Source organism: Taudactylus pleione, unplaced genomic scaffold, assembly GCF_031769625.1.
Source record: "Taudactylus pleione unplaced genomic scaffold, aTauple2 ptg000540l, whole genome shotgun sequence".
Taxonomy (NCBI): domain Eukaryota; kingdom Metazoa; phylum Chordata; class Amphibia; order Anura; family Myobatrachidae; genus Taudactylus; species Taudactylus pleione.
Window position 1 is genome coordinate 96,186 of NW_028284942.1, and position 72,089 is coordinate 168,274.

The 72,089-nt window shown below is 46.9% G+C and overlaps 2 protein-coding genes across 2 annotated transcripts; one reads left to right on the forward strand and one right to left on the reverse strand.

The window, feature by feature from the left end:
- Positions 1 to 3,656: 3,656 nt before the first annotated feature.
- LOC148500906 (uncharacterized) lies at positions 3,657 to 8,943 on the reverse strand. The gene is given in 6 exon segments (XM_088451197.1): positions 3,657 to 4,492; positions 4,495 to 4,860; positions 4,863 to 5,318; positions 6,887 to 7,622; positions 8,152 to 8,301; positions 8,848 to 8,943. Coding segments are annotated over 6 exon segments (2,622 nt in total). The 5' UTR covers positions 8,926 to 8,943.
- Positions 8,944 to 27,512: 18,569 nt separating this feature from the next.
- Positions 27,513 to 50,133, forward strand: LOC148500907 (uncharacterized). The gene is made up of 5 exons (XM_088451186.1): positions 27,513 to 27,593; positions 33,388 to 33,454; positions 33,572 to 33,669; positions 33,798 to 34,002; positions 45,967 to 50,133. Exons 1-5 carry the CDS (start codon positions 27,522 to 27,524, stop codon positions 47,127 to 47,129), a joined length of 1,605 nt encoding a protein of 534 aa, XP_088307312.1. The 5' UTR covers positions 27,513 to 27,521; the 3' UTR covers positions 47,130 to 50,133.
- The last annotated feature ends 21,956 nt before the right edge of the window (positions 50,134 to 72,089 follow it).

The window sequence follows — 72,089 nt, forward strand, 5'->3', positions numbered from 1 at the left end:
AAAGTACCTTGGTGATCCAGGTGGGCTATCATAAAAGCCATAAATCTGGTAAACCCCGGTGGGGCTGTGGACAGGCCAAAGGGCAGAGCCCGAAAATTGGAAGTGTTGCTGTGGCACAGCAAACCTGAGCTAATGCTGAGGAGAGGGCTCTATATGTACCTGTAGGTACGCATCCTGAATATCCAGCGATACCATAAAGTCCCCAGGTTCCATAGCTCGGATGATGGAGCATAGAGGTTCCCTCCTGAACTTAGGCACCTTTAGGAATTGGTTCAGGGATTTGAGATGGATAGGCCAATGAGGACCATTCGGCCTCTGCACCAAAAAGTAGAATAACCAGTCCCTCGCTGAGATAGTGGGGCTGGCATAATTACCCCTGCTTACCGCAAGGACTGTACAGCTTTCTGGATTTGTAAGGCCTTGTTTGGGTCTGAGGAAGGGCTTATGTAACAAATGTGGGGAGGCCGTATGAGCAATGAGAGGGCGTACCTGTGAGAGACTTCAACTCTTACCCAAGCATCCGTGGAGACTTGACACCAGCACTGGGCGAAGTGAAAAATTCGGTATCTCACTCTGGGATCCCCCAGATGAAGACCTGTTCTGTCAGGCTGAAGGTTAATCCTTAGGTTTAGAAGCAGGGCGTCTGGATGTCCAGGTCTTCTCGGCACCGGGTATGGCAACCTTCGTGGAGGATAACAACCTAGGAAAGGACTGGCCTTTAGGCTGTCTCTGAGGAACAAAAGACTTAACAGATTTAGACTGAGGCCTTGTAGTGGGAGTAGCTGAAGGCAGAAATTTGCCGTTGGTGTACTGCCAACGTTGCTACAATCTTGTCAAGGTCAGGACCAAACAAGATCTCCCCAATATAGGGTATCCATTTTAAGGGAGTCCTCCTCTGCCTTCCATGAGCACAGCCATAGGGTATGGCAGTGGATACAGTCGCAGCCGAAACCCTGAAGGTTAGGAGACTGGCATCCAATGTTGTTACTCCAACATATGAAACTGCATTTTGAATGTGAGCAACAAAAGGCATCTGATCCCCAGAATATTTTGAGGGAAAAAGCTCCACAAATGCATTAGCCCAGCACTCATTAACATTAGCCACCCATGCGATAGCCATGGTTGGACGTGCAACAGCCCCTGAAAGCGAGTATATTGATTTCAGGCAGCTACCACCTACACGTCCGTAGAATCCGTCAGAGCAGGGACAGGAGGCGTAGTAGTGCTCTCAATCAGATGAGTAACATGATAATCCACCCCAGGAGATGATTCCTATTACTTGCAATGACCCTCAAGGAATGGGAAACATGAGGCCAAATGCTTTTGTGATACCTCTTATCTGGCGATTGCCAGACCTCCACCATGTGATCCACCCCCTGGTCAGAGGGGGAAAAACAGCCAAAGGCACTCTAATGTTTAAATTGAGGGTGAATTGATTTAGGTGCAGGTTCGACATCCTCTATAACTAGGATGGACTTGACCGCCAGTACCCAAGCAGGGATAATACTTGATTTAGGCTCCTAATGTGAAAGGGATAGGAGTCCAATACATCATCCATTGGCTGATGATCTGTGTTAGACAGCAGTGCAGACTAGGAAGTAACCACATGGCATTTATTACACCATCTTGTGTTTCTTAGAATCATTGTGGAAATATCAAGCAGCGCTATACTGGTTCTGACTGGTGCTAAGATTAGCTGCAGGGACCTATTAATCAGCGTATGCAACACACAGTTCCATCTAAAATATTATCGAGCAGCACGCACCAGTATGTGACCAACCCTAGGCACACCTGTATTAGGGCAGATTGTAAAGAAATGGGATAAATATACACAGACAGGTGAGAGAAAAAGCACAGTCTGCACTAGCATAAGTCACATACAATGAAATATATATAAACATTACATATAATATACTGCAAATGGCACTATATTCAACTGCCCAGATTCAGTGTCTGGGAAGGCTACAGCGCTGTGTACACTGACCTAAATGGTAAAGTATGCAGGAGGACTGGACCAACTGCCGTCCTAGGAGATCTGCTGCACCATAGTAAAATGGCCGCCGGAGACGTCAGAGGAAGTGTGGCCCACGGAGGAAGCAGCTTGGGGATGCCAGATCTTGTGCTGGAAAGGTGCGCTGAGCTGAAGAGCCACTGAAAAGGGAAGGCTGCCTCCCCTGGCCGGCTATTAACCCCCGGGACGCCAGTTCCCGCTGCAGATCGTAAAGTCCCTGCAGGTCTAGTGGACACGTGGGGTTTGGGGGGGCCCACCGCCACTGCCAGTACCTCTGGTCTGTCCCCAAAGACAATAGACTGCAGAAATGCACAGATCACCGCAAGCGGTGACCCGCGGCCTTACCTGCTCCCTGTTGATCCGGCCGCAGTCCAGGGCACCCGCAGAGTCCGGCTAGCACAGGCTCTGTGGTCCTGTCGAGATCCCCAGATCTGTACTGGCATCGCGGCGCCGGCGGGGTGATGGAGCTGCAGCTTGGACAGTCCGATGCTGCCACTCAGAAGAGTCCAAAAATAAATAAAAAAAATTAAACTTATAAAATTAAAAGTAGCTTAGGGGCTGCTAATCAGTCCCCCCTGCGATAATGGTGACCCAACTCCGGCCGGGCACCTACTCAAACTGAGGTGCCTCTGGCTTGGGGGCAGGGTAATAGGGAGAGTGGACCCAGTGCATCCTGGGAACTGAAAGCTTTAACTGCATGGTGCCCGGATTTAGTTCCCAACCTATACCCCAAGGTCAACCCCGTGGACCCCCTTTGGACCCTGAAGAAGAAAATGTGGTAAAACCTGTCCTATAATAGCGGAGTTTGGGAAACTCTGATCTGATAGAATAAGGAAACTGAAGCCAAATTACAGGAGGAACCTGTTGGAGCCCTATGTTGGTGACATCAGTGTGGATATATTATATTGCATTATATTAGTATATAAAAGCTGATTCAGCAGTGGACGCATTGCTGAAATCTACACAGATCAATTGTTTGTGCAGTGATCACATTGCGATTACGGATGCACAGAGGAATACATCATATAGTGAGTGGCAGGGTGACAGCGTTTGGGGGGAAGTAACAGGGGGGTGGACAGAAAACTGCAGGCGTGTGTCCATGTGATCGCCATGTCCTGCAGGCGTGTCTGTCCGTGTGATCGCCATGTCATGGGCGTGTCTGTCCGTGTGATCGCCATGTCATGGGCGTGTCTGTCCGTGTGATCGCCATGTCATGGGTGTGTATAAATTAGCCATAGTGATGGCAGCTGCAGCATGAGACCTCTGCGTGTCAGGAGAGCTGCAGTGTTTGTGGCTGGTCAGACCTGATGTAAATGCTGTGTGACTGCTTGATGTGCGGCGATGGTACTGATGATTACACAGGAGGGCTACATTGTAGGATAATGAGATGGCAGCAGTGGGCGTGGTTATGGTGGCTGTGCCTCGGCATTATCATATATTAGCACCTGTGATCTGTAAGAGACTGCAGTTACATTTGCTTCCGCTGCTGAATCAGGCCCATAGTGTGATAATGGAAATGTCATTTACCCTTCATCAAGCAGGGACAGCAATCTAGGCTAACATTGTATTTATGCTTGTTCTGATAATTCCCAATGATATTACAGTACTGCAAATACGGCTGCAATTTCTATATATTTCTAGCCGCTCATACACTTTGTTTTTCTCCTGTGTGACGTTTCTCATGACTAAAAAGAGCAGATTTCTGTGTAAAACATTTCCCACACTCAGGACATGGAAATGGTTTCTCACCTGTGTGACTTCTCTGGTGTATAATAAGAGCTGATTTGTGTGTAAAATATTTCCCACACTCAGAGCATGGAAGTAGTTTCGCACCTGTGTGAATTCTCAGATGTTTAACAAGATTTGATTTATTTGTAAAACATTTCCCACAGTCAGAGCATGGAAATGGTTTCTCACCTGTGTGACGTCTCTGATGTATAACAAGATCTGATTTCTGTGTGAAACGTTTCCCACACTCAGAGCATGGAAAGGGTTTCTCATCCATGTGAGTTCTCTTATGAGAAGCAAGTATTGAATGAAGTGTAAAACATTTCCCACACTCAGAGCATGAAAATGGTTTCTCACCTGTGTGACATCTCTGATGTGTACCAAGTTGTGATTTCTTTGTAAAATATTTCCCACATTCATAACATGGAAATGGTTTCTCACCTGTGTGAGTTCTCTGATGTGTAACAAGAGCTGATTTGTATGTAAAACATTTCCCACATTCAGAACATGAAAATGGTTTCTCACCTGTGTGAATTCTCCGATGTGTATCTAGATCTGATTTCCGTGTTAAACATTTTCCACAATCGGAACATGAAAATGGCCTCTCACCTGTGTGATGTCTCTGATGTGTAATAAGATTTGTTTTACGTGTAAAACATTTCCCACACTCAGAGCATGGAAATGATTTCTCACCTGTGTGACGTCTCTGATGTGTAACAAGAGCAAATTTCTCTGTAAAACATTTTCCACAGAGCATGAAAATGGCTTCTGATCTGTGTGAGTTCTCTTATGAGAAGCAAGTTTTGAACGACATGTAAAACATTTCCCACACTCAGGACATGGAAATGGCCTCTCACCTGTGTGAGTTCTCTGATGTGTAACTAGATCTGATTTCTGTGTAAAACATTTCCCACATTCATAACATGAAAATGGTTTCTCACCTGTGTGAATTCTCTGATGTGTAACAAGAGCTGATTTGTGTGTAAAATATTTCCCACATTCATAACATGAAAATGGTTTCTCACCTGTGTGACATCTCTGATGTATAACAAGAAATGATTTCCGTGTAAAACATTTCCCACACTCAGAGCATGGAAATGGTTTCTCACCTGTGTGAGTTCATGTTGAACAAGAGCTGATTTCTGTGTAAAACATTTGCCACAATCAGAACATGAATATGGCCTCTCACCTGTGTGAATCTTTGTGTGTCTAGTAAGATCACTTTTCAGAGTAAAACATTTGCCACATTCAGAACACAGAAAAGGTCTCTCAGCTGCGTGAACTCTCTTCTGATGTATAGAAAGACTGATCTGCTTGGTAAAACTTTTCCCACACTCAGAACATGACAATGGTTTATCACCTGTGTGATCTGAGCTGTGTGTAACACTACTGGGATTTTCAGGGGAACATTCCTCATGCATAGAGGGATCAGATGATATATCTGCACTGTGAGATGCTGGATGTAAACTGGGGATAATGGGAGTTTCTCCTGGAGAGTCCTGTGAGAAGTTATCATCTAGGTCACAATCTGCAGATAATATGAGACACCTCCCCGAGTTATTCCTGCTGCTGTGTCCATCTGCTGGGAACAGAATAATTATATGGAAATTAGCGCCCCAGCAGAACTATACCATACTGTGTAACTATAATAAGACGTCCCCGGCTGTACCCAAACATCTCCATACTGTGTAACTATAATAAGACGTGCCTGACTGTATCCCATCTCCAAACAGTCAGTGACCATGAAAGCTCCCGGAGCAATTCAAATCAGCGCAGTGTTAAGTCAGAGAATGCCAGTTCTCAAGACTTAACCTGGGAATTTAGTCGTGAGAGCTGGCATTCTCCAACTAAAGTGCTGGCTGCGAGGCTGTTAGCACCACTCTAAGCTGGCAAACAGCCTTGCGCCCGGAACTTTCACCAGATTTCTCCTTGCATCCTCAGAAATATTGCGCTATATTGAATGGCGGCCAATGACTTCATCATGTATTTAGCGTTCCCGCTAGGCTGTTTTAGTGGGGTGCGGCGCCCTGCCCTCCTCCTGGAGGGCAAAAAGTGCCCTGCCCTCCAGGAGGAGGGCAAAAAGCGCCCTGCCCTCCAGGAGGAGGGCAAAAAGTGCCCTGCCCTCACAGCCTGCGGGTGCCGTTCTCAACCGCAGGACGCAGTGTCCCGTGGGTGGAGAAACATGCGGTGTCCCGGTCACCGCCGGAGAATAGACGCGGGCGCATGCGCCCGGCATCTATTCTCCCTTTCTGCAGCGCTTGGGGGCTGCCCGGCGTGTCCGTAAGCGCCGGGCACGCCCCCAAGTATGACGAAAAGGGGAGGCGTCTTATAGATACACCCCCTTTTCATGACCACACCCCCTTTTCGGGCGCGCGCATAAGGTTGCCCTCTCTAGCTCCGGCGCCCTGCCTGCCACCGGAGCTAGAGTGAACACTATGTATTTGGTGAGTTTTTACTAGAGGGGGTATAGGTTGTAGCAGAAACACTGGCCGGAGAGTAATCACTAAAAAATACAAAGGGGGAGATGTACCAAACCTTAAAGGTTTGTGGAGAAGTTGCCCTTAGCAACAAATCAGCTTCTGTCATTTTACTGACTGTACTTGATAATTACAGCTATAAGTTGATTGGCTGCAGTGGGCAATTTCTCCACTGTATCTCTCTCTAGAGCTTGATATATTTCCCCCAGATTCTCTCATGACCTGCTATGTACGATGGATGCAACATTTGGGCTTAAACCTGGGATTTCCTGCACTGAAATACCTATATACCACTGTAATGGTTGTTACACAGAGCTAAAACAGTCACTACTAACAGAGTGCAGAGTGCTTTATACATTATCTCACACCCAGGTCATACTAGCTGCATCCTGCTGTGTCCTCTCACTCTCCGGATCTCTATCTCAGTATGGCTAACATAGTGCAGGCATGGTCTATACATTACATAACACACAGGTCATACTAGCTGCATCCTGCTGTGATCTCCATCTCAGTATGTGAGATACACCAGAAAGTGTGGGGAGGAGACTGGTCAGATACATTTCCCTCATTGGTTTGTACTGACAGTGAAGGGTGTAGGATAAGAGATTGTTGTAGTGACTGAGAAAAAAAAGAATATGTGACTCTTTTCTGTAATGTGTTTATTACTCACCTGTGCTGATATCTGTAGGGATTTCCTCCCCCTTACACTGCTGATCACTCCTCACATAAGTCTCTTCTTCTCCCTCTGTATCTTCTGCCTTCATATCAGTCACATACGTCTCTCCTTCTCCCTCTGTATCTTCTGCCTTCATATCAGTCACATACGTCTCTTCTTCTCCCTCTATATCATCTGCCTTATTATCAGTCACATACGTCTCTTCTTCTCCCTCTGTACCTTCTGCCTTATTATCAGTCACATACATCTCTTCTTCTCCCTCTATTTCTTCTGCCTTCATATCAGTCACATATGTCTCTTCTTCTCCCTCTGTATCTTCTGCCTTCATATCAGTCACATACGTCTCTTCTTCTCCCTCTATATCTTCTGCCTTAATATCAGTCACATACGTCTCTTCTTCTCCCTCTATATCCTCTGCCTTATTATCAGTCACATACGACTCTTCTTCTCCCTCTATATCTTCTGCCTTAATATCAGTCACATACGTCTCTTCTTCTCCCTCTATATCTTCTGCCTTCATATCAGTCACATATGTCTCTTCTTCTCCCTCTATATCTTCTGCCTTATTATCAGTCACATACGTCTCTTCTTCTCCCTCTATATCTTCTGCCTTATTATCAGTCACATATGTCTCTTCTTCTCCCTCTATATCTTCTGCCTTCATATCAGTCACATACGTCTCTTCTCCTTCCTCTATATCTTTTTTTTTAATAATGTTTGGTTTGAATAACTGAGAATAAACAGTACAATATCAGTGTAAAAGACACACACAGCATCTCTACACATCATATAGTGACAGCCACTTTGGTATATTGATAAGACCCTAAATCCCACCTACGTGATGCTTCTGTGGGATCCTGTGATTCTCCTCTGTACAATCCTGTGAATAAAGAGGATGTGGACATCTCACTGGGGTATTTCTGTTACTGGGTCCATCTGTAGGAGACACACAGTGACTAAGTACATTGTATACATGTGATTATCAAGGGATATGTACATATAGGAGGCCCCACATACCTGCTCTCCCTTGTACAATACATGACAGTCTCCTCTTACCCAGTGATATGAGCGGCTGGTGATTCTCCATCATCACATCTTTGTACAGACCCCTGTGTTCATCTATATACTCCCACTCCTGCATGGAGACATAGACAGTGACATCCTGACACCTTATAGGAACCCAACACACACAATGATACAGTCATGACCCAGACACATCCCCTGGTGTTACTGTATAATGTCCCATTCCCAGCAGTCACCTCTCCAGTCAGCAGCTGAATGATCTTGTTGGTGAGTTCCAGGATCTTCTGGTCAATGGGGCCCTGGGTCCTGCTCAGTCCTCCTGACACAGGGGGATGGCTGCTGGGTGTCTCACAGTCACTGGATGTCTTCTTCACTACTGTATAAGACTATGTATTGGAAAAACATCAATGGAAAGGTCACTTAAACTTCACCTAAATTAGGCTGTTTATTCAGGTGTTCATTTTACATAATATAAAAGAAAACTCTATTTTACAAACACTTGTCTTGAAACAATCTTCTTTATACAGAATATAGTATCTCCTGCAGCTCCGACATCTGCATTTAAGTGACAACAACATATTGTGAACACTGAACTAAATACCAACTCTAGTGAGGACTATGGGACTTATAATACAATCCGAGACTGGCTCCCTCCTGCTTGGTTACTACTATAGATATAATTTACGTCACTTTGACAGTCACAGATCCCCTTACCTCCTCAGTTATGTCCCTGTATTAATACTATAGATTTAAGTGATGTCACTGTGACACTCCCAGATCCCCTCACCCACCCAGTCATGTCCCTGTATTATTACTATAGATATAAGTGACGTCACTGTAACACTCCCAGATCCGTCACCTCCCCAGTCATGTCCCTGTATTATTACTATAGATAGAAGTGATGTCACTGTGAAACCCTCAGGCCCTCTCACCTCTCCAGTCAGCAAGTAGATGATCTCCAGGTTGAGATATAAGATCCTCTCAGTCCTGTGACTCCTGTCCTTGTTCATCCTCAGTGAATCAGTGAGAATACAGAATGTTGTATGTGTAATAAAGACTTTGGTTCCTCACAGCAGGACTGTCTAGGAATAAATATAATACACATCACAGAGAACACATGTAACACAGTCAGATATGTAACACTGAGTGACCAGTAAGTCTCCCCTTTCCCCCCAGCCATAGAGCCCTGGTCAGTGTCTGTCAGAGGTTCCTGTGACCCAGCCCCACAAGGCTCCTCAGAGGCCGTCACACAACGCTGTACTGTATAAGGTTACACCAATGCTCCTCTCCTGGCCGGGGGTCTTATTCCTTCCAGACACATATTTGGTGCAATTTGCTCCACGTGAATCTTTTACAAACACATGAATTAGGGATGTTGTTTTTTTTTATTTTTGTTTTACATTTATTCCAGAAACTGAGAGAATCTGTGACTATACTGAGGTCATACAGATAACAGGGGTGAGAGGGGAGAGTACACAGGAGAGCAGAAGGGGTGCAGATATGGGGAGAGGGGAAGTAACATAGGAATACAGAGCACACAACAGGGGGTGTAACAGCTGTACAGAGGTGTCAGTAACACAGGGGAGGGGGAAGGGAACAGAAGAGGTTAATAACAGGGATAGGACAGCAGACAGCCCAGAAGACACACAAAGGGTTACACAATACAGAATCCCATCAGTCACTCTGCACAAATAATGAAATGACAAATGACCGCACCTCAGATGTATGTTACATGTGTGACCAGCCTGCCGGCCGTGTGTGTGCAGCGTAGGGTGGGGTGAGTCATGTCCTGGGGGATAATCAGTGACACTCTGAGGATCTGGGGACTGTAACAAGACAAGTCAGAGGAAAGATATTGCTATATGGGGCACTCATGGACTAAAACCATATTATATGACAATAATTTGTCAATCAGTAGAAGGTATTGCCAATCCACAAAACAGAATTAATTTAAAAAATAAACTTTATTGTATTATCCTAAAATAGATAGCAGCGAAATATAAATAATAATAAATAAAATGTGCATTAATGTGAAAATTTAAAATAAATATTAATAAAAAAGAAAAGAAAATCAGTTGTGATGACTACTCAAATGGACCGTGTCTCATTTATTGTCTCTCTAAATAACAGATCCCAGTCACTATGTATCAATTTCCATAGGTGCTTGACTAATAATCTCCTCATGCAATGAGATAAATATCTCTGTGAATTACATTCATCCGGAGATATAGTAAGGTTCTTGAAGTCACATATTACTAATGAAACTCAATTGGGCCCAAAGTAGGCGATTTATTATCTTATTATCAGACAAGACGTGGTCTGCTGGGACTAATGGTATTTCAGAAAAATTCAACCCACCTATACATTTGTTTTTTACCATTAAATAGACCTCTAGGTAGTGTGGGATATTTATTAGCCTATAAAGTATGTCACTGTTACCACAATTAAAGAAGTTTATTATCATACAATTGATTTATTATCTATCACAGTCAAATTATATATATATATATATATATATATATATATATATATATATACTATATTATATATACATACACACACATATACACATATACATATATATATATATATGTATATATTACAGATATTTGTACACACCAACGGGTACTAGTGTCACCTATCTAGTTGTTACCAATATATCTTGTTAGCAAATTAATATATAATAGTTGCAACTGGGTTTTATTCAGATAATAACCATTAACCATACATTGTAGCACCTTCACTCTTATTCAGCAGCCGCATAGATTGCCAAAAAGAGATCAGTCCCAGTGATTGACAGGTCTGATGTCACAGTGTATCGTGTACAATGCCACCCATTCAGCTCCTATGGTGCCCCGTGATTTAGTGTTTATAGTAATACCGCTGCAGTCTCATTTACATAGTAGGATGATTCGGGACATCCATCTGAGTACATAGTTTAATTCAGACCATAGCGTATGACACCTCTATGCGGGAAAAGAGATAGTCTATTATCACAACATATCAAGATTAAAATAGCAAGGACACGCTAACAGCGTGTGCCGCGTGTCTCCCGTATATCTCCGAATGAATGTAATTCACAGAGATATTTATCTCATTGCATGAGGAGATTATTAGTCAAGCACCTGTGGAAATTGATACATAGTGAACGTGATCTGTTATTTAAATACATATATATATATTTTTTTGAGAGACAATAAATGAGACACGGTCCATTTGAGTAGTCATCACAACTGATTTTATTTTTTATGTTATATTTATTTAAAATTTTCACATTAATGCACATTTTGTTTATTATTATTTATATTTCGCTGCTATTTTAAGATAATACAATAAAGGTTATGTTTTAAATTAATTCTGTTTTTCTGGATTGGCAATACCTTCTACTGATTGACAAATTATTGTCATATAATATGGTTTTAGGGCTCGATACAATGAGGTGCGAATTGCAAGTAGCGAGTTTATTTCTTTAAACTTGCACACATCACCGCGAAGCGCGCTCCAGAGAATTAGCCAACCTAATTAAAAATGCCTATTCGCACTAGTCGCAGCTGAGGGGTGCGAATTGACTGCCAAATGGACCCTATGGAACTTGAACAAAAAGAGTTAACAGAGGTATGTTATATCATAACTCTTATTTTTTTCTTGAGGTCCATAGGGTCCACAAGTACTACCTTGGAGACATCCTAAAGCAGTTCCCTTAAGGGTGGCGATGCTCCTGCGCAGAAAAGAGAAACCGCCATCCAAAGGAAGCTTCCTGGGAGGCAAAAGTATCAAATGCATAGAATTTGATAAAAGTATTGATAGAAGATCAAGTGGCTGCCTTGCACAGCTGTTCAGCCAAGGTGCCATGTCTAACCACCCACGATGGTCCCACAGACGGAGTAGAATGTGCTGTCACATTGTTCGGGATAGGGAGATCAGGCTGTGTATAGACCTGAGAAATAGCCATACACAGTCAGCAAGCCAAAGTCTGTTTGCTGGCCAGCCTCTTTTGTGAAATCCATATAACACAAAGAGCGAATCTGACTTCCTGATGGCGCTGGTACGATCCACGTAAATATGAAGGGCACAAACCACATCCAGGGAAGCTTCACCTATAGACAGGTCTGAAGACTAAAAGCTCGGGACTACAATTTTCTCATTTATAAGAAAACGGGAAACCATCTCCGGAATGTAACCCCTGCCTTAGTACGGAGGACAGCTCTATTTTGATGAAAAAAAATCAAATCTGGAGAGCAACATGACAGATATGCCAAGTCAGAAACTCTGTGAGCTGACGAAATAGCGAGAAAAAGTGTCTTCGCTGTCAGCCATCGCAAGTCCATGTTATCCAAGGATTCAAAGGGAGAAGATTGCAGTGCCCTGAGAACCAAAGATAAATCCCACGGTGCCACCGGAGGGAGAAACGGAGGTTGCAACCGAAGAACCCCCTGCAAGAATGTTCTGACATCCGGCATAGGGGCAATTCTGAGCTGGAACCAAACTGTCAAAGGAGAAACTTGGACTCTCAAGGTAGCCAAGCGAAGACCTAAGTCTAATCCAGCCTGAAGAAAAACAAGTAGTCTTGATACCTTGAAAACCTTAGGGTCATATTTTCTGTACGAACACCAAAGAAAAAATGAATGCCAACTTCTGTGATAGATGCGGGCGGAAGCAGGCTTCCTTGCCCTCAGCATCATCTGAATCACAGTAGAAAAACCCATGGCCTTTAAGACGGAAGACTCAAGAGCCATGCTGTCAAAGCCAGCCAAGGTAAATCCTGATATAGGCAGGGATTCTGCATTAGCAGATCCAGCCGTAGAGGCAGTGGAAGTGGACTGTCTATGGACAGACATGTCAGATCGGAGAACCAATGTCTCCTGGGCCAGGCAAGGGCTATTAGTATTATCCTGCCACCTTCCTGCTTGAATTTTCAGACGACTCTTGGGAGAAGGGAGAATGGAGGAAACAGGTATGCAAACCTGAAGTGCTACCTCACCGCCACAGCGTCCATGAAGGCGACTAAGGGGTCCCTTGTTCTGGACCTATAAATGGGGACCTTGTGGTTGTGACATGACGCCATGAGATCTATGTCCTGTAATCCCCACCAGGAGTTGAAAGACGTCCGGATAAAGAGCCCATTCTCCGGCGTGTAAGTCCTGGCGACTTAGGAAGTCCGCTTCCCAGTTGAGTATAAATATTGCCCAGATTGCTGGAAGATGGCATTCTGTAGCTCATTCAGACCCACTCCCTAGTTGTGTTAGCTCGCACCTAGCGTATGCATATCCAGCGCATGCCCAGCAACACAGGCGATCACACGGCGAGGCATTAGCATGCCCACTATGTCTTGACGCGCGATCACTTTGTGTGTGCAGATGCCCACCAGCCATTCATAAGACACCCACTTGCGCACGTCATCTCCTGGAAGTGCATGAAAACAATGGTACATCAAGCACCATTGGAAGCGATCGCAGCGCTTGAGGTTGACTATACCCTGCCACAAGCACTGCGATCACTTCAGTGTGAAATTCAACCAGGTGACGTGAACAATGACGCTGCCTATTAATTATGCACGGCTCTGGAGCGGCGTTGAGATGCTCAGGCATGCCTGCGTTCGCACCTCCACTCCCCCGTTTCTAGTGGCCTGCCCATGTTACCATCCATAAACGGAATTCTCCTGTCACTCACTCTGCTGTCTATGCGCATCGCGTGAACGCTTCCCGATCTTTCGCACTACGATGCATACACATGCGCAGAAAGCGACAATCGGCCAGCTATGAATGAACGCATCCTAGCGAGTGGGTCTGAACCAGCTCCTCTGCCCACAATAGAATTTACGCCACTTCCTTCATGGCTGTCGGACTTCGTGTGCCTACCTGATGGTTGATGTAGGCCACTGTTGTCGCATTGTCGGACTGAATCTGGACATGCCTGCCTTGGAGGTCCGGCGCAAGCATGAGCGCTCTTGTGCACTGCACGAAGCTCCAAGATATTTATCGGCAGGTGACTTTCCTGGACCCTCCACCTTCCCTGAAAGGTGTGATGACTTGTCACCGCTCCCCATCCTCACAGACTTGCATGGTGACGAGTACCCAATCCGGGATCCATAACGGATGACCCTTATTTAAATGACTCGTCTCCTTCCACCAAGCGAGGGAGAGCCAAACCTCAGGTGAGATGCAAATCATTTGAGACTTGATCCGATGATACTGACCATACCAATGTGCCAGAATCCAATGCTGTAGGGACCTGGGCCCTGCATTGCCAAGTGAATTGACACTGTTTGCTTGCAGAGTAGACTGCGCACATGAGATTGTAGAGCCACAATTTTGTCTTCTGGTAGAAAAATTCTCTGTCCTGGGGAGTCCAGCAGCGCCCCCAAGTGCACCATCTGCTGGGTTGGAGAAAGAGAACACTTTTTCCTTTTGATTACCCAGCCGTGCTCTTCTAAGCAGACAATGGTCATCCGCAGATGACATTGTAACATCTCCTGAGATTGTGCTAAAATCAAGAGGTCATCCAGATATGGCAGTATCCAAACTCCTTGTCGTCTGAGATGAGCATTCATGACTGCCATTATCTTAGTAAATACCTGAGGGGCTGTGGCTAGACCAAAGGGTAGAGCCTGAAATTGGTAATTTTGCTGATATACTGCCAATCTGAGAAAAGCTTGGTGGGATCGTACAATCGGAACATGCAGATATGCATCCTGGATGTCCAGGGAGACCATGAAATCTCCCGACTCCATCACCAACATAATTGACCGTAAGGTTTCCATACGAAATTTGGGCACCTTGATGAATCTGTTGAGAGACTTCAGATTAAGGATAAGGCGATGAGACCCATTGGGTTTTTTAATCAAAAGTTAATTTGAATAATAACCCCTTCTATGTGGTGTCATAGGAACAAGGACTATGACTCCTAACTTCAGGAGGGGCCCAATAGACTCCCGGTAGGCCAAAGCACTGACCGGGTCTGAAGGAAGGGTTGTACCAACAAACCTCTGAGGAGGATGCCTCAGGAACGTGATGGCATAGCCATGAGAGACCAGCTCTCGCACCCAGGCATCCGTAGTTGTCAGATGCCAGGCTTGGGCGAACTGTAGAAGTCAACCTCCAACCCTGAGACTTCCCCCAGGAGGAGGCCCGCCCCATCAAACCGAGGGCTTACCGTCTGGCTTGGAAGCAGGATGTTTGGTTGACCAAGATTTCATGGCTTGCGTTTATCTGTGGGAATGCCTCTGTCTAGACTGTTTCTTTGCCCTACACTGTGGGCGAAAGGACCGAGATGATGACTGCCTAAATTTAGGGGTAGTCGTAGAAGGCAATTCAGCAGACTTCGGTGTTGCCAGAGAAGTAATTCGGTCACCCAGCTCTGATCCAAACAGTAGTTTCCCTGCAAAAGGCAAAGACTCCAGAGCCTTCTTGGACCCTGCTTCCGCCTCCAGGTTTTTAGCCAAAGGGATCTTCAGGCTGCAACCGAGTTTGCCGAAACCCTAGAGGCCAGGATACCTGTGTCAATGACCGCTTCCCCCATATACACAGCTGCTTCTCGCATCTGACTGAGAAGAGACTGCTACTCTCTGGTTGCATCACAGTGTTTGCAAATACGCGCTATAGCACGTATATTACCCAATATTGGGCACTGGGGACTCACTTTTTTAAAGTTGCTGGGTCCCCGGGGACGCGCTGTGCTGTGGCCAATCCCTGACAGCTGGCTGGGCCCTTCCACCAGTGTCGGCGGTAAAGTAGCGGCGGGAGAAGCTTGGTTCCCGGCGCAAGCTAAATGGAGCTCGCTGCCCGAAAGCCATGAAGCGGCAGCGGTTGTTTGGCACTGGCCGTGAGCCAAACACGGCTCGCGGTCCAGCAGCCAATAGGAGGCAGACGCGACAAGCCAATCACGGCTCGCCGCGTCATAGTCCCACCCACTCGCGGCATCTTGAATTGGATGCCGCTGAGCACGAAACTTCAGTCTGTTGGTGGAGTGGAGGAGTGAAGACCTCCCGAAGACAAGAGAAGAGCGGCGCGGTAACAGTTCCAGCGGCCGCGCAAGAAGCCAGAAGGTGGCGTAATCAAGGAGGAAGGAAGAGGCTGCACCGCTGGCCAGGACGGGCCAGTGGCAGAAGAATGAAGCTGAGGACTGCGGGGGTGGAAAAAAGAGCTAACAAAGCTCCCCCCCGCAGCCTCTTCCACCATATGGGTAGGCGGCCTTGGGCCACCATTATTTAACCCCTCCCTAGACCACCAGGGTTGTCAGGCACTAGGCCTGTGGGATAAATTCAGGCAATAGGCCTGTGGGTATATAGGTGGACACAAGGCCCGGGCTACATAGGGGACATTAGGCCCAATTGAAGGTGTGAGTGACCTGGGCATTAGGCCCAGGTCACTAAAGGGCAAATAGGTGGTCCAATACTGGGGTCAATGCATAGGGGGTAAGCTACTGGGGGCAATGCATAGGGGGTAAACTACTGGGGGCACTGCATAGAGAGTAAACTACTGGGGGCAATGCATAGGGGGATTACTACTGGGGCAATGCATAGGGGGACTACTAGGGGTAATGTATAGGGGGGATTACTGGGGGCAATGCGTAGGGGGATTACTACTAGGGGTAATGTGTAGGGGGACTACTAGGGATAAAGCATAGGGGGATTACTACTAAGGATAAAGCATAGGGGGACTACTACTAAGGATAAAGCATAGGGGGACTACTACTAAGGATAAAGCATAGGGGTCAACTACTGGGGGCAATGCATAGGGGGACTACTAGGGATAAAGCATAGGGGTCAACTACTGGAGGCAATGTATGGGGGGGACTACTACTGGGGGCAATGCATAGGGGAACTACTACTGGGGGCAATGCATAGGGGGACTACTACTGGGGGCAATGCATAGAGGGACTAAAGGGCATTAATGTGCGGCATAATGTGTACAGGGCTGTAATGTGCAGCATAACGTGTAAAGGCCAGGCATGGCTGTGTGGCATCATTTGTAAGGGCTATTACTGCATGGCATAATGTGTAAGGACGAGGCATTAATGTGCGGCATAATGTGTAAAGACCAGGCACTGCTGTGTGGCATAATGTGTAAGGGGCATTAATGTGCAGCATAACGTGTAAAGGCCGGGCATTAATGTGCGGCATAATGTGTAAAGACCAGGCACTGCTGTGTGGCATAATGTGTAAGGGGCATTAATGTGCAGCATAACGTGTAAAGGCCGGGCATTAATGTGCGGCATAATGTGTGGCATAACGTGTAAAGGCCGGGCATGGCTGTGTGGCATCATTAGTAAGGGGTTAGGGGAGGTCTGAGAGGCATATGGGGAGCTCTAAAGCATACATTAAGATGGGACCCAGAAATGGTCAGGTAGGACTCCATTTATGTAAAGTGGAGGGTCCCTGGGACCCACATATTTTGTCACTCACTGCGATCACTGCATCAGACATAGGGCCTCATTCAGAGGCGATCGGAGGATGCAAGCGGTCGCTCAGAAACTGGGCGGCCACTTGCATCCTGACCGGCCGCCTCTGTTGCGGTCGTTAGGATGTGGGTTAACACCCACAGCTCTAACGACTGCTCGGGTGATGGTTGCGATGGTCAGAGACCATCGTGACCATTGGGGCTTACGACGAGACCCTAGGGTAGGGTCTCACTTGTCGTAAGCCCCGGAGAGCTTCTGGCTCTGTCAGAGCCGGAAGCTCTCCACTGACATCACTAGTGATGTCAGTGGGGCCTCCCCCAAACGGTAGGCGTTCCCATGGGAACGCCTGTTTGGGCTGCCACCCCCCCGGCCCGCCTTCCAAACGGGGCGAGCTGTCAATCAACATCGACAGCTCGCCCCCTTTGGATCGAGACCCGCTACGACCGGCGCTGTTGGTCATAGCGGGTCTCACGCATGCGCACGAGGGAGCCGGCTCCCTTCGTGCGCATGCGCACTGGCAAAACATCGAGGCAGCCGTGCGGTCGTAGACCGTACGGCCGCCTCTGAATAAGGTCCATAGTATCTTCCAGGTTATATTCCTTGTAGCATGGAAATACTTACTAGGAGTACTCCATGCTTCAGACATGAGATTCGTGAGCTGCCCAGACTGAGGGAAATAGTCACCTTCTGACATCTAAAGATCAGAGTCTTAGATGTCAGTGAAGCCTCCTCTTCCTCTATACTGAGGACAGATCTAACCGCTCTCACCAGAGAGGGGACATCCACAAGGGACTGATGGTCTTCTTCCACCGAGACAGACCCAGAACTATGAGTATCAGAGTCTGATGAGGAGGCCGAGTGATGAGAACCTCTCTTATGCCCCTGCTTTTCCGCCATTGGTCTATGTGCCTGCTGAGGGCTTATAGATGGCGGCATACTCTGACTAGAGTGAGCAGCAGAATTAACCCAACAGGAATTCGTGGGGGGCATATACATAGGAGGATGCACATGCTGTGAACACCCCATATTGTGAGGCACTGCAGCAGATGCCTGTGCTATTGCGGCTTTGTCCACCAAGTGCGACAAAACCTGAGACCAAGCGGCCACCCAGGGCGGCTCTAGTGCTGGTACAGGTGTACCAGATATAATAGGTGGCTGTTTACTACAGATACTACACAATCCATCCTGCATAACATCCTGCTCAGACAGGCCTGCCAAACAGGACTTACAGGATCTCAGCACTGGCAGCTTATCCTTCTTACCCTTACCTTTAGACATGACCAATGTGTAATAGGTATAAGGTGCACAGTATAAATGCAATGTGACCTTTATCAATGAAAAACCCTGCACACCCCTACGAAGGGATGAGGAGAAACACAGTGATAGATATAACTGACAGTTTGGAAAATAAGAGGCAGTATAAATACAGCAGCTAGCATTAGTCACATACAATGCATACATACACAGTGTACACACAGCAGCTAGCATTACAGTCACATACACTGCATACATACACAGTGTACACACAGCAGCTAGCATTACAGTCACATACAATGCATACATACACAGTGTACACACAGCAGCTAGCATTACAGTCATATACACTGCATACATACACAGTGTACATACAGCAGCTAGCATTACAGTCACATACAATGCATACATACACAGTGTACACACAGCAGCTAGCATTACAGTCACATACAATGCATACATACACAGTGTACACACAGCAGCTAGCATTACAGTCACATACACTGCATACATACACAGTGTACACACAGCAGCTAGCATTACAGTCACATACAATGCATACATACAGCAGCTAGCATTACAGTCACATACAATGCATACATACAGCAGCTAGCATTACAGTCACATACAATGCATACATACACAGTGTACATACAGCAGCTAGCATTACAGTCACATACAATGCATACATACACAGTGTACATACAGCAGCTAGCATTACAGTCACATACAATGCATACATACACAGTATAAATACAGCAGCTAGCATTACAGTCACATACAATGCATACATACACAGTGTACACACAGCAGCTAGTATTACAGTCACATACAATGCACACATACACAGTGTACACAGCAGCTAGCATTACAGTCACATACACTGCATACATACACAGTGTACATACAGCAGCTAGCATTACAGTCACATACAATGCATACATACACAGTGTACATACAGCAGCTAGCATTACAGTCACATACAATGCATACATACACAGTGTACATACAGCAGCTAGCATTACAGTCACATACACTGCATACATACACAGTGTACATACAGCAGCTAGCATTACAGTCACATACAATGCATACATACACAGTGTACATACAGCAGCTAGCATTACAGTCACATACAATGCATACATACACAGTGTACATACAGCAGCTAGCATACAGTCACATACACTACATACATACACAGTGTACATACAGCAGCTAGCATTACAGTCACATACAGTGCATACATACACAGTGTACACACAGCAGCTAGCATACAGTCACATACACTACATACATACACAGTGTACACACAGCAGCTAGCATTACAGTCACATACAATGCATACATACACAGTGTACACACAGCAGCTAGCATTACAGTCACATACACTGCATACATACACAGTGTACATACAGCAGCTAGCATTACAGTCACATACACTGCATACATACACAGTGTACATACAGTAGCTAGCATTACAGTCACATACAGTGCATACATACACAGTGTACACACAGCAGCTAGCATTACAGTCACACACAATGCATACATACACAGTGTACATACAGCAGCTAGCATTACAGTCATATACACTGCATACATACACAGTGTACACACAGCAGCTAGCATTACAGTCACATACAATGCACACATACACAGTGTACACAGCAGCTAGCATTAGAGTCACACACAATGCATACATACACAGTGTACACACAGCAGCTAGCATTACAGTCACACACAATGCACACATACACAGTGTACACAGCAGCTAGCATTACAGTCACATACAATGCATACATACACAGTGTACACACAGCAGCTAGCATTACAGTCACATACACTGCATACATACACAGTGTACACACAGCAGCTAGCATTACAGTCACATACAATGCATACATACACAGTGTACATACAGCAGCTAGCATTACAGTCACATACAATGCATACATACACAGTGTACACACAGCAGCTAGCATTACAGTCACACACAATGCATACATACACAGTGTACACACAGCAGCTAGCATTACAGTCACACACAATGCATACATACACAGTGTACACACAGCAGCTAGCATTACAGTCACACACAATGCATACATACACAGTGTACATACAGCAGCTAGCATTACAGTCACATACAATGCATACATACACAGTGTACATACAGCAGCTAGCATTACAGTCACACACAATGCATACATACACAGTGTACACACAGCAGCTAGCATTAGAGTCACATACAATGCATACAATACACAGTGTACACACAGCAGCTAGCATTACAGTCACACACAATGCATACATACACAGTGTACACACAGCAGCTAGCATTACAGTCACACACAATGCATACATACACAGTGTACACAGCAGCTAGCATTACAGTCACACACAATGCATACATACACAGCAGCTAGCATTACAGTCACATACAGTGCATACATACACAGTGTACACACAGCAGCTAGCATTACAGTCACATACAATGCATACATACACAGTGTACACACAGCAGCTAGCATTACAGTCACAGTATACATACAGCAGCTAGCATTACAGTCACATACAATGCATACATACACAGTGTACACACAGCAGCTAGCATACAGTCACATACAATGCATACATACACAGTATACACACAGCAGCTAGCATTACAGTCACATACAATGCATACATACACAGTGTACACAGCAGCTAGCATTACAGTCACATACAATGCATACATACACAGTATACATACAACAGCTAGCATTACAGTCACATACAATGCATACATACACAGTGTACACACAGCAGCTAGCATACAGTCACATACAATGCATACATACACGCAATTGTTAAAACAATATGGACTGAATCAACTGACCAGCCCGCCAGGGTAATGGTAGGATATAGAGTGCGCTGTATACTAAACCCAAGGGAGAAGTATATAGAGAGACAGACCAACCTCTGAGACCATCAGCAGTACATGGACAAATGCTAACTGCGAGCGTCTCACACATGAGGTGGTTAGATATACCAGACGTGGGAATCCGTAACCGGAAGTTTGCGTCTGGGGGGAGGAAAGGCCGAGGCTACGATTTTGACAGCCGAGTACGCTGACCTCACAGTAGCAAGACGTTGACTAATGCACTTCTAGTGCGTCTTACCACCAGTCCCCGGTGACAGACGATATGGTCCTGGCCGCCTTAGTGAGGAAACGTTACACGAGGCCTTAACCCGCAGCCGCCTCCGATGCGTCTCTACACCGGAGGCCAGGACTGCCACGCACGATTCCCCGTGAGGAATCGCTCATCTGTCATCTCCGTGACCTGGCTGCAGTGCGGACCTCAGCAAAAGTCGCTAGCTAAGCCACGCTGAGGCCCGCCGAGAACCTCAGTCATATAGCGGTACTGGTGTTTGCCGTCGGCGGAGGTAGGAGTCGCAGTACATACGTCATTATTGGCGCCTTGTACAGCTAAACTCAGAAGCTCAAAAACTAAGGTAAGTCATAAAAGTAAAAAGTTTGGGACTGCCTAGGCATTGCCGCTGTATAACAGGTGCGACTGGTCTTGCCGCTCACCAAACAAAAAAACTGAATGCTTGTGGCTGAAGGCGGGGTATATAGGGAGGAGGACCAGTGCATGCTGGGAGCATTAAAGCTGTTTGGTGCAGTGGATCGCTCCAACTACATACCCCAAGGTAGTTCCTGTGGACCCTATGGAACCTGAAGAAGAAATGTGGGTACTTCTTTCAGAATCCTTTGCACACCCCCCTAATGATAAATTACCCCCCCAAAAAATGTGTAAGTTGCGTACTTTGGTGAAAAACAACCGCGCAAATCTTGGGTGAAAACAAAAATCATTGAAAATGGTTTTACCGTATTGGGTCTGGTTTTTGGGGGGGCGGTATTAATGCTTCCAGTGTTTTAAACATCACATGCGCTTGCAGCAGGCGGTTTTTTAAAGGTTTTTAAAATTGCAATTTTAAGAAAATATACTTGCACCCATTTTAAAGTTCCCCCAATTTACATGGGACAGTAATTTCCTGGAAAAAAAAAATAGCTCTATCATTTTCAACAGTTTTTTTTTTTTCACCCAAAATTTAGCAAGGTCGTTTTGTCACCAACTTACAAACATTTTGGGGGTAATTTATCATTGAGGGGGGTGTCCAAAGGGTTCTGAAACAAATCCCAACAATTTTAGCAAAAAATAGGGATTTTGCTTTTTTTTTCTCCTGATCTGGGACGAGAAAACTTTTCTCCAGTTTTTTCTCCACTTTCGCCTGTTTGCCGTTTCCGCCTGTTATTTGGGGGAAATCGACCACTTTCTCCGTTTCTTTTGCAGAAAATCGGACGATTTTGCTGATGTCAGTTTTCGCCACTAATTGAATACGGCCCTTAATTGGTGCTGAACTATATTTCCTTGTAGCATAAATATTGAAATGATAAACCTGAGAGATTGAAATGATACCTTTAAGTACATTGGTTTGTTTTATGTTTTATTGTCTATAATAAATGTAATGTGATATCATTATATACTCTTACCTCACTCCTATTATATAATAACACCTGACAGCACAACCACAATTTCCCCTGACGGTTGCTTATAATTAGGACATCACGGTCGCCCTTAGGAGGCTGCTGACCTGTCTTATTGCTAATGTGGGTGTAATACTGACCTCTGGATGGATACTGGCGCTAATTATACCTTACTAGTTACAGCTCAGGGAGTGCAGCCTTATATCCTTCCCCAGCTCCTGTTATGTATCATATGGTATATACAGTACATACATGATATACCTATTATGTGTTATTCCCTGACCACTTATTACTGTTATTATTACTCTGCAGCTATAACAGGACACCACAGGTCACTCCACCTGTATAGGAGGACACCACAGGCTGCTCCCCGTATATATAATAATAACAGGACACCACAGGTCAATGAGCCTATATAATAACAGGACACCACAGGTCACTCCCCCTGTATAATAGTACTAACAGGACACCACAGGTCACTCCCCCTGTATAATAATAACAGGACACCACAGGTCACTCCCCCTGTATAATAATAACAGGACACCACAGGTCATTCCCCCTATATAATAATAATAATAGTTACAGCTCAGGGAGTGCAGCCTTATATCCTTCCCCAGCTCCTGTTATGTATCATCTGGTATATACAGTACATACATGTTATATCTATTATATGTTATTCCCTGACCTCTCATTACTGTTATTATTACTCTGCAGCTGCTGCTATAACAGGACACCACAGGCTGCTCCCACTGCATAATAATAACAGGACACCACAGGTCACTCCCCCTGTATTATAATAACAGGACACCACAGGTCACTCCCCCTGTATTATAATAATAACAGGACACCACAGGTCACCCCCTGTATAATAATAATAATAATAATAATAACAGGACACCACAGGCTGCTCCCCCTGTATAATAATAATAACAGGACACCACAGGCTGCTCCCCTTGTACAATAGTAACAGGACACCACAGGCTGCTCCCCTGTATAATACTAAAAACAGGACACCACAGGCTGCTCCCCCTGTATAATAATAACAGGACACCACAGGCTGCTCCCCCTTTATAATAATAACAGGACACCACAGGCTGCTCCCCCTGTATAATAACAGGACACCACAGGTCGCTCCCACTGTATAATAATAACAGGACACCACAGGCTGCTCCCGCTGTATAATAACAGGACACCACATGCTTCTCCCCCTATATAATAATAACAGGACACCACATGCTTCTCCCCCTGTATAATAATAACAGGTCACCACAGACTGCTCCCCTGTATAATAATAACAGGACACCACAGGTCGCTCCCCCTGTATAATAATAACAGGACACCACAGGTCGCTCCCCCTGTGTAATAATAATAATAACAGGACACCGCAGGCTGCTCCACCTGTATAATAATAGTAATAACAGGACACCGCATGCTGCTCACCCTGCATAATAATAGTAATAACAGGACACCACAGGCCACTCCCCCTGCATAATAATAGTAATAACAGGACACCGCAAGCTGCTCCCCCTGCATAATAATAGTAATAACAGGACACCACAGGCTGCTCCCCCTGTATAATAATAACAGGACACGACAAGCTGCTCTACCTGTATAATACTAAAAGGACACCACAGGCTGCTCCCCCTGTATAATAATTGTAACAGGACACCACAGGTCACTCCCCTTGTACAATAATAACAGGACACGACAGGCTGCTCTACCTGTATAATAATAACATGACACCACAGGTCACTCCCCCTGTATTATAATAATAATAATAATAATAATAACAACAGGGCACCACAGGCTGCTCCCCCTGTATAATAATAACAGGACATCACAGGCTGCTCCCCCTGTATAATAATAATAATAGGATACCACAGGCTGCTCCCCCTGTATAATAATAATAATAATAATAACAGGACACCACAGGCTGCTCCCCCTGTATAATAATAGTAATAACAGGACACCACAGGCTGCTCCCCCTGCATAATAATAGTAATAACAGGACACCACAGGCTGTTCCCCTGTATAATAATCATAACAGGACACCACAGGCTGCTCCCCCTGTATAATAATAATAACAGGACACCACAGGCTGCACCCCCTGTATAATAATAACAGGACACCACAGGCTGCTCCCCTTGTATAATAATAATAACAGGACACCACAGGTCGCTCCGCCTGTATAATAATAATAACAGGACACCACAGGCTGCTCCCCCTGTATAATAATAATAGCAGAACACCGCAGGCTGCTCCCCCTGCATAATAATAGTAATAACAGGACACCACAGGCCACTCCCCCTGCATAATAATAGTAATAACAGGACACCACAGGCTGCTCCCCCTGTATAATAATAGTAATAACAGGACATCACAGGCTGCTCCCCCTGTATAATAATAATAACAGGAAACCACAGGCTGCTCCCCCTGTATAATAATAACAGGGCACCACAGGCTGCTCCTCCTGTATAATAACAGGATACCACAGGCTGCTCCCCCTGCATAATAATAGTAATAACAGGACACCACAGGCTGCTCCCCCTGTATAATAATAATAGCAGGACACCACAGGCTGCTCCCCCTGTATAATAATAATAATAGGATACCACAGGCTGCTCCCCCTGCATAATAATAGTAATAACAGGACACCACAGGCTGCTCCCGCTGCATAATAATAGTAATAACAGGACACCACAGGCTGCTCCCCCTGTATAATAATAACAGGACACCACAAGTCACTCCCCCTGTATAATAATAATAACAGGACACCACAGGCTGCTCCCCCTGTATAATAATAGTAATAACAGGACACCACAGGCTGCTCCCCCTGTATACTAATAATAACAGGACACCACAGGCTGCTCCCCTGTATAATAATAGTAAAAACAGGACACCACAGCCTGCTCCCCCTGTATAATAATAACAGGACACCACAAGTCGCTCCCCCTGTATAATAGTAACAAGGACGCCACAGGCTGCTCCCCCTGTATAATAATAACAAGACACCACAGGCTGCTCCCCCTGTATAATATTAACAGGATACCACAGGCTGCTCCCCCTGTATAATAATAACAAGACACCACAGGCTTCTCCCCCTGTATAATAATAATAACAGGTCACCACAGGCTGCTCCCCCTGCATAATAATACCAGGATACCACAGGCTGCTCCCCCTGTATAATAATAAGAGGATACCACAGGCTGCTCCCCCTGTATAATAATAACAGGACACCACAGGTCGCTCCCCTGTATAATAATAATAGGACAACACAGGCTGCTCCCCCTGTATAATAATAACAGGACACCACAGGCTGCTCCCCCTGTATAATAATAACAGGACATCACAGGCTGCTCCCACTGTATAATAATAACAGGACACCACAGGCTGCTCCCCCTGTATATTAATAACAGGACACCACAGGCTGCTCCCCCTGTATAATAATAACAGGACACCACAGGCTGCTCCCCCTGTATAATAATAACAGGACACCACAGGCTGCTCCCCCTGTATATTAATAACAGGACACCACAGGCTGCTCCCCCTGTATAATAATAACAACAGGACACCACAGGCTGCTCCCCCTGTATAATAATAATAATAACAGAACACCACAGGTCGCTCCTCTGTATAATAATAACAGGACACCACGGCTGCTCCCCCTGTATAATAATAACAGGACACCACAGGATGCTCCCCATGTATAATAATAACAGGACACCACAGGCTGCTCCCCCTGTATAATAACAACAGGACACCACAGGCTGCTCCCCCTGTATAATAATAACAGGACACCACAGGCTGCTCCCCGTGTATAATAACAGGACACCACAGGCTGCTCCCCTTGTATAATAATAATAATAGGACACCACAGGCTGCTCCCCCTGTATGATAATAATAACAAGACACCACAGGCTGCTACCCCTGTATAATAATAATATAAGGACACCACAGGCTGCTCTCCCAGTATTATAATAACAGGACACCACAAGCTGCTCCCCCTGTATAATAATTATAACAACAGGACACCACAGGCTGCTCCCCTGTATAATAATAATAAACACAGGAAACCACATGCTGCTCCCCCTGTACAGTAGGACACCACATGCTGCTCCCCTTGTACAGTAGGACACCGTTACCTGCTGCTGCCGGACACTCTGAGTCTGACACCCGGAAGCTGCTGCAATGGGTGAGATCACATTTCCTGTGTGTGGAACGCACATCCCGGAAGTAAGGTGGAACGCACATCCCGGAAGTAAGTGGACCGCACAACCCGGAAGTAGGGTGAAACGCACTGCTCGGAAGTAAGGTGGAATGCACTGCCCGGAAGTTAGGTGGAACGCACAGCGGAGAAGTTGGGTGTGATTGGCAGGGTATTGGTTCGTTTCTTCTGACGTCATCAGGTAGCGTTGGATCATGGGATCAGACTATGTGACCACTCACACACAGAGTCCCCGGGTCCTGCAGGCTGCATTGGAAGAGACTAAGGTCAGAGAAGGCTCTGGGGGCAGTGTGAGGGGAAAAGTTGGGGCATGTGGGGTAGAGGGCAGTGTGGGGGGGGGAAGCTGTGGCATGTGGGGTAGAGGGCAGTGTGGGGGGGAAGCTGTGGCATGTGGGGCAGATGGCAGTGTGAGGGGGTAGCTGGTGGGTATGTCGGGCAAATAGCAGTGTTGGGGGAAGCTGGGGGCATGTGGGGCAGATGGCAGTGTGGGGGGAAGCTGGGGGCATGTGGGGCAGATGGCATTGTGAGGGGGAAGCTGGTGGGTATGTGGGGCAGATAGCAGTGTTGGGGGGGAAGCTGGGGGCATGTGGGGCAGATGGCAGTGTGAGGGGGAAGCTGGGGGCATGTGGGGCAGATAGCAGTGTGAGGGGGAAGCTGGGGGCATGTGGGGTAAATGGCAGTGTCGGGGGCAAGCTGGGGGCATGTGGGGCAGATGGCAGTGTGGGGGGCGCTGGGGGTATGTGGGGCAGATGGCAATGTGGGGGGGAAGCTGGGGTCATGTGGGGCAGATGGCAGTGTGGGGGGAAGCTGGGGACATGAGGGGCAGATGGCAGTGTGGGGGGGAAGCTGGAGGCATGTGGCGCAGATGGCAGTGTTGGGGGAAGCTGGGGGCATGTGGGGCAGATGGCATTGTGAGGGGGAAGCTGGTGGGCAGGGGTACCATGCAATGGAAGGGATGGGAATGTAAGAAAGCATAATGGAATTGATAGGCTAGGCAGGGCTGTGTCTATAAAGTTTCTTGCACGCCCCCTCTGCCCACCCCCCACTGTCTCATGTGCCCTCTGCCTACCCCCCACTGTCTCACATGTGCTCTACCAGCCATTGCACCCACCATGTATACTGGCACAGTTTCCTCACCGCCAGCCTGGTGCTTATGCAGGTGTGGGGTTACCCTGGGGTGTTACATCACTGAGAGTCACTGACACCATGGTAAGAGCTGGGGTCACAGGGAGCAGTTCTGTGACAAGATGGCCGCACAGGTCATAGTCAGACAGGATCCCTACATGATCCCTACACCATCTATCACATGAGTTCTGTCTGCAGCTCCGTCCTGTGCCCTGGCCCCCGCATCCTGCCCATCAGCTTTACTGACCCTGAGCAGATCAGGGACTGGGCACTGGTCAGCGTACAGAAGGAGGGGAAGTGATGGCAGGAACGGGCAGCTGTACCCTCTGTGTAGCACTGAGATGCCCATTCCAGCACCTGCCCTAGGTACTATTCCCTCTCCCCTGGCAGCGCCAGCTACAACCAGATGTTTTTGAATAGAGATTCGCTAAAAATTGTTACATTGTGCATATGCGCGGCGGCCATTTAGTGCCGGGAGGGGGCTGGGGGCTGTCAGCAGCTGCCGGAGTGCAGGGATCCCCCCCCAGTGTGATGGAAAATGGGGTAATGACACATGGTCTCACCCCTAAAATGTAGCATCAGTGGGTGTGGCCTAGTAAAGCCCCTCCCCAGCATTACAGAATGTGGGGGCTCTGGGGCACCTGCTGTCACACCATCATGTTGGAGAAGTGCTGGGGTTACGCGGATCACCATGGGCAGGACGGGGAGTCACCGTGTAACCCTCATAGAGGGCGTTATACTACTATCATGGGGCGACTTAAATAACGATGGACCCCTCTTTCTGAGGAATTAGTGATTAGTGCCCCCACCCCAGCTTATCTAATAGATAGTGTGAGTATTATGTTTAGGTTATGTGCGCTGGCTGTATCTGTGTGGTCATACTGTTCCTGGTTATGTGCGCTGTACGACCCTGGCTGTATCTGTGTGGTCTTACTGTACCTGGTTATGTGCGCTGTACGGCGCTGGCTGTATCTGTGTGGTCATACTGTACCTGGTTATGTGAGCTGTACGGCCCTGGCTGTATCTGTGTGGTCATACTGTACCTGGTTATGTGCGCTGTACGGCGCTGGCTGTATCTGTGTGGTCATACTGTTCCTGGTTATGTGCGCTGAATGGCTCTGGCTGTATCTGTGTGGTCATACTGTACCTGGTTATGTGCGCTGTACGGCCCTGGCTGTATCTGTGTGGTCATACTGTACCTGGTTATGTGTGCTGAACGGCGCTGGCTGTATCTGTGTGGTCATACTGTACCTGGTTATGTGCGCTGAACGGCGCTGGCTGTATCTGTGTGGTCATACTGTACCTGGCTATGTGCGCTGTACGGCCCTGGCTGTATCTGTGTGGCCATACTGTACCTGGTTATGTGCGCTGTACGGCCCTGGCTGTATCTGTGTGGCCATACTGTACCTGGTTATGTGCGCTGAACGGTGCTGGCTGTATCTGTGTGGTCATACTGTACCTGGTTATGTGCGCTGTACGGTGCTGGCTGTATCTGTGTGGTCATACTGTACCTGGTTATGTGCGCTGTACGGCGCTGGCTGTATCTGTGTGGTCATACTGTACCTGGCTATGTGCGCTGTACGGCCCTGGCTGTATCTGTGTGGCCATACTGTACCTGGTTATGTGCGCTGTACGGCCCTGGCTGTATCTGTGTGGTCATACTGTACCTGGTTATGTGCGCTGTACGGCCCTGGCTGTATCTGTGTGGTCATACTGTACCTGGTTATGTGCGCTGTACGGCGCTGGCTGTATCTGTGTGGTCATACTGTACCTGGTTATGTGCGCTGTACGGCCCTGGCTGTATCTGTGTGGTCATACTGTACCTGGTTATGTGCGCTGAACGGCGCTGGCTGTATCTGTGTGGTCATACTGTACCTGGTTATGTGCGCTGTACGGCGCTGGCTGTATCTGTGTGGTCATACTGTACCTGGTTATGTGCGCTGTACGGCGCTGGCTGTATCTGTGTGGTCATACTGTACCTGGTTATGTGCGCTGTACGGCCCTGGCTGTATCTGTGTGGTCATACTGTACCTGGTTATGTGCGCTGTATGGCCCTGGCTGTATCTGTGTGGTCATACTGTACCTGGTTATGTGCGCTGTACAGCGCTGAGGACCCCTTGTGGCACCATATAAATAAGGGAGAATAATAATAGATACATGGGTGGGTCTGGGGCATATAGTGGGTGAGGTATTACCCCTCCAGCTACTGCTCCATGTCTGCATCCATTTGACCCATCGCCCACATCTGGTTGTAGTGCTCAGTGTAACTTCTGTCCTGAGGAGCACAGAGCTTACTGGCTGGGTACAGGCCCTTCTAGTCTGCCCTGTAAGTGACAGCTGGGGGATGTAGGGAGAACATGCCATATACACCCTGCAGGGGGCGTGCATGAGACACTTCCTGTGTCACCCAGATGTGATGGGAATATGGCTGCTGGGGTCACTGCACGGCTAATCCTATAGTGCTACGTTACTTAGCAAGCGTTATAGGTCTATAGGGTGGGGGGAGTGTGTATAATAACCAGGGGCTCAGGGCACAGGAAAGCCCCCCACTATTAGCTGTATAATGCCAGCCTATCCTGCAGCAGGGTACAGTTGTGGCACGGTAACAGGGCAAGCCTGGGCAGTAACACAGGGGTCCTGCTTACCAGGGTTACCAGACACACATAATATGTATTGGGTGAGTGACCCAGCCTCCAGCCCATGTGCCCGGTCATGGCAGTGTATACGCTGCCCAGGTGCTGTGTAACAGGGATGTCTCATGGTGCTGCCCCTTTGCAGCCAGGCATCCTGAGGGTAATAATTACTCATGTACGTGTAGTTCTCTGGCACAGCCATGCAACCCCTCTATGCCCGTGTGCCCACAGCCCTACGCTGCATTACACACGAGCATCTGCCATAGCTTCCAATAACATGGCACAGTCTGACGGCCCAGAGCTGTGTGTGAGGCCATCATACCCCATCTGATATAGGGCTGTGGGCTGCCAGCATAACGGTGTGTGGGGCCTATTAGACAAGGCTGTATGAGCAGCTCTGTACAGCCAGGTGACCATGTTGTGCAGCACATAATGTGCCTATAACTCCTGTCATGGGGCTTATGCAGGTGTGGGGTTACCCTGGGGTGTTACATCACTGAGGGTCACTGGCTGACACCATGGTAAGAGCTGGGGTCACAGGGAGCAGTTATGTGACAAGATGGCCACACCATATCTAGTCAGACAGGATCCCTACATCTATCACATGGGTTCTATCTGCAGCTCCGTCCTGTTCCCTGGCCCCGGCATCCTGCCCATCAGCATTACTGACCCTGAGCAGATCAGGGACTGGGCACCGGTCAGCGTACAGAAGGAAGGGAAGTGATGGCAGGAACGGGCAGCTGTACCCTCTGTGTAGCACTGAGATGCCCATTCCAGCACCTGCCCTAGGTACTATTCCCTCTCCCCTGGCAGCGCCAGCTACAACCACATGTTTTTCTCTAGAGATTCTCTAAAAATTGTTACATTGTGCATATGAGCAGCGTCCATTTAGTGTAAGGAGGGGGCTGGGGGATCTGGGAGTGTCACAGTGACATCACTTATATCTATAGTAATAATACAGGGACATGACTGAGGAGGTGAGGGGATCTGGGAGTGTCACAGTAACATCACTTATATCTATAGTAATAATACAGGGATACAACTGGGGAGGTGAGGGGAACTGGGAGTGTCACAGTGACATCACTTATATCTATAGTAATAATACAGGGATACGACTGGGGAGGTGAGGGGAACTGGGAGTGTCACAGTGACATCACTTATATCTATAGTAATAATACAGGGACATGACTGGGGAGGTGAGGGGATCTGGGAGTGTCACAGTAACATCACTTATATCTATAGTAATAATACAGGGACATGACTGGGGAGGTGAGGGGATCTGGGAGTGTCACAGTGACATCACTAATATCTATAGTAATAATACAGGGACATGACTGGGGAGATGAGGGGATCTGGGAGTGTCACAGTGACATCCCTTATATCTATAGTAATAATACAGGGACATGACTGGGGAGGTGAGGGGATCTGGGAGTGTCACAGTGATATCACTTATATCTATAGTAATAATACAGGGACATGACTGGGGAGGTGAGGGGATCTGGGAGTGTCACAGTGACATCACTTATATCTATAGTAATAATACAGGGACATGACTAGGGAGGTGAGGGGATCTGGGAGTGTCACAGTGACATCACTAATATCTATAGTAATAATACAGGGACATGACTGGGGAGGTGAGGGGATCTGGGAGTGTCACAGTGACATCACTTATATCTATAGTAATAATACAGGGACATTACTGGGGAGGTGAGCGGATCTGGGAGTATCACAGTGACATCACTTATATCTATAGTAATAATACATGGACATGACTGGGGAGGTGAGGGGACCTGATAGTGTCACTGTGACATCACTTATGTCTATAGTAATAATACAGGGACATGACTGGGGAGGTGAGGGGATCTGGGAGTGTCACTGTGACATCACTTATATCTATAGTAACAATACAGGGACATGACTGGGGAGGTGAGGTGATCTGATAGTGTCACTGTGACATCACTTATATCTATAGTAATAATACAGGGACATGACTGGGGAGGTGAGGGGATCTGGGAGTGTCACAGTGACATCACTTATATCTATAGTAATAATACAGGGACATGACTGGGGAGGTGAGGGGATCTGGGAGTGTCACAGTGACATCACTTATATCTATAGTAATAATACAGGGACATGACTGGGGAGGTGAGGGGATCTGGGAGTGTCACAGTGACATCACTTATATCTTTAATAATAATACATTACAATACAACTTGGGGATGTGTCTGGGTGATGACTGCATCATTGTGTGTGTCAGGTTCCTATAAGGTGTCAGGATGTCACTGTCTATGTCTCCATACAGGAGGTGGAATATATAGACGAACACAAGGACGTGATGATGGAGAATCACCGGCCCCTCACATCACTGGGTAAGAGGAGATTGTCATTTATTGTACAGGGGAGAGCAGGTATAGGGGGCTTCTATATACACATCATCTGCTAATTACATATATACAATGTTCTCAGTCACTGTGTGTCTCCTACAGATGGACCCAGTAATAGAAATACCCCAGAGAGATGTCCCCGTCCTTTTTATTCCCAGGATTGTACAGAGGAGAATCACAGGATCTCACTGGATCATCAGGTAGATACCAGTATACCAAACTGACTGTGACTATATGATCTATAGAGAATCTGTGTGTGTATTATACACTGATATTTTACTGTTTATTCTCAATTAAATTATACTGGATTATTTTATGGGTCTTTTAGAGTGAAGATCTCGCTGATATTAAGGTAGAAGATACAGAGGAAGAAGAGACGTATGTGACTGATATGAAGGCAGAAGATACAGAGGGAGAAGAAGAGACGTATGTGACTGATATGAAGGCAGAAGATACAGAGGGAGAAGAAGAGGCGTATGTGAGGTGTGATCAGCAGTGTAAGGAGGAGGAAATCCCTACAGATATCAGCACAGGTGAGTAATAAACACTTATTACAGAAAAGAGTCACATATTCTCCTTTCTCAGTCACTACAAAAATCTCTTATCCTACACCCTCCACTGTCAGTACAAACTAATGAGGGAAATGTATCTGCCCAGTTGGAGAGTCAGGACCCATCAGCCCCTATTATACTCCTGCTCTCCCCATCACATCATGTCACTGTGTGTTACCAGCCCAGAGATCTGACCAGTGTCGTCCCCACACTCTCTGGTGTATCTCATACATCAGGAGTCATCAGCCCCTATTATACTCCTGCTCTCCTCCTCACATCATGTCACTGTGTGTTACCAGCCCAGAGATCTGACCAGTCTCCTCCCCACACTCTCTGGTGTATCTGATACATCAGGAGCCATCAGCTCCTATTATACTCCTGCTCTCCTCCTCACATCATGTCACTGTGTGTTACCAGCCCAGAGATCTGACCAGTCTCCTCCCCACACTCTCTGGTGTATCTCATACATCAAGAGCTATCAGTCCCTATTATACTCCTGCTCTCCTCCACACATCATGTCACTGTGTGTTACCAGCCCAGAGATCTGACCAGTCTCCTCCCCACACTCTCTGGTGTATCTCATACATCAGGAGCTATCAGTCCCTACTATACACCTGCTCTCCCCCCTTACATCATGTCACTGTGTGTTACCAGCCCAGAGATCTGACCAGTCTCCTCCCCACACTCTCTGGTGTATCTCATACATCAAGAGCTATCAGTCCCTATTATACTCCTGCTCTCCTCCACACATCATGTCACTGTGTGTTACCAGCCCAGAGATCTGACCAGTCTCCCCACACTCTCTGGTGTATCTCATACATCAGGAGCTATCAGTCCCTACTATACACCTGCTCTCCCCCCTTACATCATGTCACTGTGTGTTATCAGCCCAGAGATCTGACCAGTCTCCTCCCCACACTCTCTGGTGTATCTCATACATCAGGAGCCATCAGCCCCTATTATACTCCTGCTCTCCTCCTCACATCATGTCACTGTGTGTTACCAGCCCAGAGATCTGACCAGTCTCCTCCCCACACTCTCTGGTGTATCTCATACATCAGGAGCCTTCAGCCCCTATTATACTCCTGCTCTCCCCCTCACATCATGTCACTGTGTGTTACCAGCCCAGAGATCTGACCAGTCTCCTCCCCACACTCTCTGGTGTATCTCATACATCAGGAGCCTTCAGCCCCTATTATACTCCTGCTCTCCCCCTCACATCATGTCACTGTGTGTTACCAGCCCAGAGATGTGACCAGTCTCCTCCCCACACTCATCATATCTTTGTCTACTACCAGCTACTCATGTTCTTTAGTGTCCACTACAAAAATGACCTTTGTTGATGGTCCTCCCCATGCCCTTCAATGGGATATTACCCATGATCCTTCCTGACCACTACTGCCTGACATTATCAATGATCACTAATGGTAATAACATCTTTGCATGTGATTTCTTGTACTGATTTTATTCTGTTTTACCAGAGATATGAACCACATCTGTATAGATATCTTTTAGGAAAGTATTACCTTTTCTGCCTGGAGGTCCACAGCGAGAGCAATGCTGGATCCCGATTGTTTAAAATGTGGATTTTTCTGTTCCATTGTATTTTTGCTGATTCATTTGAGTCCAGCTGGTTCTTTTGCATGTTCCAGTAGATCCCCTTAGAGGTTAGAGCGTATCTAACCTCCAGTGGAGATATTAATTCCTAGAGAGATACAAACTGGTCCTTTTACATTTACTGAGATAGAGATCAGGAGAGTGTGAGGACACAGCAGGATACAGCTAGTATGACCTGTGTGTGATATAATGTATAGACCATGCCTGCACTCTGTTACACATATGGAGATAGAGATCTGGAGAGTGTGAGGACACAGCAGGATGCAGCTAGTATGACCTGTGTGTGATATAATGTATAGACCATGCCTGCACTCTGTTACACATACTGAGATAGAGATCTGGAGAGTGTGAGAGTGTGAGGACACAGCAGGGTGCAGCTAGTATGTCCTGTGTGTGATATAATGTATAGACCATGCCTGCACTCTGTTACACATACTGAGATGGAGATCTGGAGAGTGTGAGGACACAGCAGGGTGCAGCTAGTATGACCTGTGTGTGATATAATGTATAGACCAAGCCTGCACTCTGTTACACCTACTGAGATGGAGATACGGAGAGTGTGACGACACAGCAGGGTACAGCTAGTATGACCTGTGTGTGATATAATGTATAGACCATGCCTGCACTCTGTTACACATACTGAGATGGAGATATGGAGAGTGTGGGGGTGCAGCTAGTATATCCTGTGTGTGATATAATATATAGACCATGCCTGCACTCTGTTACACATACTGAGATGGAGATATGGAGAGTGTTTGGACACAGCAGGGTGCAGCTAGTATGACCTGTGTGTGATATAATGTATCGACCATTCCTGCACTCTGTTACACATACTGAGATGGAGATCCGGAGAGTGTGAGGACACAGCAGGGTGCAGCTAGTATGTCCTGTGTGTGTGATATAATGTATAGACCATGCCTGCACTCTGTTACACATACTGAGATGGAGATATGGAGAGTGTGAGGACACAGCAGGATACAGCTAGTATGTCCTGTGTATGATATAATGTATAGACCATGCCTGCACTCTGTTACACATACTGAGATGGAGATCCGGATAGTGTGAGGACACAGCAGGGTGCAGCTAGTATGTCCTGTGTGTGATATAATGTATAAATCATGTCTGCACTCTGTTACACATACTGAGATGGAGATCCGGAGAGTGTGAGGACACAGCAGGGTGCAGCTAGTATGACCTGTGTGTGATCTAATGTATAGACCATGCCTGCACTCTGTTACACATACTGAGATGGAGATATGGAGAGTGTGAGAACACAGCAGGATACAGCTAGTATGACCTGTGTGTGATATAATGTATAGACCATGCCTGCACTCTGTTACACATACTGAGATAGAGATCTGGAGAGTGTGAGGACACAGCAGGGTGCAGCTAGTATGACCTGTGTGTGATATAATGTATAGACCATGCCTGCACTCTGTTACACATACTGAGATGGAGATCTGGAGAGTGTGAGGACACAGCAGGATACAGCTAGTATGACCTGTGTGTGATATAATGTATAGACCATGCCTGCACTCTGTTACACCTACTGAGATGGAGATACGGAGAGTGTGACGACACAGCAGGGTACAGCTAGTATGACCTGTGTGTGATATAATGTATAGACCATGCCTGCACTCTGTTACACATACTGAGATGGAGATATGGAGAGTGTGAGGACACAGCAGGATGCAGCTTGTATGACCTGTGTGTGATATAATGTATAGACCATGCCTGCACTCTGTTACACATGTTGGGGTACAGCCGGGCACCTCTTATTATAGTTGCACAGTATGGAGATGTTGGGGTACAGCCGGGCACGTCGTATTATAGTTGCACAGTATGGAGATGTTGGGGTACAGCCGGGCACGTCGTATTATAGTTACACAGTATGGAGATGTTGGGGTACAGCCGGGCACGTCGTATTATAGTTACACAGTATGGAGATGTTGGGGTACAGCCGGGCACGTCTTATAGTTACACAGTATGAGATGTTGGGGTACAGCCGGGCACCTCTTATTATAGTTACACAGTAACTAATTCCCATATAATCTTTCTTCTTCAGGGTCCAAAGGTTCCACAGGAAGACCTTGGGGTATAGCTGGATCCCGGGCACCACACAGTTAAAAGCTTTTCTCCCAGGATGCACTGGACCATCCTCCTCTATACCCCGAGCCAGGGGCACCTCAGTTCTAGTTGTGCCCGGCCATAGTCGGGTCACTGTTTGCGCAGGGGGGCTGATTAGCAGCCCCAAAGCTATTTTATTTTTATGAGTTGATATTTTTTTCTTTTCACTCTTCAGAGCGGCAGCGTCGGACTGTCCATAGGCCGTCTGCGCCGGTGCTGTGACGCCAGTACAGATCTGGGAATCTCAGCGGGACTTCGGAGCATGTGCTAGCCAGACTCCGCGAGACTCCCTGGACTGCTGCCGGGTCTACGGGGACAGATAAGAGCGGATCACCATTTGCGGTGATCCGCGTGTTAAGCAGTCTTTACCTCCAGTCTCTGGGGACAGACCGGAGGTGCTGGCAGTGGCAGCAGGCCCCTCATACCCTGCGTGTCCACTAGACCACCAGGGATTTGAAACTGGTAGCGGGAACCAGCGTCCCGGGGTTAATTGCCGGCCAGGGGATACAGCCTTCCCTGTTTAGCGGCTTCTCAGCACAGCGCGCCTTTCCGCTAAGGTCTGGCATTGCTGAGCTGTTCTCCTCCTATGGCTACGCCCCCTCTGAGGTCTCCGGCGGCCATTTTCTCTGGTGCATTGCAGATCTCTCTGGACAAGTGTGCGGACCAGTCCCTCTGTATATCTTTCCCCTGGGGTCAGTGTATACAGCACTATAGCCTTCCCAGACACTGAATCTGGGCAGCTGATTGTAGTGCCAAGTTGCAGTAGGTATTTTCGATCTGCATTGTATGTCACTTATGCCAGCGCTAACTTTTTTTTTTTCTCAATTCTGTCAGTCTATATCTATCCCTTTCCTTTTCCTACAGCCCTGACCGGTGTGTGGAGGGAGGTTTCCTTGATTATATATCTCTATATATCAATTATTTGTGAGTCTGTCACATGTGTGCTGCACGGTGCCGTATTGTTGGACCAGTGTTTTGCATATCTTGTGGGTACTCAGTTTTGCGCTTCCTGATTTCCCGTATATATATTATAAGGGCACAGTCGGCCTTTTGGGGTTCAGGTAATTGAGAAAGTTACAGTTTTAAAACTATTACCTCACGAACCCACCATTATACAGATAGAAAGTTTCAATTTGTTGCGCAGCCTCAGTAGGAACCTCCAGCAGGTGTACTCACTGTGGCTTCACTCGGGTGCACCAAGATGGCTGTCATCTGCTTGCGGTAGCGGCGATGAGCTCAGGGGAATTAGACTGGCGTTAGCTGCGGCCGGGACCAGGGGGGTAGTGGGCGTTAGCTCCTGCCGGGACCCGGGGACGGTAGAGGGCATTAGCGGCAGTGGTGCAGACATTAGGACCCAGGGGAGGTAGCAGCACACAGATGCTCGGATCTGAAAGATCTGTGATACCTGCATCTGTGTTTAAATAAACAAACTCAGAAGGAAATACAGGATCAGTGAGATCCGTCTGTGCTTCTGTGTTTAATTTAAAAAAAAAAAAAAAAGCCTGTTTAAAATAAAAAAAAATGTCGTGGCCTCCCCCCCAAAAACAACAACCAGCTCCGGGCTATGGAGACCCAGTACTGGTTTTGCTAAATAAAGGGGACAAAAAACGGGGGCTCACCCGCATCAGGCTTTTCATAACCAGTCCTGGTTGTCAAAATACGGGGGACAAATGACGTAGGGTGGTCCCCCGTATTCAGCACAACCAGCACTGGGCTCTGAGCCATCCCTGGTTCTGGAAATACAAGGCAAAAAAGGGTAGGGTCCCCCTGGATTTACCAGAACAGGCACCGGTCCGGTTCTAGCGGGGGGGGGGTGATGCCACAGCCAGGGAAGCCCTTTCACCGAGCCCCCCAGTGAAAGCATCAGGCCAGGTATCCCTGGAGAGCTGGGGACCCCCCTCCAGGGCATCCCAGGCTGATAGCCCGGGGCTATCCACGGCACCCCTGGCCGGTGGGTGCCGGGTTGATTATGTAAAGTGTGGTGCAATTAAAGTTAAAATATTGGCTTTTGCTGCGGAACTACAGTACCCAGCAAGCCTCCCCTGCATGCTGGTACTTGGAGAACCATAGCAAAAGCAATATTAAAAGACCACAGAACACAAAGTAAAATTTTATTAAAACTAACATGCGCACACACACGTACTCACTATCTCACATACTCACCTATGTATCCCTGTAGCCAATCTGTCCTCTTCTCCATTAGATAATCCTATGGAGTACCTGTAATAAAAAATCCATACTCTCCTCCTCCTATACGTGGATCTGTCTTCTTCCAAAGTAGGCAAGTGGCAAAAAAAAAAAACACAACAACACGAACATTAGTAGTGTCCTCTAAGGACACTACACATTCAATTTTTAACATAAATGCACAGGGCCATATTCAGAGGCAGAAAGTCCGTGGTCAGACTGTTCACCATCATCGCCGTTTTTCAATGGGATAAAGTATCGGGCGTGTGCCCACTTATCCCCGTATTCAATTAGGAATCGGCAAAAACGGGATCCAGCGGAAAGGTAAGTATCAATGTCCTGTCACTTTCGGGGAAATCTTCCTGTCACCCACCAAAAGATGGTCTGACATGGAGGATCACTATGGGTACCCCCGATTTGGCATGCTGAAGGTAATAGGAGTTTTTAAACAGCCGTGGAAGGTGCATTAATGCGTCTTTGAAGAAGTGGTGAAGAATAGCATTTAGCTTTCTTTTTTTGTAAAAATAACTAGTCCCATCAAATTTGGGGTACATGTAAATGGGTGCAAGCATATTTTTAAAAATATGCTTGCACCCATTTACATGTACCCCAAAAATTCTTAAAAAATCCACCTGCTGCAACCTCCCGCATTCTAGAAAACACCTACCGCATACTTAGGGACCCCCCCTGAGTCAATTTCGCTAGTTTTTAAGTTTGTCCCTCAAGTTTTTTTTTTTCCGCCCCCAAAATTAAACACTTTTTTTTGGGCTGTCCTACGCTTGTTTTTTTTTTAAAAAATGTACACAGATTACTTTAAGGGAACATTCCAAAGGCTGCAGGGTACTTTTTTTAATTCTATTCCCCAATTCTGCAATTTTTTTCGCCACCTAAGCAGTGGTGAAAACTTATCCCCGTTTTGTTACATAGACTTTTCACACCTGCGAAAAGACTTTAAATTTGAATATGGGAATAAGTGAAAATGGCGAAAATGACATCGGCGATGACTTTTCGCTCCAAATTGAATGGCCCATAGATGGATCTCACTGATGCGCCCGTGCATTTGTGACTTACTGATTTTATTTTCTCAGGTGCATGCCCAGTACCGGTCAGCCCTCTGTCGCCCACTGCTGTCGCTACCCCGCACACATACAGCCCACCCCTGCAGCCGACTCTCGCCTCCTGTGTGCCGGCCCCTCTTCCACCTGCGCTAGTGTACCATTTTGTTGCCCTTCTCCCCTACAGGTGACCCGGTTTGCTCCTCCAAACCCTGATAGTTAATACATTTTAAAAAAGCAATGAAATTCCATAGACAAAAAACCTTAAGGTTTCACATGTCCCATTAGGGCTTCTTAGACATGATCTGAAATTTCACAAAACCTACTGAATTTCTGCCACTCAAACTCTAAAAAGCAATGAAATTACGATCATTAAGGCTGACACCTTAATTTACGTGTTCCTTGCATAATACAGATATGGAATGCCATGACACAATGTGGTTAACTGCAGATTCAGCACTCTCACAGAATGAGATTGCTGTCACTCACAAAATGGTGGAGCTATTAATTTACAGAATTGTGTGCTCATTGGAATACCAAACAGCCATCCTTCTCTCTCTGGGTATCCCGCAAATATTGCAGTCTACTCCTGGGCCTCAAACTGTTGCTCCCTATCGGGGGTTACCGCTCTACATGCAATCCCCTCTTGTACCACAATAACCTGTCATTTCCTTCCAGGGACTTACGCAAGCTGTGCAACCACCCTGGGTGGATGTTTTCTCTAGTTCAGTTCAGAGTTTGGCAGCTTCATCTACCATGGCCTGTCAGACCATGTTGCGGAATGAAAGACCTCAGAAGGCATCTAAAGGCGTCCTGTATTGTCATCCCAGTCTACGCAACTCTCAGACATGGACTTCTCATCAGATGATGGGGAAATGGCTGGGGTGTCTGATTCGGATTCCCCTGCACTGGAGGTGGAGCCCAAATCCGCTATTAATGTTCCAGCACTGGTAACGGTGGTCCGATCCATACTAGATATAGAGGATGACGTAACTGCCCCTAAATCCAAATACCCTGAGTTTAAACAGGCTACGGTGACTTCGGCAGTTTTCCCTCTTTCTGACCAGTTGGCAAACCACATGGCGCAGGCCTGGCAATCGCCTGGTAAGAGATATCAACTTCAAAAGAATTTTGCCTGTTCCCTGAGGTCATTGCAAGAAGTGGAAATCACCACCTGCAGTGGATTCTCATGTTACTCACCTGATTAAGAGCGCTATTCTGCCTATGCCTTCCATTTCTTCTCTGAAGGATTCTACAGACAGGAAGGTGGAGACATGCCTGAAATCAATTTATTCTCTCTGGAGCTGTGGCCCATCCGTCCATGGCTATCTCTTGGGTGGCTAAGGCCATTGAGCACTGGCAAATGTTCTGGAGGACACCTTCCCCAAGGAGGCCCTTGAGGCTCAAATGTCTCTAGTGGGCCACATGATGGATGCAGCTGCCTATATTGGTGAGGTTGCTTTGGATGCCAGCTTACTGACCTCCAGAGTCTCGGCCGCAGCCATGTCTGCTCGCTGCTCTTTGTGGTTACACTCCTGGACGGCGGATGCTGTCTGAACGATTTTCTGTCAGATTATCTGTCAGATTTTTTAAAGTGTAATGAACGATTTTTTTGAACTACAAATGATTTTTGCATATTCCCTTAATGAAAATAGTTGAGTTGACAAGTCTGACTGAACTACAAACATGAATGCGCATGAACGATAATCGTTCATCGTTTGACTCAGAAAGTGAACGATTTTTTCAAACGATATTGTTTAACTATAATCGTTCAAAAAATAGTTGTGTGTAAGCAGCTTTAGAAACAGGCCTGGGGTGCCAGACAGAGGATAAACCCTCAGCCTGATGGGACGGGCCTCCCTCTGGGGGATCCCAGGGTGGGAGGCCGACTTCTTCAGTTTGTCCAGTACTGGTGTCACCCAACCAAGGATGCATGGGTAAAAGAAGTGGTCTCTCATTTTCATGAAAGACCTCCCCACCAGTTTTTCTGCAGGAGCCCTCCTCTAGACAAGACCAAGGCCTTACAGATTCAGAAAGCCTTAGACTCCTTGCTGAAAGCAGGGGTTATTTTTACAGTTCCACTATCTCAGCGCGGGACTGGTTACTACTGTACTCTGTTTCTGGTTCAAAAGCCGAATTGGCCGGCCTATCCTCAACCTCAAATCTCTGAACAAGTTCCACCGGGTGCCCAGGTTCAGGATGTAAACTTTACGATCCATCATACTGGCTATGGAACCTGAGGATTACATGGTATCACTGGACATTCAGGATGCATATATACATGTCCCCATAATGCCTTCCCACCAGCATTATCTGTGGTTTACTATACTGCAACAACACTTCCTATTTCGGGAGCTGCCCTTTGGCCTTTCCACGGCTCCAAGGGTATTTACCAAAATTATGGTGATCATGGCAGCCCACCTACGGCGTCAGGGTATACAACTCCTGCCGTACCTAGATGATCACCTGTAGTTGGTGGGCTCTCCAGAGGTACTTCAGCAACAGTTGCACCTGACGATCGCTTGTCTACAAGCGCACGGGTGGCTGATCAATTGGAAAAAGTCCTCATTCCCTCACACACAATGGTTAATTTGGGAGCCTTTCTGGATTCTCATCAGCAGAGGATTTTTCTAATTCCAGAAAAGATCTCTCTGCAACTGTGGGTGCGCAATTGCCTGCTCTTTCGCCTGGTGTCGGTACACTTGGCAATGCAGGTTCTAGGATCCATGGTGTCCATATTCGACGTGGTGGAATATGCCCAGTTCCATTCAAGGCCCCTGCAGGGACTGATACTATCCAAGTGGAATGGATTACCCCACCAAATCAGGACTCAGACGCTGGTGCACCTGTCTCTGCCTTGGTGGCTACAAACAAATCATCTCACCAAGGGTTGCCCCTTTTGGATCCTGGACTGGGTACTTCTCACAATGGACGCCAGTCTCCGTGGATGGGGCATGGTGAATGGCCCAAACTTGTTTCAGGGCCATTGGACAGCAGACGAAGCTTTCCTTCCAATCAACATATTGGAACTTCGGGCTGTGTACAGGGCCCTCAGGATGACAAGACACATATTTCACGGAAAAGCCGTGCAGGTTCAGTCCGACAATGCCACCACGGTGGCTTATTTCAACCATCAAGGAGGCACTCGAAGTTGGGCAGCAATGACAGAAGTGTCACGCATCCTGACTTGGGCAGAGAGTCACTTCCTGGCCATTTCGGCAGTGTTCATTCCGGGAGTCCTCATTTGGGAAGCGGACTTCCTCAGCCATCACAACGTGCATCCAGGGGAATGATCTCTTCACCAAGAGGTGTTTCAACTCCTAGTGGACAAATGGGACCTCCCAGAGGTAGACCTCATGGCCTCCCGTCACAATCACAAGTTGCCAGTGTACGGGTCCAAGACAAGAGATGCCGAAGCAAGCTTAGTGGACGCTCTGTCAGTGAAGTGGACCTTGCAGTTTGCGTACCTGTTTCCTCCAGTATCCCTGGTTCCTCAGGTTCTTTGGAATTTCAAGCAAGACGGAGGCATGGTCCTGCTGGTGGCTTCAGCTTTGCCCAGACGTCATTGGTAATCAGATCTTCGGAGTCTCTCCATCGACACTCCGTTCCTGCTGCCTCAACGCCCGGACCTGTTGTCTCGGGGTCCTTGTCTTTACCCAGACCTGGATCATCTGTCTTTGGCGGTGTGGATCTTGAGACATCCATCTTAAGGTCCGAGGGATTCTCTAGCTCGGTCATCAGCATGATGCTTCGAGCACTTAAGCCAGGATCTACCACAGAGTGTGGCATACATATTCTTAGTGGTGTCGCACAAGGCGTTCGACCCTCAAGTGTTTCGTATTTCCAGAATATTAGCATTCCTTCAATCTGGTTTGGACCTCCGCCCTGGCCTCGTTGAAAGTGCATGTCTCTGCACTATCTGTGTGGTTTCAACGAAGGATAGCTCCGCTCCTGGATATCCACACCTTTTTCCAGGGTGTTCTCCAGATTCAACCTCCCTTTGACCCTCCGGCGGTAGTTGAGATTTGGCGGTAGTTATTCAGGCCCTCCATTTGAACCACTAGATTCGGTGGAAATTAAGTGGTTAACAGCTAATACTCTTTCTTCTGGCAAATGCATCTGTTAGGAGGGTGTCAGAATTGTGGGTTCTCCTGTTGTTCTCCCTTTCTGATATTTCACCAGGATAAGGCTGTGCTTCGCACTCGCTCTGAGTTTCTTCCTAAAGTGGTTTCTAATTTCCACATTAATCAGGAAATTATAGGACCGGCCTTTCTGTCACCTGAGCTCTCAGCGGGTGAGACCTCCTTGGATGTGGTTCGTGCTCTCAAAATGTATGTGGACCGGACCAGTTCCCTTCGGAAATTGGAATTCTTATTAATGCTCTTTGGATTTCACAAAAAGGGATGGCCAGCCAACAAACAAACATTGACTAGATGGCTTCGTATAGCTGTCTCCAGAGGCTTACACAAAGGCAGGCTTGCCTGGTCCGGCTTCTGTTAAAGCTCATTCTACTCGGTCTGTGGGCCCCTCGTGGGCAGTCTCCCTGTGGAGCCTATGGATCCTGAAGAAGAAAATGAGAGTTATGGTAAGAACATACTCTCTTTCTTCAAAGTCCATAGGGTCCACAGGGCACCCGCCACGACGCACCTGGTTTCATGTGGGTTCTCATGTTGGTCACCTGTTTTACGTCTCCTTCTCTGTGAGTGTGATTTTCAAGTGTTCCAGTCTTCCTTCTCGCTTTTTCCTCCTCCGGCCTATGGCTACTTACCAACTGAGGTGCCTCGGGGGCGGGGTATAGAGGAGGATGGTCCAGTGCATCCTGGGAGCAAAGCTTTTAACTGCGTGGTGCCCGGGATTCAGATCCAGCTATACCCCAAGGTCTCCCTCTAGACCTTATGAACTTCGAAACCAAGCATTAACCAAGGTAAGTTCTTACCATAACTCTCATTGTTCCCAACAGATGGACACAGCAGCAGGAATAACTCTGGGAGACGTCTCATATCTCCAGATGGTGACGTAGATGATAACTTCTCAAAGGACTCTCCGGGAGAAAACCCCATTATCCCCAGTATACATCCAGCATCTCACAGTACAGATATATCATCTGATCCCTCTAACCATGAAGAATGTTCCCCTGATAATCCCAGTAGTGTTACACACAGCTCAGATCACACAGGTGATAATCCATTGTCATGTTCTGAATGTGGGAAAGGTTTTACCAAGCAGATCAGTCTTTCTATACATCAGAAGAGAGTTCACGCAGCTGAGAGGCCTTTTCTGTGTTCTGAGTGTGGGAAATGTTTTCCGCTGAAAGGAACTCTTACTAGACATACAAAGATTCACACAGATGAGAGACCATTTACATGTTCTGAATGTGGGAAATATTTTTTGCGTCAGGGAACACTTGATGTACATCAGAGAAGTCACACAGGTGAGAAACCATTTTCATGTTCTGAGTGTGGGAAATGTTTTACACAGAAATCAAAACTTGTTATACATCAGAGACGTCACACAGATGAGAAACCATTTTCATGTTCTGAGTGTGGTAAATGTTTTACACAGAAATCAGATCTTGTTATACATCAGAGATGTCACACAGGTGAGAGGCCATTTTCATGTTCTGAGTGTAGGAAATGTTTTACAGGGAAATCAAATCTTGTTAGACATCAGAGAATTCACACAGGTGAGAAACCATTTTCATGTTCTGAGTGTGGGAAATATTTTACACATAAATTAGATCTTGTTATACATCAGAGAAGTCACACAGGTGAGAAACCATTTTCATGTTCTGAGTGTGGGAAATGTTTTACACAGAAATCATATCTTGTTACACATCAGAGAAGTCACACAGGTGAGAAACCATTTACATGCTCAGAGTGTGGGAAATGTTTTACACAGAAATCAGATCTTGTTAGACATCAGAGAAGTCACACAGGTGAGAAACCATTTCCATGCTCTGAGTGTGGGAAATGTTTTACACAGAAATCAGATCTTATTATACATCAGAGATGTCACACAGGTGAGAAACCATTTCCATGCTCTGAGTGTGGGAAATGTTTTACAAGTAAATCCGCTCTTTTTAGTCATCAGAAACATCACACAGGAGAAAAACGATGTGTATGAGCATCTAGATATATATATATATAGAAATTGCAGCGATATGTGCAGTATTGTAATATAATTGGAAATTATCAGAAGAAGCATAAATATAATGTTAACCTAGATTGCTGTTCCTGCTTAGTGAAGGATAAATGACATTTGCATTATCACACTATGGGCCTGATTCAGCAGCAGAAGCAAATGCAGCTGCAGTCTCTTACAGATAGCAGGTGCTAATATATGCTAATGCCGAGGCACAGCCGCCATAACCATGCCCACTGCTGCCTTCTCATTATAATCCAATGTCACCTTCCTGTGTAGTCATCGGTACCATTGCCGCACATCAAGCAGTCACACAGCATTTACATCAGGTCTGACCAGCCGCAAACACTGCAGCTCTCCTGACACGCAGAGAGGTCTCATGCTGCAGCTGCCATCGCTATGGCTAATTTATACACGCCCATGACATGGCGATCATACGGACAGACACGCCTATGACATGGCGATCACACGGACAGACACGCCTATGACATGGCGATTACACGGACACACGCCCATGACATGGAGATTACACGGACACACGTCTGCAGGACATGGCGATCACACGGACAGACACGCCTGCAGTACATGGCGATCACACGGACAGACACGCCTGCAGTCTAACGTCCACCCCCGTTACTCCCCCCCAAATGCTGTCACCCTGCCACTCACTATGTGATGTATTCCTCTGTGCGTCCGTAATCGTAATGTGATCGCTGTGTGTGCGCAGTGTGACTTAGACGCAGGCGTGATGGCAAACATTCGCTCTATCTGTGTAACTATCGTCATTGTGTCCGCTGGTGAATCAGCCCCTATACACTAATATATTACATTTTATTATATATCCACACGGATGTCACCAACATAGGGTTCCTACAGGTTCCTCATGTAATGGCTTTCAGTTTCCTTATTCTGTCAGATCAGAGGTTCCCAAACTCCGCTATTACAGGCCGGGTATTAAGGATATCCATGCTTGAGCACAGGTCACTTAATTAGTGCCTCAGTCAGTTTGAATTAACAATGTGGATTAAAACATGGATATCCTTAAAACTTGGATTGTAATGGCAGAATTTGGGAAGCTCTTTATTAGAATATTATTGTGCTATTGGCCTATTTGTACAGTAACAAGACCACGTGATGTAATATAGGGACATAACTAATCTGTCATCATGACAATGTGCTGGGGATGTAATATGGGAAGTGGGAAACTATGACATCATGTGATGACTGGGCTGTAAGTGATGGGGTGAGATGGGCGATATAATGACATCTGTAATCTCTGATTTTATCTAACTGGATCCAGTATTCTCTGGTTGGGTTTCCTGGTAAATGGATCTCTAATCTCCTTACAGCAGTCTGATGTCTGGTTCCTTCTAATTAGATCCTCTGTAACCTACTTACACTATTCCAAAAGATAAGGACATTACAATGATTATCACTTATGTAATTGATACATTATTAGATAATGTAATTAGTGTTGGGACACAGGAAGCTGCTGGTCCTGGTATAAACCACTAACAGTGATGTCCATTAAGTGCATCAGGCTCCCGATATCCCCAGCAGAATACAGATGTGAGCAGGGTACGTAGTAATGGAGGAATAATACAGGGACATCACAGGATAAGTAGGATCAGTACAGATTGTCCTCAGTATGTCCTGCACTGTCTCACCTCCCACAGTGGTGACACCACCAGTAATGTGCAGGGTCAGGAGATGGAGATTATTTGTAGTGAGGAAATCACAGAAAGGACAATACAAGCTTTGTTATACACCTACAGATATGAGATAAAGAGTTTGGTAACAAGTAAGAAAATCAAACACTGCATGGACCTGTCTGACGTCCATGTGGGGTAACACAGCTGCGTGTGGCACTTGTTTGTTAGTATATACCACACTTTTTGACCTGAATGTTTTTGTACATTGTTAGTAAAGCTGGAATAGTGACCAGTTGTCCTTTTGGTGGTGCACATGTTCTGTGATGGCCTAGGTGTAAGATCTTTGTTTTGTGTTTTAGCTTTATCCTAACTTTGCTTTTAGTATCTTTATACTGTGACTGTCTTAGTGTCCATTTCTCATACCCAAACAAGAAAGGTTTTGTCTTACACGTGTGCCCCTCTTTCCTGTCTCCTGTCACTGTGACACCGCTCTGGTGTTGGGGATTTGCTCTCTGATGGGCACCTGCATGGATACACTGGCTTGTCCTGTTATTACCTCCTATCATGGTGTATATATATCAGTATATTGTTAGTACATATGTATTAGATAATATGTCATCTCTATTGTATGTGTGCCATGGAGGGAATGACAGCACTGTGCGAGTATCATATCCTGCAGCTTATAATACATGAGTAATACAGAAATGACACATTGTACACAAGCCATGAATAATAACAGGAATTGCTCTGTATGAGGAACTGGATGTTACAGGACTATTATGTGCAGGATGTTACTCTCATCATTAATGTAAGGACCATATTATACCAAAGAGAGAAAGCCAGGACAGCTATTCCTCATGGATGGCTCCTAATACGTACAGACCCCACCTGATGGAAAATGCCAGGATGCTGCACATCTCTGAGCGTTGGATGTATGATCTGTTATCTATATACAGGTGCACAGCACAACGTCACTGTACCAGTATGCCGGGAGCCTCACATCATTACTCTGTTCTGTTACCTAGCTGTATCCATGTCAGTCTTGTCTGATCATAGCTGTAATGGAGTTATATGAGCTGAAATACTCTGTGCTGCTGTTACCATTCTTTTAGTTACAGATTTCCAGCTCCACCCACCTTATCTGCTGCTTGTGTGTCTGCTCCCAGGTTTGCAGGATACAGCAGCTGCTCATTGTATAATCTGCTTTTCTTGCACTATTCTAGCAGCAAAACATTCACACAGTAATAGTAAATAAAGTAATAAATATTCAATAAATAACTTTCCAAGTGTTACTACAGAAGAAAACTGTATTCTTGTAACCTTGCAATAAAATGACTCTGATGTAGAAAATTCTGCCTCACTGCTGTGTTTAGTGATAACTTGTGTATAAAGGAAAAGGCGAGGTGTGGGGGGAATGAGGGAGAGGGTGATATATAATAATATAATGTTCAGTTATCAAGAAATGTAATTCAAGCCCATAATGTGGTGTAATAGGTACGAGGACCTGTGTATAATGCAGTGCAGTGGCGGGCTGGGCTGGGGGCCAGGGTGCCATGTGCCCCCCGGGCCGCAGCGTCATGCGGGCCGCGGGCCGGTGCAGTCTGTGTCACTGTGACACAGGCTGCACCGCGTGTGTAGTGCTGACCGGACGGAGTTCGGTCAGCGCTACACTGACAAACACACAGCCGCCGTCTGTCAGACACTCATTAGCTGCTGCTGCGCCCACTGCGGGAGCCGCTCCATCTTCCGGCTCCCGCAGTGGGCAATGGGAGAGACGTCATGATGTCATATGATGTCTCTCCCATAATGCAGAGCGGCCCGGCCCGAGAGGACAGACGGAGGAGCAGATGGCGGCGGGAGCGGGTATTCAGGTAAGTGTTTTTTTTTTATTTTGTTTTTTATATTATGTGTGTCTACTGGGGGGGGTCTGGTACTACTGGGGGCACTACTACTGCTAGGAGCATTACAAGGGGGGTGGGGAACTACTACTGGGGGCACTACAAGGGAGGGGACTACTACTACTGGGGGCACTATAAGGGGACTACTACTGGGGGCACTACAGGGGGGTGGGGGACTACTACTGGGGGGACTATTACTGGGGATACTACAAGGGGGGTGGGGGACTACTACTGGGGACACTACAAGGGGGGTGGGGGACTACTACTGGGGACACTACAAGGGGGGGACTACTACTACTGGGGGCACTACAAGGGGGTGGGGGACTACTACTACTGGGGACACTACAAGGGGGGGACTACTACTACTGGGGACACTACAAGGGGGGGACTACTACTGGGGGCACTACAGGGGGGGTCTGGCACTACTGGGGGCACTGCAAAGGGGGGGACTACTACTGGGGGCACTACAAAGGGGGGGACTACTACTACTGGGGGCACTACAAAGGGGGGGACTACTACTGGGGGCACTACAAAGGGGGGGGACTACTACTGGGGGCACTACAAAGGGGGGGACTACTACTGGGGGCACTACAAAGGGGGGGCTACTACTGGGGGCACTACAAGGGGGGGACTACTACTGGGGGCACTACAAGGGAGGGACTACTACTGGGGGCACTACAAAGGGGGGGACTACAAGGGGGGGACTACTACTGGGGGGACTACAAGGGGGGGGACTACTACGGGGGGCACTACTACTGGGGGCACTACGAGGGGGGGGGCTACTACTGGGGGCACTACAAAGGGGGGGACTACTACTGGGGGCACTACAAAGGGGGGGGCTACTACTGGGGGCACTACAAAGGGGGGGACTACTACTGGGGGCACTACAAAGGGGGGGACTACTACTGGTGGCACTACAAAGGGGGGGGCTACTACTGGGGGCACTACAAAGGGGATAGGCTACTACTGGGGGCACTACAAAGGGGGGGCTACTACTGGGGGCACTACAAAGGGGGGGGCTACTACTGGGGGCACTACAAAGGGGATAGGCTACTACTGGGGGCACTACAAAGGGGGGGGACTGCTACTGGGGGCACTACAGGGGGGGACTACTACTGGGGGCACTACAAGGGGGGGGACTACTACTGGGGGCACTACAAGGGGGGGGACTACTACTGGGGGCACTACAAAGGGGGGGACTACTACTGGGGGCACTGCAAAGGGGGGAATACTACTACTGGGGGCACTACAAAGGGGGGGGACTACTACTACTGGGGGCACTGCAAGGGGGGGGACTACTACTGGAGGCCTGCATAAGGGCGTTCTCTCCTGTGGCACATGGGGGCACTGCATATGGGCACTACGACAGGGGGCTGCCCTAATCTTTATTTTTACCTTACATTAATCCCATATGGACCCGCCTCCTCCCTGGAACACTTGAGGGGGGGGCGCCGTAGCACGCATATTCTTCGGACACCCTGGCTACACGCTACTCCTCTGCCAGGGCCGCCTGCATGCATTTGCCCCCCAGGCTAAAAGTTGCCAGCCAGCCCCTGATGCAGTGTAACGGGTACGAGGACCTGTGTATAATGCGGTGTAACGTGTACGAGGACCTGTGTACAACGTGGTGTAACGGGTACGAGGACCTGTGTATGATGCGGTGTAACGGGTACGAGGACCTGTGTATAACGTGGTGTAACGGGTACGAGGACCTGTGTATAATTTGGAGTAACGGGTACGAGGACCTGTGTATAATGCGGTGTGACGGGTACGAGGACCTGTGTATAATGCGGTGTAACGGGTACGAGGACCCGTGTATAATGCGGTGTAACGGGTACGAGGACCCGTGTATAATGCGGTGTAACGGGTACGAGGACCCGTGTATAATGCGGTGTAACGGGTACGAGGACCCGTGTATAATGCGGTGTAGTGGGTACGAGGACCCGTGTATAATGCGGTGTAGTGGGTACGAGGACCCGTGTATAATGTGGTGTAATGAGTACGAGGACCCGTGTATAATGTGGTGTAGTGGGTACGAGGACCTGTGTATAATGTGGTGTAATGAGTACGAGGACCTGTGTATAATGTGGTGTAATGGGTACGAGAACCCGTGTATAATGTGGTGTAATGGGTACGAGAACCCGTGTATGATGTGGTGTAATGAGTACGAGGACCTGTGTATAATGTGGTGTAATGGTACAAGGACCTGTGTATAATGTGGTGCAATGGGTACGAGGACCTGTGTATAATGTGGTGTAATGGGTACGAGGACCTGTGTATAATGTAGCGTAATGGGTACGAGGACCTGTGTATAATGTGGTGTAATGGGTACGAGGACCTGTGTATAATGTGGTGAATTGGGTACGAGGACCTGTGTATAATGTGGTGTAATGGGTACGAGGACCTGTGTATAATGTGGTGTAATGGGTACGAGGACCTGTGTGTAATGTAGTGTAACGGATACGAGGACCTGTGTGTAATGTGGGGTAATGGGTACTATGTGTATAATGTGGTGTAATGGGTACAATGACCTGTGTATAATGTGGTGTACTGGTACAAGGACCTGTGTATGATGTGGTGTAATGGGTACGAGGACCTGTGTATAATGTGGTGTAATGGGTACGAGGACCTGTGTATAATGTGGTGTAATGAGTACGAGGACCTGTGTATAATGTGGTGTAATGGGTACGAGAACCCGTGTATGATGTGGTGTAATGGGTACGAGGACCTGTGTATAATGTGGTGTAATGGGTACGAGGACCTGTGTATGAGCCTGTCTGGGTCACAGCGTCTCCCTATGTCAGTAATGTGTCTATCTGCTCTATGTCAGTCATACAGATATAATAGGACAATACCACCTTATACATGGACACATGTAGCTGCCCCTCTGCACATTCCCCACCTTTAGTTACAGGACTGGAGGAAGTTACATTATTGCTGGAACCATCTATGGTAAATCTCCACATTTTCTCACATAAAACAGCATTAATAACTAGTGTTAGAGATGTTTGTATTATAGTAGGGATTGGACATAAGGAGAACATAGGCCCTCATTCAGAGCCACTCGCTATTTGCGGTCGTTCGTTCTAAAACAAGGGGTGGCTATTCAAATGAACCGTTCGCTGTTTGCGGTCTGTTCACGCCTCTATGTCTGAACGAGCGAACAAAACTTGCGTTCGTTTTTTTAAAAAATACGCCTCCTGGCCGCTCGCATCCTACGTCATGTCCGCTATTTATTAGATTAATCGAGTACATCGACCAGGGTATGAACTGCTCGCTATTCTTGGGGCTGGTGTTTGCTACCACAATTTTGCGAGCAGTTCTGACTATAAAATAACCCAGTGACGTGGTCAATGACGCTGCTGTTTCAATTATACACACCCATAAAACGCCCGTTTTGACCTTTAAGCACGCCTGCGATCGGATCTCCACTCCCCGTTTTCAAGCACCTTCCCCTGTTACCACCCACATACGCCTCTTTCTGTCACTCAAATTATCAGGCATTCGCTATTTTGCGAGCACATGAATTTCGGCCGCACTGAGTGGTTCGCGCATGCGTATTACAATCCGTACGCCTGCGCAGTTGGGCAAACATCGCTCGGAGCGAACGAGCAGCGACTTGCGTCCGGCTCTGAATCAGGGCCATAGTGTCAGTGTAATTAGCATTCGTCACACAACATTGTTTAGTCCTAAGCACTGATCCCGGAACATCGATGGTTTCCGATGTTACCACACAAGACTCCTCGTCGTCTCTTCAGGGCTGGCTGAGCTGACTCCTCCTGTTACTAATAGTGGTGGACTGGCTGCTGCTGTGCTTCATGCTCTGCAGTGATCACACATTGCTCCGCGACCCATGTGACTGCCCTGACAGACTGCAAGCTTAACCAATCAGCTGGGCACTCAGTCATTGGCGGACAGTGATACGCTGAGTGCCACCATCGCGTCATAGACACAGTGACAGGCTCAGAGTGACTGCCCGCCACCCAAGACACCTGCTCCTGTGCTGCATGGCTGACTGATAATCCTCTGCATTAGGTGGGGAAAGGCCGCGGGAACGCGTTACACTGAGCCAACATCGGAACAACACTATTGTGAGGTAACATCAGAACCTCACCATCTTTGGGTAAACCATCGACCACTGAAAACAAACCATTGATGTTTCTGATGAGACACCATTAATTTCCCATCATTACTATATAGCTGACTATAGTGTTAGAGCCACTCAGCTATATTTGGTGAGGTAAAGCCTATAGGTCCATTGACGGATTATTTCGTTTCCATCATGTTACATTGTATAAGGTTCAATCAGTCTCCAAATGAATCTGCAAAAACAAACAAGATCCTATCAGACCTTTTCCTACAGTATCTTGTACCTGTGAGAGAAGCCCGTCCAACATAACCCTCACCGTATGTACGTAGCTGTGCTGCCTGCTTCCCCTGCAGAGACAGAAGAGAGGGAGCAGAAATGACTGGATATAAAAGGCGTCCCTGCACCAAAAGGCCAATAGCTGTGCACAAGCTCCATCTGTGACCCAGGCCCATAGCTGTGCACAAGCTCCATCTGTGCCCCAGGCCCATAGCTGTGCACAAGCTCCATCTGTTCCCAGGCCCATAGCTGTGCACAAGCTCCATCTGTGCCCCAGGCCCATAGCTGTGCACAAGCTCCATCTGTGACCCAGGCCCATAGCTGTGCACAAGCCCCATCTGTGCCCCAGGCCCATAGCTGTGCACAAGCTCCATCTGTTCCCAGGCCCATAGCTGTGCACAAGCTCCATCTGTGCCCCAGGCCCATAGCTGTGCACAAGCTCCATCTGTGCCCCAGGCCCATAGCTGTGCACAAGCTCCATCTGTGCCCCAGGCCCATAGCTGTGCACAAGCTCCATCTGTGCCCCAGGCCCATAGCTGTGCACAAGCCCCATCTGTGCCCTAGGCCCATAGCTGTGCACAAGCTCCATCTATGACCCAGGCCCATAGCTGTGCACAAGCTCCATCTATGACCCAGGCCCATAGCTGTGCACAAGCCCCATCTGTGACCCAGGCCCATAGCTGTGCACAAGCTCCATCTGTGACCCAGGCCCATAGCTGTGCACAAGCTCCATCTGTGCCCCAGGCCCATAGCTGTGCACAAGCTCCATCTGTGCCCCAGGCCCATAGCTGTGCACAAGCCCCATCTGTGCCCCAGGCCCATAGCTGTGCACAAGCTCCATCTGTGCGCCAGGCCCATAGCTGTGCAGTAAAGGAAATAACATGTTGGAATACACAGTCCTAGAATATAGAGAAAGCTGCATTGTGACAGCTCTGCCTGGTCCATGGCTCAGAATACTTAGCTGCAGATGTCCTATCAGGCAGGTTCCAGCTTAGCAGAGCGGCCTCGTTCTCCTTACATGTGTACAGGAAGAATTGTACATAGGCCTGATTCAGCAAGGATCGTAATTGCAAAGCTGCACGCAGGCTATAGATATATGATGTATTCACGCAGGCTATAGATATGATTTATGCATGCAGGCTATAGATATATGATGTATAGATGCAGGCTATAGATATATGATGTATACACATGGGCTATTTATATATGATTTATACACACAGGCTATAGATATATGATGTATACATGCAGGCTATAGATATATGATGTATGCACGCAGGCTATAGATATGATTTATGCACACAGGCTATATATATATGATGTATGCACACAGTCTATCGATATATGATGTATGCACGAAGGCTATAGATATATGATGTATGCACACAGGCTTAAGATATATTATGTATGCACTAAAAGGCTATAGATATATGATCTATGCATGCATGCAGGCTTTAGATATATGATGTATACATGCAGGCTATAGATATGTATACACGCAGGCTATAGATAGAGGATGTATGCACGCAGGCTATAGATATAGGGTGTATACATGCAGGCTATAGATATATAATGTATACATGAAGGCTATAGATATGATTTATACACGCAGGCTATAGATATTTGATGTATGCACACAGGCTGTAGATATGATTTATACATGCAGGCTGTACATAAATGATGTATACAGGCAAGCTATATATGAATTATGCACGCAGGCTATAGATATGATTTATGTACGCAGGCTATAGATATCCACCATTGCCTGTCACCTCCAGACAGATGTACGCAAAACCTAAAAAAATAACAACAAAATCTACGGGGCGTATAAGAAGAAAGAGACTCCCAGCTGGATAAAAAGAGGCTATCCACCACCTACTCAAGGGGGCTTCAACTGACCCCACCGACAGAACCAGCTGACAGCATCTAGCCTCCCCTTATCCAGATCCATCATCCTCTTCACCTCTTGTTGAATCATACCCACCACCATTTCACAGGGGACCTTTCTCCGTATGGATACCTGACACTGTGCACCCCAAGTGTGGTACCTAGCTGCTAAACTAAAAAAATTGTGGTCAAATCAAATCCACCATACCTTCTGACTACCCCATAAGTCCACTCAGGGTAACTAAAGACACGAAAAGCACGGGATTATAATAGCCTTTGATACCTCATAAACTTTTATATTAAAGGGGCACTCAAGCAGGAAGTGGTCCATTGTCTCCTCCATTCCTGGACATTCCTCCCATGGACAATCACGTTCACTGGCACTCCACCACCTGAGGTTCTCTCCAACGTAAAGCTTTCCATGAAAAGAGAGCCAGGCAATATCTTTAAACTAGATTCAATAAGAAACAATAAATACAGTATATTTCACATAAATTCAATATATACTGATATATTTCATATACTTACATATATGTACAAGTTACAAATATCCATATACTCATATATATTCATACAGAGCACATATATACATTAGTCAGTATTAGAACCACTCGTCAGCCATGATGCTGCAGCAGGACTTAGCTATCATGGTCACTATAAGCATAATATTACCTAACTTGTTTTTCTCAATGTAGGGAGTATAAAGAATACAATAAGATCTTTCCTATTACACACAGTCTGAGCTATTTACCAAATATAGATGCAGCCCACGGAGCAAGGATGTTAGCAGGACACGTAGCCTCCTCCATAGTATTCGAAGGACGGGAGGAGGATTCTAATAATACTAATAAGAATAAACTATGTCTCCATATTATTATAAATGTGTTTTCAAATTATGCCAGAAGTCATCCAGTGCTTGCATGCCATAGAGGTAACAATCATGTTAGAGGGCGTGATAATGTGTAATGGTTCTATAACTGACATGACAAGTCAATAAAAGATCTGTGATTTGTTCTCCTCCTTGTTACTTGTGCACTAACCCTGAGAGATGCATTTATACTCTTAGTAAGATTATTTAATTCATTAATAAAGTACTTATTCTTAATAATATCCGTGCCAGAGGAATTACTTGGTGAGGCAGCACCTGGGAGAATTAATTCCTGAATGTGAGGGATTTTCCACAGCTGGAGGCACTGGCTTCGAGTACTTACAGAATGCACCTGGTCATGTATCCAGTGTAACCATAGTGATGGGTGGAGACCTACTTGCTGATTGGCCAGCGGCTTGAGGGTCTTCACTAGTCATCTCTCGATATCTTGGTGAGTATAAGAATTATTGTATTTATAATACATGTTTCTGTACTACAAGATAGTGTGAGAGAGATAATATTGGTGATTGGGTGTCTTCTGCTAGGTATTGAACTCATAAATATGTGAATTTGACATAGTGTGTAGCTGCATATAAGTAATTTTGTAATTAAATTATTGAAGTGGTAAAATTAAATTAAATTGATAAAAAATTCTAACATATTTTAAAATATAGTCTGATCAGCTATATATATATATATATATATATATATATACATATATAAAAAACTACAATAATAATAAATATAATTGGCAGTTTATTAATTTATTGAACGTTTAAATTATAATTAAGAATAATTGAAATTTGTGACGTAACTAGAGAAATTTATATTGATATGTGGAATACTTGTTGGGGTGGAGCCATTATTTTTCCTAAGACAGACGTGTTCCAAGGTGTAATATAGACCTGGAGAAATGCGCTCACAAGCGGGTAGATGGTGAGGCCCTGCGCACGCGCAGCGGCCGTAGTGCATGTGTGCAAATTGTGACAAATTCACTCGCTCTGGGGCTCACAACAAAAGGGGCGGCTGTCGATGTTGATCGACAGCTCGCACTGTTTTGTAGGCGGGGAGAGGGGTGGCCGGACAAATGGAGGCGTTCCTGAAGGAACGCCTGCTGTTTGGGGGTGGTCCTACTGACATCAGCAGTGATGTCAGTAGGTAGCTTCCTGTTCTGTTAAAACAGGAAGCTACCTGGGGCTTGCGGGAGACGAGACTCTACCCCAAGGGTCTCGTTGCAAGCCCCAATGGTCGCGATGGTCTCAACCATCACCTGATCACTCGCTAAAGCTGTGGGTGGTCACAGCTTTTAAAGAAGCTGCTGCCCTCATTCAGAGTGAGTGCTCGCATTTTGTGAGCGGCTCTGAATGAGGTCCTTAATCTCTTCTTGGAGCACAGCGTAAAGAAAAACATTTGCAGTGTTTACATAATTGGTATCATCACTCTACACCAGGGATGGGGAACCTCAGGCCCGGGGGCCGTATGAGGCCAGTGGAATCATTTGGTCTGGCCCTCTGAGCTTTTTTCTGCTAGACTCATCTGGCTAGCTGTGTACCTAGAATGGCACCCTGCAGCCAGAATCTATGCAGCAGTGCCACCTGGAGAATCCTTAGGACGCTTGAGGCGGTCACACCACTGCCCTCACAGCTCCCTGGAGCATCCCCAGGATGCTCCAGTCATTGCTGTAATCACCGGTAATTGTGGTTCGCCCCCATATGACATCACACAGAGGGGGCGTGGCCTGAATAGAGCCAGCAAATAATTTATATATATATATCAAAATGGCCCTCGGCAGAATAAGGGTCCCTCTCTCCTCTGTTCTAAACTGTATAAACTGCAGACTGAAAAGGGGGGTGTTCAGCTCAGGGTTCCAGTGCGAGATAACACCTTATATCTTATGCTCCCACAGAATACTTGTCCTCCTGCATATTGTCCATTGTTCCCTGACTATATCACTGGTATATCAGATGAACAGTGGCATGATGAATTACAGATGGCAGGAATTACATGTATGGTGGTAGATTCCCCGAGACAAGTACCAGTAATTACCTCACAGCCTGTATCTGCCTCAGCTCCATTGGTTTATGCAGTAGGAGCACGTCTGTAAATACCTAAGTCAGCACCAGTTGGTTTATGCAGAGGGAGCACGGCTGTAAATACCTAAGTCAGCACCAGCTGACTCAGATCCGAGTGATGATACTGAGGAATTAATATCAATTGATTATGAAGATGATATTGTAAAATCTGATATTGAACAATCTGTTGGGGAAACAAAGGATAAAACTGCTTATGAGCTTAAGAAATAAAAAGCAGCTAAGTTACAATGTGAGGCAATGATTACTAAGGAAACCTTGAGAAGTGCAGGAAAAGATAAGGACTATAAGACAGTGACCTTACAGCCTGTGCGTGTATATACAGTGCCAGGAGAGCAGGAAGGGAAAGATAAGGACTATAAGACAGTGACCTTACAGCCTGTGCGTGTATATACTAGGGGTGTGCACCGGCCACTTTTCGTGTTTTGTGTTTTGGTTTTGGATCTGGATCTTTCTTCGTGTTTTGGATCTGGATTGGTTTTGCCAAAACCACCCTTCTGTGTTTTGGGTTCTGGGTTTTGTGTTTTGGATCTGTATTTTTTTTTAAAAAAGCATAAAAACAGCTAAAATCACAGAATTTGTAGGTTTTTCTGCTCCTATGCTATTATTAACCTCAATAACCTTAATTTCCACTCATTTCCAGTCTATTCTGAACACCTCACACCTCACAATAGTGTTTTTATGTCCAAAACGTTGCACCGAGGTAGCTGGATGACTATGCTAAGCGACACGAGTGGGCGGCACAAACACGTGACCCATCTAGGCGTGAAACTGCAGTGGCAGACAGGATGGCAGTTTGAAAAACTAGGCCCCAAACTGTACATAATGCAAAGAAAAAAAAGAGGTGCAAGATGGAATTGTCCTTGGGCCCTCCCACCCACCCTTATGTTGTATAAACAGGACATGCACACTTTAACAAACCAATCATTTCAGCGCCAGGGTCTGCCACACAACTGTGGCTGAAATGATTGGTTCGTTTGGGCCCCCACAAAACAAGCTGGCAATTAATGTGTCCCTGCACAAACTGGCTCTATGGAGGCAAGATGTCATCCTCATCCTCCTCATCCACCGATTCCTCACCCTCTTCAGTGTGTACATCCTCATCCTCACAAAGTATTAACTCGTCCCCACTTGAATCCACCACCACAGGTCCCTCTGTACCTTCTGGAGGCTGGTCTCCCTGGAAGAGCTGATAATTCATTTTGATGAACATCATCTTCTCCACATTCTGTGGAAGCAACCTCCTACGCCTTTCGCTGACAAGGTTCCCGGCTGCACTAAACACTCTTTCGGAGTACACACTGGAGGGGGGGCAACTCAGGTAAAATAGAGCCAGTTTGTACAGGGGCCTCCAAATTGCCTCTTTTTCCTGCCAGTACAGGTATGGACTGTCTGCCATGCCTACTTGGATGCTGTCACCGATGTAATCCTCCACCATTCTGTCAATGGTGACAGTATCATATGCAGTGACAGTAGACATGTCAGAAATTGTTGCCAGGTCCTTCAGTCCGGACCAGATGTCCAAACTTGGTCCTGCCTGTCCTGCATCACCGCCAGCGGGTTGCTTAGGATACCTAAGTTTTTTCCTGGCAGCCCCAGTTGCAGGAGAAAATGAAGAAGGAGCTGTTGACGTGTCACGTTCCGCTTCAGCTGACAGTGTGTTCACCAGCAGGTCTTTGCACCTCTGCAGGCTTGTGTCGGCCGGAAAGAGAGACACCACATAGGCTTTAAACCTAGGATCGAGCACGGTGGCCAAAATGTAGTGGTCTGATTTCAACAGATTGACCACCCTGGAATCCTGGCAAAGCGAATGAAGGGCTTCATCCACAAGTCCCACATGCCGAGCGGAATCGCTCCGTCTTAGCTCCTCCTTCACTTTCTCCAGCTGCTTCTGCAAAAGCCTGATGAGGGGAATGACCTGACTCAAGCTGGCAGTGTCTGAACTGACTTCACGTGTGGCAAGTTCGAAGGGCTGGAGAACCTTGCACAACACGGAAATCATTCTCCACTGCGCTTGAGTCAGGTGCATACCCCCTCCTTTGCCTATGTCATAGGTGGATGTATAGGCTTGTATGGCCTTTTGCTGCTCCTCCATCCTCTGAAGCATATAGAGGGTTGAGTTCCACCGTGTCACAACCTCTTGCTTCAGGTGATGGCGGGGCAGGTTCAAGAGTGTTTGCTGGCGCTCCAGTCTTCGGCACGCAGTCGCTGAATGGCGAAAGTGGCCAGAAATTTTTCGGGCCACCCAAAGCGTCTCCTGCACGCCCCTGTCGCTTTTCAGAAAATTCTGCACCACCAAGTTTATTGTGTGAGCAAAACATGGGACGTGCTGGAATTTGCCCAGATGTAATGCCCGCACAATATTGGTGGCGTTGTCAGATATCACAAATCCCCAGGAGAGTCTAAGTGGGGTAAGCCACTGGGCGATGATTTCCCTCAGTTTCTCTAAGAGGTTGTCGGCGGTGTGCCTCTTACTGAAACCGGTGATACACAGCGTAGCCTGCCTTGTAACGAGCTGGCGTTTCTGAGATGCTGCTACTGGTGACGCTGCTGCTGTTGCTGCGTAAGGTGATACATCTACCCAGTGGGCTGTCACAGTCATATAGTCCTTAGTCTGCCCTGTTCCACTTGTCCACATGTCCGTGGTTAAGTGGACATTGTGTACAACGGCATTTTTCAGGACACTGAGGACACTTTTTCTGACGTTTCTGTACAGTCTCGGTATCGCCTGCCTAGTGAAGTGGAATCTAGACGGTATTTGGAACCGGGGACACACTACCTCCATCAATTGTCTAAATCCCACTGCACTAATGGCGGATACCGGACGCACGTCTAACACCAACATAGCAGTCAAGGCCTCAGTTATACGTTTTGCTTCAGGATGACTGCTGTCGTACTTCATCCTCCTCGCTAAGGACTGTTGGAGGGTCAATTGTTTAGTAAAAGTAGTGGTGTTCCTACTTCCTCTCTGGGATGATGAACGACTCCCAGCAGCAGCAACAGCAGCAGCGGCAGCAGTAGGCGTAGCAATGCAGGATCCTCCAGAGGAATCCCGGATAGGAGAGTCAGTCATGCCAGTGACATGGCCTGCAGGACTACTTCCGATCCTGACTAAGGAGGAAATTGACGAGGAGGGAGTTGACGGTGTGGTTTGCAGGCGCTTGGATACAACAGGACAACGGGATTTAGGTGTCCCTGGACTGCTTACGGTCTTAGCCAAAGTTTCTGAACTTGACAGTAACTTTTTATGAACGCGCTGCAGGTGCCGTATAAGGGAGGATGTTCCTAGGTGGTTGACGTCCCTACCCCTACTTATTTCACCTTTACATATGGTACATATGGCAAGACAGTTGTTGTCCGGATTTGGATAGAAATATTGCCAGACCAAAGAGGTGGAATGTTTGGTCTTCTGCCCAGGCATGACCGTGATGGGCTTTTTCATCCCACGGACAACAACTGTCTCCCCCGGAGCCTGATTTAAACAAACCACATCACCATCAGAATCCTCCTCGCCAACTTCCTCCTCAGCGCCAGCTACACCAGTATCCTCATCCTGTTGTACTTCAACAGTGACATCTTCAATTTGCATATCAGCAAGTGGACTGTGGGTGCTCCTTTCAGCACTTGCAGGGGGCATGCAAATGGTGGAAAGAGCCACCTCTTCCCGTCCAGTGCTGGGAAGGTCAGGCATCGCAACCACCACCACACTTGGACTCTCCTTGGGGATTTGTGATATCTTCTTAGAAAGCACAGTTCTTCGCTGTGCTTTTGCCAGCTTAACTCTTTTGATTTTTTTAGTGGGAGGAGGGCTTCCATCGTCATGTGAAGCTGAACCACTAGTCATGAACATACTAGGGATCGACCTTAGCCGTTCCTTGCCACTCCGTGTCGTAAATGGCATATTGGCAAGTTTACGTTTCTCTTCAGCTGATTTAAATGTCTTTTTCAAGGTCATTTTCCTGAACTTTGCCATTTGGGATTGTATGTGCCCTCTACTATGACATTGGGCATCGGCCTTGGCAGACGACGTTGATGGCATGTTATCGTCTATGTCATGACTAGTGGCAGCAGCTTCAGCACTAGGAGGAAGTGGTTCTTGATCTTTCTCTATTTTATTTTTATCGGAGAAAGTTTGGTCCTCCATTTATGTTATATCGATTTGATATATACGTGCGGCTAAACACAGAAAATAATTTTTTTTTTGGTTTGGACTGGAGTGTACTTTGTGGGTTACAGCACCCTTAACGGTCAAGCCAGCCGGCCCTTTACTTATGACACAGGCGCACTCTTGGCACTACTTTGTTGATGCACGTGCGGCTACTGCGCACACAATTCACAAACACAGAAAATAATTTTTTTTTGGTTTGGACTGGAGTGTACTTTCGGGGGTTACAGCACCCTTAACGGTCAAGCCAGCCGGCCCTTTACTTATGACACAGGCGCACGCTTGGCACTACTTTGTTGATGCACGTGTGGCTACTGCGCACACAATTCACAAACACAGAAAATAATTTTTTTTTTGGTTTGGACTGGAGTGTACTTTCGGGGGTTACAGCACCCTTAACGGTCAAGCCAGCCGGCCCTTTACTTATGACACAGGCGCACTCTTGGCACTACTTTGTTGATGCACGTGCGGCTACTGCGCACACAATTCACAAACACAGAAAATAATTTTTTTTTGGTTAGGACTGGAGTGTACTTTCGGGGGTTACAGCACCCTTTAACGGTCAAGCCAGCCGGCCCTTTACTTATGACACAGGCGCACGCTTGGCACTACTTTGTTGATGCACGTGCGGCTACTGCGCACACAATTCACAAACACAGAAAATAATTTTTTTTTTGGTTTGGACTGGAGTGTACTTTCGGGGGTTACAGCACCCTTAACGGTCAAGCCAGCCGGCCCTTTACTTATGACACAGGCGCACGCTTGGCACTACTTTGTTGATGCACGTGCGGCTACTGCGCACACAATTCACAAACACAGAAAATAATTTTTTTTTTGGTTTGGACTGGAGTGTACTTGGGGGTTACAGCACCCTTTAACGGTCAAGCCAGCCGGCCCTTTACTTATGACACAGGCGCACGCTTGGCACTACTTTGTTGATGCACGTGCGACTACTGCGCACACAATTCACAAACACAGAAAATAATATTTTTTTTGGTTTGGACTGGAGTGTACTTTCGGGGGTTACAGCACCCTTAACGGTCAAGCCAGCCGGCCCTTTACTTATGACACAGGCGCACGCTTGGCACTACTTTGTTGATGCACGTGCGGCTACTGCGCACACAATTCACAAACACAGAAAATAATTTTTTTTTGGTTTGGACTGGAGTGTACTTTCGGGGGTTACAGCACCCTTAACGGTCAAGCCAGCCGGCCCTTTACTTATGACACAGGCGCACGCTTGGCACTACTTTGTTGATGCACGTGCGGCTACTGCGCACACAATTCACAAACACAGAAAATAATTTTTTTTTTGGTTTGGACTGGAGTGTACTTTCGGGGGTTACAGCACCCTTAACGGTCAAGCCAGCCGGCCCTTTACTTATGACACAGGCGCACTCTTGGCACTACTTTGTTGATGCACGTGCGGCTACTGCGCACACAATTCACAAACACAGAAAATAATTTTTTTTTGGTTAGGACTGGAGTGTACTTTCGGGGGTTACAGCACCCTTTAACGGTCAAGCCAGCCGGCCCTTTACTTATGACACAGGCGCACGCTTGGCACTACTTTGTTGATGCACGTGCGGCTACTGCGCACACAATTCACAAACACAGAAAATAATTTTTTTTTTGGTTTGGACTGGAGTGTACTTTCGGGGGTTACAGCACCCTTAACGGTCAAGCCAGCCGGCCCTTTACTTATGACACAGGCGCACTCTTGGCACTACTTTGTTGATGCACGTGCGGCTACTGCGCACACAATTCACAAACACAGAAAATAATTTTTTTTTGGTTAGGACTGGAGTGTACTTTCGCGGGTTACAGCACCCTTTAACGGTCAAGCCAGCCGGCCCTTTACTTATGACACAGGCGCACGCTTGGCACTACTTTGTTGATGCACGTGCGGCTACTGCGCACACAATTCACAAACACAGAAAATAATTTTTTTTTTGGTTTGGACTGGAGTGTACTTTCGGGGGTTACAGCACCCTTAACGGTCAAGCCAGCCGGCCCTTTACTTATGACACAGGCGCACGCTTGGCACTACTTTGTTGATGCACGTGCGGCTACTGCGCACACAATTCACAAACACAGAAAATAATTTTTTTTTTGGTTTGGACTGGAGTGTACTTGGGGGTTACAGCACCCTTTAACGGTCAAGCCAGCCGGCCCTTTACTTATGACACAGGCGCACGCTTGGCACTACTTTGTTGATGCACGTGCGACTACTGCGCACACAATTCACAAACACAGAAAATAATATTTTTTTTGGTTTGGACTGGAGTGTACTTTCGGGGGTTACAGCACCCTTAACGGTCAAGCCAGCCGGCCCTTTACTTATGACACAGGCGCACGCTTGGCACTACTTTGTTGATGCACGTGCGGCTACTGCGCACACAATTCACAAACACAGAAAATAATTTTTTTTTTGGTTTGGACTGGAGTGTACTTTCGGGGGTTACAGCACCCTTAACGGTCAAGCCAGCCGGCCCTTTACTTATGACACAGGCGCACGCTTGGCACTACTTTGTTGATGCACGTGCGACTACTGCGCACACAATTCACAAACACAGAAAATAATATTTTTTTTGGTTTGGACTGGAGTGTACTTTCGGGGGTTACAGCACCCTTAACGGTCAAGCCAGCCGGCCCTTTACTTATGACACAGGCGCACGCTTGGCACTACTTTGTTGATGCACGTGCGGCTACTGCGCACACAATTCACAAACACAGAAAATAATTTTTTTTTTGGTTTGGACTGGAGTGTACTTTCGGGGGTTACAGCACCCTTAACGGTCAAGCCAGCCGGCCCTTTACTTATGACACAGGCGCACGCTTGGCACTACTTTGTTGATGCACGTGCGGCTACTGCGCACACAATTCACAAACACAGAAAATAATTTTTTTTTTGGTTTGGACTGGAGTGTACTTTCGGGGGTTACAGCACCCTTAACGGTCAAGCCAGCCGGCCCTTTACTTATGACACAGGCGCACGCTTGGCACTACTTTGTTGATGCACGTGCGGCTACTGCGCACACAATTCACAAACACAGAAAATATATTATTTTTTTAGCACTTGGGGGGAGCACCCCTGATGGACAGAGCACCCCCTGGACAACACTACAGCACTCCTTTAGGACTGGGACACTGCACAGGACTTTGGAGTGGACACAGCCCCTATGGAGAACTGACTGCACAACACAGTCCAGCCAGCCCCTATGGACTTTGAAGTAGTGGACACAGCCCCTATTAACAACAGCAGCACAGCACAACACAGCCAGCCCCTATGGACTTTGAAGTAGTGGACAACAGCAGCACTACACTACACTACACTACACAGCCCTAACTCCCACCCTCCCTCTTCACTGTCCACAGCCGAGTGAGAAAATGGCGCCGACGTGTGTACCTTATATAGGATCCAAAACCCGCGAGACTCGGAAGGCGGGAAGATGACGTTTTGCCTCGATTTCAGATCCGAGTCAGGCGGGAAAAGTCGAGCCTGACTCGGATCGGACTCGGATCGGGGGGGCTCGGGGGGGTTCGGATTTCAGAAATCCGAACCCGCTCACCCCTAGTATATACAGTGCCAGGAGAGCAGGAAGGGAAAGATAAGGACTATAAGACAGTGACCTTACAGCCTGTGCGTGTATATACAGTGCCAGGAGAGCAGGAAGGGAAAGATAAGGACTATAAGACAGTGACATTACAGCCTGTGCGTGTATATACAGTGCCAGGAGAGCAGGAAGGGAAAGATAAGGACTCTAAGACAGTGACCTTACAGCCTGTGCGTGTATATACAGTGCCAGGAGAGCAGGGAGGGAAAGATAAGGACTATAAGACAGTGACATTACAGCCTGTGTGTGTATATACAGTGCCAGGAGAGCACAACCTGTGCGTGTATATACAGTGCCAGGAGAGCAGGAAGGGAAAGATAAGGACTATAAGCCAGTGACATTACAGCCTGTGCGTGTATATACAGTGCCAGGAGAGCAGGGAGGGAAAGATAAGGACTCTAAGACAGTGACATTACAGCCTGTGCGTGTATATACAGTGCCAGGAGAGCAGGGAGGGAAAGATAAGGACTCTAAGACAGTGACCTTACAGCCTGTGCGTGTATATACAGTGCCAGGAGAGCACAACCTGTGCGTGTATATACAGTGCCAGGAGAGCAGGAAGGGAAAGATAAGGACTATAAGACAGTGACATTACAGCCTGTGCGTGTATATACAGTGCCAGGAGAGCAGGGAGGGAAAGATAAGGACTCTAAGACAGTGACATTACAGCCTGTGCGTGTATATACAGTGCCAGGAGAGCAGGGAGGGAAAGATAAGGACTCTAAGACAGTGACATTACAGCCTGTGCGTGTATATACAGTGCCAGGAGAGCAGGGAGGGAAAGATAAGGACTCTAAGACAGTGACCTTACAGCCTGTGCGTGTATATACAGAGCCAGGAGAGCAGGGAGGGAAAGATAAGGACTCTAAGACAGTGACATTACAGCCTGTGCGTGTATATACAGTGCCAGGAGAGCAGGGAGGGAAAGATAAGGTCTATAAGACAGTGACATTACAGCCTGTGCGTGTATATACAGTGCCAGGAGAGCAGGGAGGGAAAGATAAGGACTATAAGACAGTGACATTACAGCCTGTGCGTGTATATACAGTGCCAGGAGAGCAGGGAGGGAAAGATAAGGACTCTAAGACAGTGACCTTACAGCCTGTGCGTGTATATACAGTGCCAGGAGAGAAGGGAGGGAAAGATAAGGACTATAAGACAGTGACATTACAGCCTGTGCGTGTATATACAGAGCCAGGAGAGCAGGGAGGGAAAGATAAGGACTCTAAGACAGTGACATTACAGCCTGTGCGTGTATATACAGTGCCAGGAGAGCAGGGAGGGAAAGATAAGGTCTATAAGACAGTGACATTACAGCCTGTGCGTGTATATACAGTGCCAGGAGAGCAGGGAGGGAAAGATAAGGACTATAAGACAGTGACATTACAGCCTGTGCGTGTATATACAGTGCCAGGAGAGCAGGGAGGGAAAGATAAGGACTATAAGACAGTGACATTACAGCCTGTGCGTGTATATACAGTGCCAGGAGAGCACAGCCTGTGCGTGTATATACAGTGCCAGGAGAGCAGGAAGGGAAAGATAAGGACTATAAGACAGTGACATTACAGCCTGTGCGTGTATATACAGTGCCAGGAGAGCAGGGAGGGAAAGATAAGGACTCTAAGACAGTGACATTACAGCCTGTGCGTGTATATACAGTGCTAGGAGAGCAGGAAGGGAAAGATAAGGACTCTAAGACAGTGACATTACAGCCTGTGCGTGTATATACAGTGCCAGGAGAGCAGGAAGGGAAAGATAAGGACTCTAAGACAGTGACATTACAGCCTGTGCGTGTATATACAGTGCCAGGAGAGCAGGGAGGGAAAGATAAGGACTCTAAGACAGTGACCTTACAGCCTGTGCGTGTATATACAGTGCCAGGAGAGCAGGGAGGGAAAGATAAGGACTATAAGACAGTGACATTACAGCCTGTGCGTGTATATACAGTGCCAGGAGAGCAGGGAGGGAAAGATAAGGACTATAAGACAGTGACATTACAGCCTGTGCGTGTATATACAGTGCCAGGAGAGCAGGGAGGGAAAGATAAGGACTATAAGACAGTGACATTACAGCCTGTGCGTGTATATACAGTGCCAGGAGAGCACAGCCTGTGCGTGTATATACAGTGCCAGGAGAGCAGGGAGGGAAAGATAAGGACTCTAAGACAGTGACATTACAGCCTGTGCGTGTATATACAGAGCCAGGAGAGCAGGGAGGGAAAGATAAGGACTCTAAGACAGTGACATTACAGCCTGTGCGTGTATATACAGAGCCAGGAGAGCAGGGAGGGAAAGATAAGGACTCTAAGACAGTGACCTTACAGCCTGTGCGTGTATATACAGTGCCAGGAGAGCAGGAAGGGAAAGATAAGGACTCTAAGACAGTGACATTACAGTGCGTGTATATACAGAGCCAGGAGAGCAGGAAGGGAAAGATAAGGACTATAAGACAGTGACCTTACATCCTGTGCGTGTATATACAGAGCCAGGAGAGCAGGAAGGGAAAGATAAGGACTATAAGACAGTGACCTTACAGCCTGTGCGTGTATATACAGAGCCAGGAGAGCAGGAAGGGAAAGATAAGTACTATAAGACAGTGACCTTACAGCCTGTGCGTGTATATACAGAGCCAGGAGAGCAGGGACGGAAAGATAAGGACTATAAGACAGTGACATTACAGCCTGTGCGTGTATATACAGTGCCAGGAGAGCAGGGAGGGAAAGATAAGGACTCTAAGACAGTGACATTACAGCCTGTGCGTGTATATACAGTGCCAGGAGAGCAGGGAGGGAAAGATAAGGACTCTAAGACAGTGACCTTACAGCCTGTGCGTGTATATACAGTGCCAGGAGAGCAGGGAGGGAAAGATAAGGACTCTAAGACAGTGACATTACAGCCTGTGCGTGTATATACAGTGCCAGGAGAGCAGGGAGGGAAAGATAAGGACTCTTAAGACAGTGACCTTACAGCCTGTGCGTGTATATACAGTGCCAGGAGAGCAGGGAGGGAAAGATAAGGACTATAAGACAGTGACATTACAGCCTGTGCGTGTATATACAGTGCCAGGAGAGCAGGAAGGGAAAGATAGATTGGTTCCGCTGTGGGCTCCATGGAAACAGACAGATTTGCAGCCTTAGTGCAGAATTTACCTGACCCGAAAAAGAATTTGCAGAAAAGTTGTAAATATGTTGAAACTTTATCATTATTACATGAGCCCACAGGGAAAGATTGGAAGCAGCTTATGTTGGCTATGTGGCCAGAGAACAGTGTAACATCTGAAGATATCATTACTGAGGTTATGCTTAATGCTACGCAGCTAACAGCAGAGGAACAGAGAACAGTTGTTAAATGAGTTGAGGAACAGCTGAAGCTACGTAGTGTTTCCACAGCAGATTGTATGGTCTAATTGTATCAGACTAAACAGGATCTCTCTGAGGAACAGCTGAAGCTACGTAGTGTTTCCACAGCAGATTGTATGGTCTAAACTGTATCAGACTAACAGGATCTCTCTGAGGAACAGTTGAAGCTACGTAGTGTTTCCACAGCAGATTGTATGGTCTAAATGTATCAGACTAAACAGGATCTCTCTGAGGAACAGTTGAAGCTACGTAGTGTTTCCACAGCAGAATGCATGGTCTAATTGTATCAGACTAAACAGGATCTCTCTGAGGAACAGTTGAAGCTCCATAGTGTTTCCACAGCAGATTGTATGGTCTAAACTGTATCAGACTAACAGGATCTCTCTGAGGAACAGTTGAAGCTACGTAGTGTTTCCACATCAGATTGTATGGTCTAAACTGTATCAGACTAACAGGATCTCTCTGAGGAACAGTTGAAGCTACGTAGTGTTTCCACAGCAGATTGTATGGTCTAAATGTATCAGACTAAACAGGATCTCCCTGAGGAACAGTTGAAGCTATGTAGTGTTTCCACAGCAGAATGCATGGTCTAATTGTATCAGACTAAACAGGATCTCTCTGAGGAACAGTTGAAGCTACATAGTGTTTCCACAACAGATTGTATGGTCTAAACTGTATCAGACTAACAGGATCTCTCTGAGGAACAGTTGAAGCTACGTAGTGTTTCCACATCAGATTGTATGGTCTAAACTGTATCAGACTAACAGGATCTCTCTGAGGAACAGTTGAAGCTACGTAGTGTTTCCACAGCAGATTGTATGGTCTAAACTGTATCAGACTAACAGGATCTCTCTGAGGAACAGTTGAAGCTACATAGTGTTTCCACAGCAGATTGTATGGTCTAAATGTATCAGACTAAACAGGATCTCTCTGAGGAACAGTTGAAGCTACGTAGTGTTTCCACAGCAGAATGCATGGTCTAATTGTATCAGACTAACAGGATCTCTCTGAGGAACAGTTGAAGCTACGTAGTGTTTCCAC

Excerpts from the sequence above, each read along its gene's own strand:
- LOC148500907 (XM_088451186.1), top strand. The coding sequence starts at position 27,522 with ATGGGATCAGACTATGTGACCACTCACACACAGAGTCCCCGGGTCCTG. Across the intron at positions 27,594-33,387 it reads CTGCATTGGAAGAGACTAAG|GAGGTGGAATATATAGACGA; the intron begins GTCAGAGAAGGC and ends GTCTCCATACAG. Across the intron at positions 33,670-33,797 it reads GGATCTCACTGGATCATCAG|AGTGAAGATCTCGCTGATAT; the intron begins GTAGATACCAGT and ends TGGGTCTTTTAG.